The sequence below is a fragment of the Dromiciops gliroides genome, chromosome 1, assembly GCF_019393635.1.
Source record: "Dromiciops gliroides isolate mDroGli1 chromosome 1, mDroGli1.pri, whole genome shotgun sequence".
Classification (NCBI taxonomy): domain Eukaryota; kingdom Metazoa; phylum Chordata; class Mammalia; order Microbiotheria; family Microbiotheriidae; genus Dromiciops; species Dromiciops gliroides.
This window is the reverse complement of record NC_057861.1, coordinates 763,803,283-763,875,371: the sequence shown is the minus strand read 5'-3', so window position 1 is coordinate 763,875,371 and position 72,089 is coordinate 763,803,283. Positions and strand designations below refer to the sequence as shown.

At 42.8% G+C, this 72,089-nt stretch overlaps 2 protein-coding genes, 1 long non-coding RNA gene and 2 pseudogenes across 3 annotated transcripts in view; 2 read left to right on the top strand and 3 right to left on the bottom strand.

Annotated features, from left to right (window-relative positions):
• LOC122737335 overlaps positions 1–309 on the top strand; it is a 9,087-nt gene extending 8,778 nt beyond the window's left edge. Inside the window, exon 3 of the long non-coding RNA XR_006354244.1 lies at positions 201–309. This is a non-coding gene — a long non-coding RNA (uncharacterized LOC122737335). The remainder of the gene's footprint in view (positions 1–200) is intronic.
• Positions 310–356: 47 nt separating this feature from the next.
• Positions 357–2,239, top strand: LOC122754059 (zinc finger protein 658B-like). The gene is made up of 3 exons (XM_044002060.1): positions 357–362; positions 416–1,688; positions 1,977–2,239. The coding sequence occupies exons 1-3, from the start codon at positions 357–359 to the stop codon at positions 2,237–2,239; spliced, it is 1,542 nt and encodes a 513-aa protein (XP_043857995.1).
• Positions 2,240–33,208: 30,969 nt separating this feature from the next.
• LOC122754051 lies at positions 33,209–38,915 on the bottom strand (annotated as a pseudogene).
• Positions 38,916–41,185: 2,270 nt separating this feature from the next.
• LOC122755697 (calcineurin B homologous protein 2-like) lies at positions 41,186–46,024 on the bottom strand. The gene is given in 8 exon segments (XM_044004483.1): positions 41,186–41,611; positions 41,786–41,908; positions 42,272–42,304; positions 42,307–42,338; positions 44,547–44,671; positions 44,936–45,016; positions 45,322–45,394; positions 45,912–46,024. Coding segments are annotated over 8 exon segments (549 nt in total). The 5' UTR covers positions 45,940–46,024; the 3' UTR covers positions 41,186–41,557.
• An 11,158-nt stretch (positions 46,025–57,182) lies between these two features.
• On the bottom strand, positions 57,183–57,391 carry LOC122754047 (annotated as a pseudogene).
• Positions 57,392–72,089: the final 14,698 nt, after the last annotated feature.

Below are 72,089 nucleotides of genomic sequence, written 5' to 3'. Positions count from 1 at the left end.
GGAAATGCTATTAAGTAAATAAAATCATCCTTCAGATGTGAGCTAATAACATTTTCAAATGATTGATTCTGCCCATTGAAGTTTGAAGACTTTTCTCCTTGTCTGGGGAAACAGAATGTCAGTCTTCCAGTGGAGGGAAGGGGACATAATTATGTATGTTTGTATATGTGACTGTTTATGTATGTTTAATGTTTCTTTAGGAAAGATCAGACTTGAAATAAAAGAGACTCCTACAGAGCTAAGCCTTTCTGTGGCAGAAACTCACAAGCAAAGATTCAGGAATAATGGTCACTATGATTTCACCGGGAGAGAAATCTGTGCTGTACCTCAAAGAATCCACAGTGGGGAGAAACCTTATGAATGTAATGAGTGTGGAAAGACTTTCACACAGAAGGGCCATCTTGCTGGACATCAGAGAATCCACACTGGGGAGAAACCTTTTGAATGTAATCAGTGTGGAAAGACTTTCACACAGAAGGGCCATCTTGCTGTACATCAGAGAATCCACACTGGGGAGAAACCTTTTGAATGTAATCAGTGTGGAAAGACTTTCACAAAGAGCTCCAATCTTGCTGAGCATCAAAGAATCCACACTGGAGAGAAACCTTATGAATGTAATCAGTGTGGAAAGACTTTCACATGGAGCTCCAGTCTTGCTGTACATCAGAGAATCCACACTGGGGAAAAACCTTATGAATGTAATCACTGTGGAAAAGCTTTTACAAAGAGTTCCAGTCTCGCTAATCATCAGAGAATACACACTGGAGAGAAACCTTATGAATGTAATCAGTGTGGAAAGACTTTCACACAGAAGGGCAATCTTGCTGGACATCAGAGAATCCACACTGGAGAGAAACCTTATGAATGTAATCAGTGTGGAAAGACTTTTATACAGAAAGCCAGTCTTGCTTTACATGAGAGAATCCACACTGGGGAAAAACCTTATGAATGTAATCGGTGTGGAAAGACTTTCATAAAGAACTCCTATCTTGCTGAACATCAGAGAATCCACACTGGAGAGAAACCTTATGAATGTAATCAGTGTGGAAAGACTTTCACACAGAAGGGCCATCTTGCTGGACATAAGAGAATCCACACTGGGGAGAAACTTTATGAATGTAATCAGTGTGGAAAGACTTTTATACAGAAAGCCAATCTTGCTGAACATCAGAGAATCCATAGTGGGGAGAAACCTTATGAATGTAATCAATGTGGAAAGGCTTTCATTCAGAAAGCCAGCCTTGCTGAACATCAGAGAATCCACACTGGAGAGAAACCTTATGAATGTAATCAGTGTGGAAAGACTTTCACATGGAGCTCAAGCCTTGCTGTACATCAGAGAATCCACACTGGGGAGAAACCTTATATATGTAATCACTGTGGAAAGACTTTCATAAAGAGCTCCAGTCTTACTGAACATCAGAGAATCCACACTGGAGAGAAACCTTATGAATGCAATGAATGTGGAAAGGCTTTTACAAAGAAGAGCATTTTTGCTGTGCATCAGAGAATCCATACTGGAGAGAAACCCTATGAATGTAATCTGTGTGGTAAAGCCTTCATTCAACAGCCATCCCTTATTTACCATCAACAAATTCACACTGGACAGAAAGCTTATGAATATAATCAGTGTGAAAAGACTTCTATACACAAAGCCAGTCTTGCTTTACATGAGAGAATCCACACTGGTGAGAAACCTTATGAATGTAATGAGTGTGGAAAGACTTTCACACAGAAGGGCCACCTTGCTGTACATCAGAGAATCCACACTGGGGAGAAACCTTTTGAATGTAATCAGTGTGGAAAGACTTTCACACAGAAGGGCCATCTTGCTGGACATCAGAGAATCCACACTGGGGAGAAACCGTATGAATGTAATCTCTGTGGAAAGACTTTCACAAAGAAAAGTAGTTTTATTGTGCATCAGAGAATCCATACTGGAGAGAAACCCTATGAATGTAATCAGTGTGATAAAGCCTTCAGTCTAAAGTCATCCCTTATTTACCATCAAAGAATTCACACTGGAAAGAAACATTTTGAATGTAATCAATGTGGAAAGACTTTTACAAAGAGCTCCAATCTTGCTGAACATGAGAGAAACCACACTGGGGAGAAATGTTATGAATGTAATCAGTGTGGAAAGAATTTCACACAGAAGGATCATCTTGCTGGACAACAGAGCATCCACACTGGAGAGAAACCTTATGAATGTAATCAATGTCGAAAGCCTTCAGGCTAAAGTCATCTTTTATTTACCATCAAAGAAATAACATTGGAAAGAAACCTTTTCAATGTAATCAGTGTGGAAACTCTTCCATACAGAAAGCCAGCCTTGTTTTACATGAGAGAATCCACACTGGGGAGAAACCTTAACAATGTTGTCAGTGTGAAAAGGCTTTTACAAACAAGAACTTTTTTACTGTGTATCTGAGAATCCATACTGGAGAGAAACCCTATGAATGTAATCTATGTGGTAAAGCCTTCATTCAATAGCCATCCCTTGTTTGCCATCACCAAATTCACACTGGAGAGATACTTTATGAGTGTAATCAATGTGGAAAGCCTTTTACACAGATTAACAGTCTTGATGTACATCAGAGAATCTACACTGGGGAGAAGCTTTATGAATGTAATCAGTGTGGAAAGACTTTTATACAGAAAGCCAGTCTTACTTTACATGAGAGAATCCACAGTGGGAAGAAACCTTATAAAAGTAATCTCTGTGGAAAGACTTTCGTACCAAAAGCCAGTCTGGCTGAACATCAGAGAATCCACACTGTAGAGAAACCTTCTGAATGTAATCAGTGTAGAAAGACTTTCACACAGAAGGGCCATCTTGCTGGACATCAGTAGTATCACACTGGGGAGAAACTTTATGAATGTAATCAGTACGGAAAGATTTTCACAAAGAGCTCCAGTGTTATTGAATATGAGAGAATACACACTGGGGAGAAATCAGTATGAATGTAATCAATGTGGCAAGCCTTCAGTCTAAAGTCATTCCTTTTACCATCAAAGAATTCATACTGGAAAGAAACCTTTTGAATGTAATCAGTGTGGAAAGCCTTCCATACATAAAGCCAGCCTTGCTTTACATGGGAGAATCCAGACTGGAGAGAAACCCTATGAATGTAATCAATGTGGAAAGCCTTTTACACAGAAAAGCAATATTGCTGTACATCAGAGAATCTACACTGTAGAAAAATCCTATGAATGTAATCACTGTGGCAAAGCCTTGTGTCTAAAGTCAGTCCAGTTTCTCATCAGAGAATTCATTGGAGATAGGAGTCTTATAACTGACATGAATGAGGAAAGGCATTGAAATAGAGTATAGAGCTTTATACACAGTAGAAAATTCACTTTGGGTATAAGCCATCTATGGACTCAATTTGAGAAGGCCTTCAACCAGGGTTCATCTTTCTTTCTTTTTCTTTTTCTTTTTTTTTTTGGAGAGGCATTTGGGGTTAAGTGACTTGCCCAGGGTCACACAGCTAGTAAGTGTCAAGTGTCTGAAGCTGGATTTGAACTCAGGTCCTCCTGAATCCAAGACCTGTGCTTTATCCACTGTGTCAACTAGCTGCCCCGGGGGTTCATCTCTTAAAAAACCTTATGAATATGCTCATTGGGGACATGCTTTTTTCTGGAACATAGAGATTGTTAAAAGGTTAACTTTTTTGGTCTAAGTGCGACAGATTTGTAAAATAATGGAAAATAATGCATGTCAATCCAAGTTGCAAAACAAACAAAAAAGGAAATAAGAGGCTTTTGAATTTCAGGACTGTGTGAAAGAAGATACCTGGATGTTCTCAGAAACAGAATGTCTTCAGAATAAAGAAAAGGACTTGGGTCAATATTATGTCAAATGGGGAAACAATGTTTGGTGAAGGGAAGGCATCAGAGTTATTTGATCAAATATAAAAATTGGGGTAATTTAGGAGAATTTTGTGATCTCACACAGGTGACTTACATATATGGATCATCCTACATTTAGGCTACTGCATGTGACAATCAAGAAACTTCTCATTAACTTGAGCTGTTTTCTGCTCCTGACTTTTGTGATCCAACAATCAGTGATGAGGAAGGGATTCCTCATGATGGACTTGAGGTAAAGAAGAACCATTGGGGAAAAAAAGCAGCCAATACTAGGTAAGTAAGAGGTCTTGCAATTTCTACCTAATGGCCTCCCACGTTTGCTCCTGCTCTGTCATCCTGGAAGGGGAATCTAAAATTAAATTCTTTATAAGCTGCATCTGGGCTGATTGTCACATACAGTCAGCAGATCTGGACAGTCAAAAGGACATTTGGGGAGATAATTTTGTATCTTGAGAAATCCAAACTGAACTTTTCCTTTGGCCTGATCAGTCAAAGGAAAAGAGGGTGTAAAGAGAATGAAAACTTTTGTGTGGAACTTTCAAAGCCTTTAAAAAGATAGTCTTAGGGCAGCTAGGTGGTGCAGTGGATAAAGCACTGGCCCTGGATTCAGGAGGACCTGAGTTCAAATCTGGCCTCAGACACTTGACACATACTAGCTGTGTGACCCTGGGCAAGTCACTTAACCCCAATTGCCTCACCAAAAAAACCCAAAAAACAAAAAGATAGTCTCTCCCTCTGTTTATCTAACTCTGGTCAAGTTGGGTAGGCAGGTAAGATACAAGAGGAAAGTAAAATCTCATTTCCAAGTCTGCCTAAATGTATGGCTTCATAAACTAGAGACTAAATTTATGATTCTAGGAAGGAAGTGCAGCCAAGATGGAAGAGTAAAAGCAGAAACTCGCCTGAACTTTCCCAAATTTCCCTCCAAACAACTTTAAATAACTTTTCAAATCAAATTCTAGAGGGACAGAACTAGTAAATGTTGGGAGGAAAGCATTTTCCAACCCAAGACAACTTAGGAGGCTGGCAGGATAGGTAGAGGTGGTTGGACCTGGAGCCCAGTGTAGGGTAGACCTTTCACCACCAGGGCAACGGCAGCAGCTTAACTCAGCTTAGATAGTAAAGGGGTTGGACAGCTGATCAGAAGGAGGTTACAAGGGACCCTTTGCTGGCACTGGTTGTAGGATCCTCTTGTATTGCATATAAACAGTTTCGCATCACAATTCCAGGCTGAAGGGAAGGGAGGAGTAGAGTTTGTAACTCACTTTTTTCTTTAAAAAGAAATGGTAAAATTGTTTTAAGTGTAATTAGAAAAAAAGAAAATAGTTATAAAGTATAAATTTAAAATACTTATATTAAAATTTTCTCAGAAAAAAGAAGTTCTGCACTCCTAATGCAAGCAGATTTGTTGGAAGAATGGCAAGGAGGCCAGTGTCACTGATCACAGAAAGGACATTAAGGTGAAGACAGAAGAGGAAGAGGGACTTTGGATGCCAGATACAAGATTTTCATAGTTGATGCTGAAGGCCAGAGAACACCTGGAATTGATATTGGGGGAGAGGGGACCCGTGCTTGAGGAAGATCACCTTAGCAGCTGAGAATGGACTGCAGTGGGGAGAGACTTTCCATCAGCTCCACGAACAAGCTGCCTCCACACACTCTCGGTGCCTGGTACATAGTAGGTTCTTAATAAATCTCACTGGGGGCAGCTAGTGGCACAGTGGATAAAGCACCGGCCCTGGATTCAGGAGGACCTGAGTTCAAATCCGACCTCAGACACTTGACACTTACTGGCTGTGTAACCCTGGGCAAGTCACTTAACCACCATTGCCCCGCAAAACAAAACCAAAAAATAAATCTCACTGAATGGAAACCGTGTAGTAGACTATTGCAGTGGTCCAAGCATGAAGTGATGGAATGGTAACAGTGTTAGGGGAAGAAGGCGGTGTATACGGGATGCTACAGAGTTAGAATAAATAGGACGCGGCAACAGAGGGGACCCGGACCAGAACAGCCAACGTGGACGCTTGCTTTTGTATCCTAAGGTAAAGTGGGTCTCCTCCTTTCTGACCCTAACCCTGAGGCCAGATCACTCGTACCCAGGTTCAGCAGAGCTTCCTATTTCTGCAGCAAGTCACATGCACACGAAGTATTTGCCATCCATTATCTCATCTGAAACTCCAAACAAACCCACCATCTAAAAAGGCTCCTTCAGAACCCGTATACAATGGGGTAGGGTTCGCAAGAAAAGTCTTCAGACTGCAAAAAGAAAAATCTCTATCTTAAAATTATTCTTTCAGATATAAAAGAAACCCCATTATTCTTTCCATCGAAATACTCCAGTATTTGATGGGGATTGGTATATTCAAAGAAAAGGATAACAATTAAATGACCTAATTCTATCCTCCTCCCTTTTTATTTTCACTTTTTCCGAGTTCAGTGCCCGGCCGTGGCGGGACCCTGGTCGCTTAAGCGCCGGGAAGACGGTCTGGGGGACCCACCTGAGGGACCTTGCCGTACAGAGAAGCTGCGCCCGAAAGGAGCAGCTGGACCAGAACAAGTTAGGACCGGACTGGATCCCTCGGTGCCGGCCGCCTTCACTCCCCGACTCTGAGTGTGGTCGCGGGAGAAAGTGGCCCGGGCTTTGGGGGGGGCGGGACGGGGCGCTGGGTGCTTCGGGTCGCCCAGTGTCACCCCCGAGCACCCGAGAAGGAGGCGCGGCCAGCCCCGCGAGCACCTGGGCGTGGGGACAGGGCGATCAGAAACCGTAGGGTAGTGCTTTTCTAAGCACGTGGCCGGCGGGGTCCCGTTTCTAGAACTGGACGGGCCTGGAGGCACTGGGGGGGGGGGGGGGGGGGGGAGGGGGGCGGCGGCGCGCAGCTCCCGGAGCCAGCGGCTCCTTTAAAACGAGCTGCCCGGGGGGGGGGGGGGGGGGCACCGCCTCCGCAAGAAGGGGCGTGCCAGGGGGCGGAGCCCGGGGCGTGTCCTTCGGCTGCGCTGCAGATGACGTCACGCCCGCTCAGTTCCCCGAACAGCGGCATGTGTCGCACTCCCGGCTCCACGTCGGGGCCTCCTGCCGGGGCGACAGGGGGAAGAGAAGGCCCCTCCGAGAGCGGTCGGCCATTGACAGCCTCCCTAACCCCCCAGGTCCTGGGTGCTCACTCCGGGAGGGCGGGGCCGGCGGTTCTCGCGCCCCTCCCCCACCTCCGCCCGCTGAACCAGAGAACTTTTCAAATTGGCCGCGGCCCAGAGACCCGGATGTCCCGCCCCTTTCCGCTGCCCCCCGCTCCCCTTCAACCCTGTAGCGTCCTCCTTTCTTCCTGTCACGGTAGTTCTTCCGGGGTCGGGAGGGGGGCGCTGGACCCGGATGCCCGAGGGTAGACGTTCTCGTCCAGCGCAGCTTAGCGAGGTGTCCCCGCCGGGGTCCGAGCGTAGACGCGTGACCTCGGCCCCTTTGGCCCTCGCGAGAACGGAGGGGCGGCAGGCAAAGGTCACTTCACCCTGCTTGCCTCAGTTTCCTCATCTGTCAGATGGGCTGGAGAAGGAAGTGACTGCCGCTCCAGGATCTCTGCCCAGAAAACTCCCAATAGGGGTCAGAGAGTCCTCCACGACTAAACAACAACAGAATTTTCATGTTGGATGTGGAGAGTGGGGTGAAAACCTATGAAAGAAGAGATAAAATATGAAGAAAATGCCTCTGATCTAGCAGACAAGCTTACCAAGCCCTTCCAAAAGCCTTGTGAAGTAGATAAGCAACTTAAGAAAGTCTTCTGATTCCTAAGTTCATCTTTCTTTCCAGTGGCCCTCAATTGATTCACTTAGGAAATGAGGCGTTAGATTTCTGTGATCTACATTCCCTTGCAGCAAGCTTTAGATCTAGTGGACAGATGGCTAGGGCCTACGCTAGTGCTTGGAGGAAAAGGTGGGGGCAGAAATAGCTGGAGATTTCAATGATAGGACTGAGTGTAAAAGTTTTTATCATCTATTTTATCATTAAAAAAACAGTTCTGTATCTGGATATTTGTGATTTTTTAAAAAGTTCCCAATGCAGTGAATCAAGCTTAAGAATTCAAAAGGAAATTAAAGAACAGATTGAAAAAGGCACAAGGGCTGTGTGACTTTGGGCAATCACTTTATCCTCCTGGAGTTCAGTTTTCTTAGCTCTAAAATGAAGAAATTAGATGTGATGACTTCAGGACAGTTTTCCAGTTGTATTCAGTGAGAAGCAGAGAATGAAGGTGCAGCAGAGCAAAGAAGAGAGATGCAAGGTCAGAAAGGAACAATGTGGAAAAGAAAAAATAAGAGCACCTCTGTGCCTGTAGTAAATTAACTATTTAGAAAAAATAGACACTTGGAAACTTAGAGGCTTATTGTTGGCTTGTAATAGTCTAAATGTCTAGGGAATGCTTGTTCAGAACTAGCTAACATGAATCCACAATGACTTCTCCAAAGCCCAATGACGTGTACCTGTCTCAGGTGCTAAACTAAATATCGATTAGTAAGCTCTGTATGATCAGAGGCTCTTCTCTGGGTGTTACCATTTAGTGATCATTATTTCACAGAGGAGGGCTTATTAAAAATAGAGTACTTTCTGGGCATGTAGATAGAGCTGGCAACTTATTCTAGCTGCTTGGATGCTACTATGGAGACCTGTGTTTTAATACCTACCTAGTTCTTTTTATTAACATGTGTTCCAATGACAATTTCCCCCTCCTGCCTTCCCTATTTATGTCTCTGTTACTGTTCTTCCAGGTACCCACACCTGAGCTCAAATATTTAAGCATCTACTCTGTCCACCGTATTTGTTCTAAATGAGCATGACCCTCAGTCCACCAGTGATGGAATAGGACAGCAAGGGTTCTAAATCAGTCTTAAGCAGAAAATCACTCAGCTATGGTGGATAAGGGGAATCATAAGTGAGGAACACCAGAGAAAGAAACAATCCAAGAATGGTCGCCAATTGTCCATAACAGGATAGGGAGGGGAATATATAGAGTTGAGAAAGAAGAAGAGAATGGGACAAATTTTTAACCAGGTAGCCAAGTGAGGGTATAGGAAAAAAACTAGCTTAGGATGGATTTTGTAGATAGGATGTCATTGAAGCAGCCTTCAAGACCCACAGAATACTGTGAGCAGTGGAACTGATGAATTTTCCTCGAGCTTACAAAAGATCTAATTTATCTTGTGCTCACAGTAGATGCTATAAATCTCTGAGACTCATTTCTCTTTTGACCCCATATCCAATCCCTTACAAAGTCCAACCTGGTCTTTGGGATTCACCCTTTTACTTTCACATGTGCAGTTCACAACTTACCTTGTACCTGTTCTGTTTCAGTAGCTTCCAGAGTCATTCTTCCATCTTTCATCTCTTCCCTGCTGTTATCTAGCTGAGACAGATGGGAACAGTTGTCTAGCTTCTCTCCTTGGATAGAGCTTTACAGCTGCCATTAAAAGACTTGATTTTGCATGAGAGTGAAAGGGAGACAACATGAATGGTATTTCAATTTGGGAGACATTTAATTCTTTACTGTGCTTTTGTCATTACATTCTAGGCGCTTTCACTCTGCTGCTAGCATTCAGTTCAATTTATCCCCATCCTCCTGGTTCCTCAATTCCCAGCCTCCAATATTGACTTTCCTGTTCTCTAGCCAGATCAATCCTACAGCCCACAGGTGGGCTAAATTAAATCATTGTGGAAACACTAGAGGGCTTCTGCTCAGTGAAGAGGCATTTAACACCAGGGCTGCAGGTGGCATGAACAAGGAAGGGCCAGACCAAGTGACCCACGATTTCTACCAATGAACCCCATCCAAAATTCTCCCAGATACAACACCAGTGGGATCAGGAAGTAAACGTGAGTGACAGGAGTCCTCGGTTAGCCAGGGAGCTGAGAAAGTGACACTGATTGAAAGCAGTTGGGTCCAGGGGACCCTTCCCAGGAGTTAACAAAGGAAGCAGGTGTCTCCTCCCCATTCAGAGAGTTCTGAACTCTCTGGGCTGCTGGTAGTAGGTACTAGAGGGGGAAGGAAGAAGTCTCAAAACAGGGCAAGGGGAAAAGTTGAATGAACTCAGGCAAAATGAAGCCCCACATGGCTCAGGGCTGTCCCACATAGCCCCAACAAGGTATTGATATGGGGGTCACCCTACACAGGAAAGTCAACAATGGCCAGTCTGGGCCTCCTACCTGAACAGCCAAAGTTGGATGGCCAAGTCACCGCTCCTAAGAAATAGCTTCATGAAAACAAGGAAGGTAGCTTCTGACAGTGAATCATTAGCCTTACCTTGTGGGAAACGACCTCCATCATCTCACTTTCCATCTAAACCAAGCTTCCTGGGTTCATTTGCCAGCACTCTGTTAGGATGGCAGCCTAATGAAGGCAGAGTCCACATTGTTTATTCATTTGAAAATCCCTAGTGCTTAATCCCAGGGCCTGACACAGTGAAAGGAGAAAATGGCTTTGGAATGTCAATGTCAAGTGTTTTGTTCTGCAATGCCTTCCTAATCTTTTATCAGCTACAATTATTTTCATAGGATAAGAAGTAACTATATTGATATAGTCCCAGGTTAAAAAAAAAACAAAAACAAAAAACCTATCACTGAAGCTAAGATGTGGTTTGTAACGATTGGAATGATGCCACCTGCTGGGCAGTTACTGTGGGAAAGCTCTGCCATGAGGAGAAGACGTCTGAGGGCAAGGTCCTTGGCGTCAGGAAGTAATGTTTGCTCGTGGGTACTGTCAATCAAGGCTACCAGCCAATTAGCTTGGAGATGTGTGCGCATGTGGATGGGATGTGGTGAGTTTCACAGGAAGCTTGTGGGATGAAGGAGGTGTGGCTCGCTCTCTTTCATGAAGACTCGTGGAGAGCAGAGCTAAAATGAGTGTTCCCTGAGATAGATAGATGTAGGCATCTAGGACTCTTTGTCTCTTCACCAAATTCTTATTCTCCTTAATAAATGCTTAAAAAGGCTAACTCGTGCGAAAGCTTATAATTTATTTGGTGACCACTCATTAGATATTTTAGACTACTAGAATTTTTAGGCCCCTTGCAGGTTCTAGGTGAACACCTGTTAGTTAACCTTAGAAGTATAACTAAATTATCATAAAGTGTGTATCTTAAGTATGTGACCATAATAATCATACTTATATATTAATCTTTACATAAAAATGATAAAGCAAGTCCTCTAAAGAGCTAATTGAGTCATCATGGAAAGAACAAAGTTAGATGTCATAAAAACTAGGAGATAATAACCTGCAAAAATGGAATCTTGTATGAATCAGCTTCTAGGGGGGGGCTTTTTTTTTTTTTGCTAGGCAATTGGGGTTAAGTGACTTGCCCAGGGTCCACACAGCTAGTAAGTGTTAAGTGTCCTGAGGTCAGATTTGAACTCAGGTCCCTCCTGAATCCAGGCCGTGCTCTATCCACTGTGCCACCTAGCTGCTCCCCTAGGGGGGGAAACTTGTTACACTATATATTAGATCAAGAGACCCATAAGTAATTATGACTTTGGTATCTCAGGGAGTCAGGACCATACTGGACAGAGTTGTAGATCCCAACCTTTGTTTCTCTTTAATAAAGGTGGATTTCTTTGCCCAGAAAGGCTTCCCAGTTTCTTTTTCTTTTTCTTTTCTTTTTTTTTTAAACAATAGCAAGGGCCTAATAAATGTTCTACCTACATTTATGGCTACTCAACCATGCTAAAGCACCAATACTATTCCAATTTAATTGATGCAAGGCTGTGACTTATCAATTAAGAATTAAGTCAGCCAGCATATTATAAAACCCAACAGTAATGAATGATCTGGTCCTGAGCTAGGTGGAACCAAGCCAAGAGCAGAGTGGCCACTTTGGTAATCAACTACAGATCTTTGACTGCTATCGTTAAGGCCTGGAGGAAGGGTAGACTGTAGTCCAGGATAGCCCTGGAATGAAGCCTTTAGCTAGAAGGAATGGAGATTTCCATCACCACAGTGCTGAGGCACAGTGGAGTTTAAAAGGCAATTGAAGTGGGTTGTACTAAGTGGTGCAATGGATACAGCACTGGACCTGAAGTCTGGGGGACCTGAGTTAAAATCTGGCTTCAGACACCAGCTGTGTTACCTTGGACCAGTCATAGCCCTGATTGCTTCCCCCAAAAAAAAACAATTAGGCAACTGAGAGCTTTCAGAGGTGGTCTGAAACAGGGGTTTAGTTAATGGAAACAACAGGAGTCCTACAATAGAGAAACAAAGCTCCACCAATCTTGGTAATTCCTGTTCTTCTAAATAACCTTTGGCAGAAGACTCAAACCCAGACAATTCCCTGAGCAAGGTTATGGTGGCTTTTGAAGAATTCTCAGGCACCTTCCCTGATGTGTGTATATGCTAACACATGCCTACCTAAATTGAAGGGCTGTCTATAGTTGCCCTCCCCTAGGAACCCTATGGTGTAAGTAAACTTGGCACTTTCCCATTGTCTGTGGTCAGTAGAGAGTAGCCATTTGGTACTGAATTACTGAGTCTGTGGCAAGACCTTCCCAAGATAGTGTGGAAATTTATTTTGATTTGGGGACCCTAACCTTTAGGCTGAGATTAGAAGGGCCTTAGACCCTCAGGGTCTCTCCCCCTCCTCCCTCAGCTTCAGCTGAGGAGAAAGAAGCCCCGTGGGTTATACAAGACGCCAGGTCAGTACAGTTGGGGGGGAAAAAAGCCCCTAGCTCCCTTCGACCTGAGCGGAGTTATCTGAAAGATAGCCTGTGCTGAGGTACGTGAAGGGGGAGTGCACACCACACCCCCCAACCAGCTGCAGCTCTGGCTGGCGGATTAGCTTGGTCTGTGGGGGTGAAGGAAGCCCCGAGGTTTGAGTGGAGAGAAGAAAAGGTATATATAGACCTGGGAGTTAGGGGAAATAAAAAAGAAGGAGCGAGGACGGACTAGATAGAGAGACAAGATTAAAGGGGAGACAGACTAGAGGACGGGCTGAGGACGGACTAGATAGACAAGACTCGGGTTTGGACGGACAAGAAGAGGTCAAGAGGCGGCTGAGGAGACGGCAAAGATTGGAGACTAGAGACGGGGCTACGAGGATGCAGGAGAAGACGAGGACTAGGAGCAGGCAAAAGAGAGGCCGAAGGGCAAACTGACAGAGCAGGACGACAGAAGGTTAACAGGCCTTAATACAAACCAGGAGGTCGGAGGCGGCTAAAGCCCTTATTGTATTCAGCAGCAGCAGGTGCGAAAGAGACCACAGGAAAGCAGTCAGGTTGTACACTTTATTTCCCTGTATTCCTAATTTTAAATAGTATCTCATAAATAAACTCTGCTTTGATTATTTGGTTAAGAGGCTTCTTAATCTTTAATCTATCAGTTTGGGAGCAGTGTGGTGGAACTTTATAAATGGCCCACATTAAATTAACCAAGTCAGATAGCCAAATAGTCATAAATCCCCAGATTAGTCATCCATATATCAGTCCCCCCAAATTAGGCTAGTCATCAAAAATATTTCACAATAGTTCATGGATTCATACAATGTGGCACCTGTCTACAATATTGTTCAGTGATTTTTCAGTCATGTCCGACTCTTCATGGCCCCACTGAGGTTTTCTTGGCAAAGATATTGGAGTGGCTTACCATTTTGTTCTCCAGTTAATTTCCAGATGAGGAAACTGAAGCAAACAGTGTTAAGTGGCTTTCTCTGTGTGCTAGGGAATTCCCTATGAATGGAATACCTTTATACAATAAGTATCTGAGTCCAGATTTGAACTCAGGAAGATGCATCTTCCTGACTTTGGGCCCAGCACTCTATGCACTATGGTGCCACCTAGTGGCTCTGTCTAAGATGCTACTGTCCAAATCTTAAGAAAAGCTCTAGACCCAAGAGAGGCTCCCCCATGAGAACAATCATACTTGCCTTTTCAAGCCCAGCAAAGGACCATAGACTTCAAGATACAGGGAGGGAAGACCAGAGTATCCCTGCAGTATAACACTCTCAATTGAGTAAGAAAACTGAGGCACAGAGCAAGAAGTAACTGGCCTAAAGCCATGCAATTATGAAGTAATAGAGTAGGAATTCAGTTCCAAGGGCCTACCCTTACTGTCTAGTGCAGTGGGGGATTTCCTTCTGTGGTCACTGTCCACATAGGCTGCAAATTGAGGTTCATCCAAAAGGCATAGAAGAGGACATGTAGAGGACCTGAAGCTGCCACAACCCATTACTGATAGAGAAGAATAGAGGAAAGGTTACAGAGAAGAGGTGACTATGCCTTAAAGAGGAAATGAGCATATACTCCGATATCTAGAGAGGGCTTATGTGGCCAACCCATGTGTCAAGACAGTGAGTGGAAGGACTTAGCATGGGAAGTGATGGACAAATATCAGGATGGGCAGGCAGAGTAGCATCCCCATTTTTGTGGCAATTCCTCTCCACCAATGAAGTCACAAATCCATTACAATATGAAGCAAACAACACTTCCCATGTATTTGCAAAATAGGAAAAGGATTGGGTAAGGAGTACATACAACATTAGAGATCCCTTTGAGCTTTGAGAAAAACATTCCTGGAAGTCTTCTGCTTAAAACGTCACTCTAGTTCCCTCCCATTCCCCTCTCCTTTTTAGGAGTATGGTAAAGAAAAGTAGACAGCTAACTCAAGGTTGGGAACAAGCAGGATATCCCCTAGCTTTTACATGTCAGCAATAGAAGTGTCAGCCTGTTGTGGTAGGACTTCATGTTCCAAATTTTGAGGTAGTCATGGAGGGGGACAAGAATCTTCATCAGTCACAATTGGATCCTGAAGGCTTCTGATTCAAGCTTCCATAAGGGATCCAAGGAAGTCACCATTCTTCATGGCCTCCACAAGATTCCTTTTACTGGTGCATCATCAATATTGGAACGAGTCAATCCCAGATGAGACCATTATTGCCAACTTGGGGTGTCCATAACTATGTCATGGGAGCAAAGGTAACCTCGGCAAGGGTTCTTCCAACCTTGAATCATACCAGAATTGCATTTCAGAGAAATTTTGGGCATCACTCCCATCTCCTGACAGATTTTTCTCCAGAAATAGAATTCAGTTAGTTCCCAGATACTCCCTAAGACAGATCTCACAGCTGGGGTTCTTCCAAAAGTAGATCGAACTACATTTGCTCTGCAGAAAAGACTTCCTCTTATAAAGACGTCTTAATTCTCTGTGAACTGGAAACCAATCAAATGTGAGAATCAATAATTAAGCATGCTGTTGGTACCAATGACTTTGTGACTAGTCCTTTCCCAGAGAGCAGTCTAATTTTTGGTAATTACTGGTAACACTAATGAAAGTACCATATCAGATACCTTGAATTTGCCTCCGAATTCACCTTTTTGAACTACCCTAAAGGGGAGATGTGTTTCTCTTTCAAGCAAAGACAGAAGATATTCTCACCAAGGTTCTTGTTGACTGGTTGATGTCCTGTGAACTCCTTTTTCCTCCTAAGAAGAATATGAAGCTGCTTCCCAGATTTGACTCCATGCCAGAACAGACCAGTCACAGCTGGCCCAGGGGCTTTCTAAACAAATCTTGGCAACTGAGGGTGGAGAACAGTTCAACTACAGCCTAGGGACAAGGTACAAGTTCTTACAAGTTCCATAGGGCATCCACTTGGTGGCCCTGAAGAAGCATTTCTTGCCTATGGACTTCACAGCTAACCTAGAGAATGACCCTGAGTGTAAGGAGGAGGATCCAAAGTAACTTACTGGAAGTCCGAGTGCTGGTAGGATATGATGCCCCCCAGAGCCAGCCCCTGGAAGCTGTGGTAGAGTGTGATCCCCCATTCTGCTCTCACTTGCCTAATAACCAGACCTCAGAATCATTGCTGCTCCACTGCAGAGACAGACCAGCTGAATTCAGAAGGGAAGGCCCATATTTTTCAATGTTATTCCTTCAGAAAGTTCCCCATCTCTAATTCTGAAGAGACTCAGTATGCCCCACCCCATTTCATCAGCATAGAATAAACGCTTATAATAGAACTAAGTGAAATGTGGAAGACTTTTAGCAAACTCCAAAGTTTACCCACCAATGAAGAAGCTACCTGCCCTTCGACTGTGCCTCTCTCAGTAAAAAACTTGCTTCTCTCCTAAATCTTTTCCTTTGCCACTCCTTTCATCTTCTGACTTTCACTAGGACCTAGTTCTCCCCTGACAAGCCTCCCTGTCCTCCCTTTCTGACACTAACTGCACCTTCACTCACTCAGGCCCCTGAATCAGGAGTGGTCAAGGGAAGGGAGTTGTAATACTCCAAGGTCCCTGTTGACACTTCCAGGCTTTCCATCTACCTCCATCACTCAGTAACCTCTCTTCCCTTGAGGTTCACTGAATCTATCCCACCCAATCAGAATTCATGTGGCTGGGGTCTACCAATCTCTAGGACACTTCCCTTCTTCCTTCAATAAGTCCAGTGCCTGGTGCCCAGTCTTTCCTCCCCACTGCGTGCCCTCATACAGGTGGATCCCAGCATACATATCACAGGTCCTTAACTTGCTCTTTTCCCATGACTTACTCTTCCTGTTCACCTCAGCTACAGGTCAAGTGGCCATGGTCTTGATCTTGCCATCACCCACAAGGGTTCCACATTCATGTTCATGAACTCTGAAATGCCCTTCTCTAGTCCCATTCTGTTGTCATTCTATCTACTATTCTTCTGTCTTGCAACCACAAACTCTATCCTTCTTTGTCACTGTGACCCCCAATCCCTTGACACCTGCCTTGCAGCACTCCTGCCCTGGATATACTCTCCTTGCTTCCCTCTTCTGTCCCCTTAGTTAACCAGTTGGACTCTGCATTGTTCTTTTCTCTTGAAGGCCTTACCCCCTTTAAGCTACTGCAAAACTTGCTGAGTCTCATCCCTGGATTCTCACTACCTGCTATCTTGACTTCTACCCACATATTGCCAAATGAAGTTGGAAAAAATCACAAAACTGTTCTGACTGTATCCACTACGAGTTGATTGCCCAAGCTAGTAGAAATTTTTCTTAGGTCTGGAAATATTTAACAGGTTGAACAGTAATCTGCACAGGTCTTTTCCAAATGTTTAAATCCCAGTCAATACTGTTAACTGTGGAGCTGACAAAGACAAAAGGTGGGAATGGCTCTAAAAAGGCAATATATGGTTACTATTCTCTTTGATTATTAACTGTTGCATGAGTTTGTTAAGTAGATCAGGAACAACCATCACGGGTCAGGATTGTGTTGATGGACATGGTGACAGACCCAGTTCCCAATAGCTCTAGCAAGGTATAGCCCATGCTCCACCTGACTGTGAATGTCAATAATAACATTATTTGCTACCCATTCTTCATGAGAAGAATAAACTAGGGAGGAGAAGGCTAAGGGCAATATTGCTGAAATCACAACTAGGCAATTGGGAGGTTTGATTAGAAGGCAAGGAAATGCAATAACCAAAAGAACTATTAAAGAGAAAGGCAACCAGCTTTTCCATTTTAGCCAGGGGCCTCTGAAAAGAAATGGAGGCTCACAGCCCCAGATTTTGCAGGGAAAGTGGTAGTTGGAGAAATCCTGTGATGCTGGAAGTGTGTAGCTGTTCCATGAAAATATTCCTTCATTAAACTTATTGTTTCTATTCTGTCATCTGACAATTCCCCCACAAACATCAGTAGTTGGTAATGAGTCTGTAACTGTGGTTCTAGAAGATGAGGGGGGAGGTCTAGGTTCAGAGGGTACCCTGGGAGACTTCATAACAACTCAAGGCTCACCCACTCAGTGGGCTGCATCCAAATTGAGGAAGTAACTCAGAAGGATACATGGAAAAGTGGGCCAGGAGTATCAGTGTAAAGAGATGCCAGCCATGCCAGGGGGAGATAGTCAACATATCCACAAGTCCCTTTCTCCAATCTTGATTGCTGTCAGGGTGTTCAGCTGCACCTGGATCTGGCCTTCCCAAGAATGCTGGGACTTATTATCCTACTGAAAGTTCTGTCTCCTGCAGACTGTGGAGTAAAAAGTCCAAAGGTCTATTCTGCACTGATACTTTTGTACCCTGGAGTTGTGGCCATCTTGTCTGTAATCCCTGGATATAGGAAGCAGTAGAAGTATTTCCTCCCAGTAAGGATGTATGTACTGAGGAAAGGGATTTTGTTAGGTTGGAGTGGGGGTGGGGGGTGATCAAAAAGTATTTCAAAAGGAGATAAATGTAATTCCCCTTTGGTCTGTTGCACAGACAGAACAAAGCTAGAGAAAAGACAGGCCATTTCAGGTGGGTTTCAGTACAGATTTAGCCAATGATTATTCTAAGCTCCTTCTTCATAGGCTCAACTTAACCTGAGCTTTGGGAAGTGGTAAGGTGTGTGGATTTAGGGTGTCACTCCTGGATAAGAGTAAATTTGGGAGAGGATAGAATTGGTCCAGTGGGTGCCCTTATCAGATCCAATGAGGGCCAGTGGGATGAAGGAAGGGACAGTCTTCTTCAGGAATATTTTAGCAACCAAGAGTCAGTAAAGGCTCCCACATTCAGTTATGTGACCCCATATAGGGTGATAACCCACAGTTTAGGAAGTTTTGGTCTAGAGAATCTTGTTTATTTCCAGTTTTTCGCCCCTCTTGTCAATTTCTGAGGTGACAAGATCATAGAATTTGAGAATTGGAGGGAACCTGGATGACCATCTATTCCAATCTATAATGAAAGGTTCTTTACCTGGGACCTGTAAACCCTTTCTTTTATGTGTGTGTGTGTGTGGGGGGGGGCAATGAGAGTTAAGTGACTTGCCCAGGGTCACACAGTAAGTAGTAAGCATCAAGTATCTGAAGCTGGATTTGAACTCAGGTCCTCCTGAATCCAGGGTTGGTGCTTTATCCACTGTACCACCTAGCTGCCCCTTGTAAACCCTTTCTTTCTTTTTTTTCCATAAAAGTATTTTATTGTTTTCCAGTTACATGTAGAGATAGTTTTCAACATTTGTTTTTATAAGATTTCTAGTTTCAAATTTTTCTCCCTCCCTCCCCTCCCCCGTCCCCAAGACAGCAAGTAATCTGATATATATGTATATATATATGTGTGTGTGTGTGTGTGTGTGTGTGTGTGTGTGTGTGTGTGTGTGTGTGTATAGTGAGTGACTGAAATTGGCTTCGGATGCCCCAAATGGGCCGGCCCTCCCCCAGCGTGACTAGCTCTCCTGAAACCATCCAGCCTGGAGTCCTCGGGAGCCCAAGTCCTGCTCAGTGGGGATACCCACATCAGCCTCACTTAAACCCCAGTTTCCTCCGCCGAGCCCCAGCTCCAGGTGCGCATAGCAGGAAGGCTTAGTGTCCCTGCCGGCCTTGGACACCTGCCCTGAGATCGGCCAGTGAATTAGCTTGGCTTTTGTGTGGGCATGGCCGGAGAATCTGGTGATAAAGAAGAGTTTATATTCAGGAGCAGAGATAGTGAAGGGGGCTGACAGTGAAAGTGGAGAAGATGTAGTGCAAGGATGCTACAGAGAGTAAAGGGAGAATGCTAGAAGAAGGTCGGTTGGTGAGAGAAGGTCAGGAGAGTTGGAGTGAAGGAGAAAAAGAGTAAAAGCTACAGTAATGGAAGGTAGTGAAGACTCGAGGGGGTCGAGACAGAGAGAGAAGGGTTATATAGCCTGGGAGCAGAGATGCTAAGTGGTCCATTGGGGGTTGTAAGCACAGACAGCAGAGGCACCAAGGTGAGAGGTGGAGTATAGGCAGTTAAAAGAGAAAGAGAAAGTGGAGAGTCTGTTTTGGCCAAAGTTTCAGGTCCTATACTTTACATTTCTTTAGCCTTATCTCTAACATTTATTCTCATAAATAAATATTGTGCTTTAATTGAAGAAAGAGGCTTCCCAATCTTTTTCTTATCAATTTGGGAGAAGCAGTGGGGGATTTTTTAAAGGGCCCATACTAAATTAAAAGCAGTCAGATAGCCAGCTAGAAGTTCATAGATTCAAACCCAGTTAATAAAATAATGCTTTATATATATATATATATGTATGTATGTGTGTGTGTATATATACATATATACACACACACATACATACATATATATATACACAATCACATTAAACATATTTCTACATTAGTCATGCTGTGAAAGAAGAATCAGAGCAAAAAGGAAAAACGTCAAAAAGAAAAACAACAACAATAACAAAATAGAAATAGTATGGTTCAATCTTCATCTAGAGTCCACAGTTCTTTTTTTTTTTTTCTGGATTTGGAGAACACTTTCCATCATGAGTCCTTTGGAACTGTCTTGGACAATTGCATTGCTGAGAAGAGTCAAGTCTATCACAGTTGATCAACACACAATGTTGTTGATACTATGTACAATGTTCTCCTGGTTCTGCTCATCTCACTCAGCATCAGTTCATGTAAGTCCTTCTGGTTTTCTCTGAAATTCGCCTGCACATCGTTTCTTACAGCACAATAGTATTCCATTAGTTGTTTAGACATTCCCCAATTGATGGGCAACCCCTCAATTTCCAATTTTTTGCCACCACAAAAAGAGCAGCTATGAATATTTTTGTACATGTGGGTCCTTTTCCCTTTTTTATGATCTCTTCGGGAAAGAGACCTAATAGCGATATTGCTGGGTCAAAGGGTATGTACAGCTTTATAGCCTTTTGGGCATAGTTCCAAATTGCTCTCCAGAATGGTTGGATCAGTTCACAGCTACACCAACAATTGCATTAGTGTTCCAATTTTTCCACAGCTTCTCCGACATCTATTATTTTCCTTTTTTGTCATGTTAACCAATCTAATAGGTGTGAGGTGGTACCTCAGAGTTGTTTTAATTTGCATCTCTCTAGTCAACAGTGATTTAGATCATTTTTTCATATGGCTGTAAATAGCTTTGTTTTCTTCATCTGAAAACTGCCTATTCATATCCTCTCACCATTTTTCCATTGGGGAATGATTTCTGTAAACCCTTTCTTAAAAATTATTTTGATAACTGTATTTCAATATAATTGGTCTCCCTCTTAATCCTATGCATTGTATTTTATACATTTAAAAATCTAATTCTGAGAAGGTATCTACAAGCTTCAGCACACTTCTGAAGGGGTCCAGGACACACACAAAGGTTAAGCACCTCTGAATCTCTATTATAATGTCCTTGACAAGTGGTAATCTAGCCCCTGCTTGAAGACCCCCAAGGAAGGAACCTATGACCTTCTAAGGCAATCTACTTCACTTTTGGACATCACTAATTGCCAGAACATTTTTCTTGACATCCCATGGGGTCCAGCGTCAAATGATCTTTCAAGTACCACATGCAGAAATTTCTACCCACTTGTGAGATCGAACTAGGTTAGGCCATGACAGTGTAGTACAAAGAATTGCATCTTCCTTTATTAGAGATAACCAGAGAACGACGAGTGTTATTAAGAGACAGATTAATTCTTATTAGAGGTTCTTCCTCTGAAACAATCAGACATATTTATGCAAATGTAATAAAGCAGCAATAGGAAAACAAATTTGAAGACAATGTTGCTTCTCTGCATTGAGCAGGGAAAGTTGATGCTTAGACTAGGGCATAAAAGCACTCAGTAGCTTATCTTCCCAGGCAATTTTCTTGCTTTGATTACATTTACCAAGGAACATTATTTTGGGTTCCTGAAAATCTTTCTACACTGGTCTAGGATGGCCTCATTAGTATAAATTAAACCAGTTTGACTCAGCCTAGCTGACAGATAGGTGCTTTGTCAAGGCTTTGAATTATTATATCTTTTGTTCCTCTTTATACCTGTGTCATTTAAAATTATATGTGGTTGCCTTATTTCTGTCCCAAGTTTAGAGAAAATTAGCTGGGGTTTCTAATGTATTTGTTACTTATAGATTAGAAGCCTTAGGACCAGTTTGGGGCATTAAGCATTTATTAAAGCATATTAAGTATTAGTAAAGATAGAGCACATGGCCCTGAAAGTTAGGAAAGCCTAGCTAGGATAGATGAGGACAGAGAAAAAAAGGTGCCTCCACTTGCAAGTCTCAGGCCAAAAAGAGGATGTCCCTGTGCCTCTGTGAGCAGAAACTTCCTACGGGTCTGGACAAGATGTGGTCCCTACACATCACTCCAAGCTAAGTGGCCAGCATCACCCAAATCCGTTGGTTCACTGGACTTGAGGGCAGTCCATGAGCAGAATGTGCCAAGGTCAGAGCTCAGAGAACACACCTGAGGGCCAGGCCTTCAGGTAGGTGTGGTTCCAATCAAGTTAACTCCAAGTGAGTCAATTAGCAAAGTCAATCCAATCAGTCTTAATATAACCCCCTGGGGGTGCCTCTGGGCATCTCAAAATCCATTATTTTCTCACATATACCTGGTATTGCTTGCATAGCCCAGATGTAAGACCCCAGCTCAACTGGTTAAGCCTTGATATTCACTTATGATGCTATGATCAATTTCTGTTGGGCTATTGTTCAGAGTTGTGATTATCTGACTAGTAATGCTTATTGTATAAAACACATACTCCAGCAATCATTCTCTGTGGTTGACCCTGGGTATTCAGTGGCTTTTAGGCATTTCCTAGTTGGAGAGGAAGCTCCAATGATACCAGTGTCACTACCAGACTTCAAGAGTTCTGGAAACTGAAGAGTAACCATATTGTTAAAAATGATGCATTGTTCATATACATACACACACACACATATATATATATGTATATATATACATATAGTTTTTTTATTTGTACATATATATACACACATATCTCCTTTACCTAGTAAAATAGTTTATTTAATCCAAGAGATATTAATAGAAAAAAAAGAGTCAGGAAAAGCTTCCACCCATTGGGTGAGCTGATCAACGAGAACAAGACAAATCTTATACTGGCCAGCCTTAGGCATACAGAGGAAATCAATCTGCAAATGCTCAAAGGAGGCATAAGCTAGAGGGTGCCCATCATCAACTTGGACACCAAAGATATGTGGGGTTATAAGCCTGGCGAGTAGGACAAGAAGCATGTTCTCAGGTTGCTATGTTTATAACACCTGGGGTAACTGAAGCTCTCCTGATTGAATCCACAAGTCCTTGAGTCCTAAAGTGACTCCCCATATGAACAGACAGACATAGCTCGTGATAGAAACTCTAAGGGAGGAGCAGTTTGCTCTCTCCAATCACCAAAAACATATTTTGCTTTATACCATGGTTTCTACCTTTCCACTTCAAAGTCATCACAGAACAGTGATGTTATTGATTCCAGAAGGACAGAGATTAAAAACATACACATGAAATGAAAACAACTCTGAGGTATCACCTCACATCTATCAGAGTGTCAAATATAATAAAAAGAAAAATGTTGGATGTTGGAGGGGATGTGGGAAAGCTGGGGTGCTAATCCACTGTTGGTGGAGTTGTGAAAAGATCCAACCCTTCTGGAGAGCAGTTTGGAACTGTGCCAAAGGGCTATAGAACTGTGCATACCCCTTGATCCAGCAATACCGCTGCTAGGTTTAGATCCCAAAGACGTTCCCCAAAAAAGAAAAAGACCCATTTGTACAAAAATATTTATAGCAGTTCTTTTTGTTGTGGCTAAGAATTGGAAATCAAAGGAATGCCCACCAATTGGTGAATGGCTAAACAAACTGTGGTATATGATGGTGATGGAATATTATTGTGCTATAAGAAATGATAATCATAATGATGTCAGAAAGGCCTGGAAAGACATGTATGAAATTATGTATAGTGGAGTGAGCAGACCCAAGAGAACATTGTGCATAGAGAAAGCAATATTTTTTTAACTTTTTAATCATAATAGTATTTTTTAATTTTCCAGTTACATGTAAAGATAGTTTTCAACATGTTTCCATAAGATCCTTAGTTCTAAATTTTTCTCCCTCCCTCTCTTCCCTTCCCCCTCCCCAAGAAAGAAAGCAATCTGATATAGGTTATATATCTACAGTCACATTAAACATATTTCTGGGGGGCAGCTAGGTGGTACTGTGGATAGAGCACCGCCCTGGATTCAGGAGGACCTGAGTTCAAATCCAGATTCATACACTTGACACTTAGTAAGTAGCTGTGTGACCCTGGGCAAGTCACTTAACCCCAATTGCCTCACCCCCCCCCCCCAAAAAATATTTCTCCATTAGTCATCTTGTGAAAGAAAAATCAGAACAGAAGAAAAAAGCTTCAAAAAACAAAAACAAAATTAGAAATAGTATGGTTCAATCTAAATCCAGAATCCACAGTTCTTTTTTCTGGATATAGAGAAAATTTTCTATCATGAGTTCTTTGGAATTGTCTTGGATCATTGTTTTGCCAGAAGAGCCTTTTTTATGAACTCATTGGAATACAGAACTAGTAGTGGTATTGCTGGGTCAAAGGGTATCCACAGTCCCATAGCCACTTGGGCACAGTTCCAAATGACAGAAATTTTGTTTGATGATCTGTGAATGACTTGATTTTTCTCAACAATACAATGATACAAGACAATCCGAAAGGACTATTGATGAAACATACTATCCAACTCCAAAGAAAGAATTGATATTGATGGAACAGACTGAAGCATGTTGTTTTTCACTTCCATTTTTTCTTTTAATCAAGTTTTCTTGCACAAAATAACAAATATGGTAATACTTTGCATAATCAAAAAATAAAGAAAAAAATTTAAAAAGCAAATTAAAAAAGTAGAAGAAAATTTGGAAAAGAAATGGGAGTAATGCAAGAGAATTACAAAAAAAGAGTCAATAGCATGGGAAAAGATATACAAAAATTTACCAAGGAAAATAACTCTCAAAAAACCAATCAGCCAAGTGGAAAAGGAAGTCCAAAAGGCCGCTGAAGAATATAATTACTTAAAAATTAGAATAGAACAAATGGAAACTAATGACTTTATGAGATATTAAGATATAATAAAACAAAATTTTAAAAGTAAAGAAATATAGAACAAAATGTGAAATTTCTCATTGGAAAAACAATTGATCTAGAAAATACATCCAGAGGAGATAATACAAGAATTATTGGACTACCTGAAAAAAAATATTGGACTACCTGATAAAAAAATTATTGGATGACCTGATTAAAAAATCCTGTACAGTATCTTTCAAGAAATTATCAAAGAAAACTTCCCTGACATATTAGAACCAGAGGGCAAAATAAAATGAAAAGAATCCACTTATCACTGCCTGAAAGAAATCCCAAAATGAAAACTCCCAAGAACATCATAGCCAAATTTCAGAGCTCACAGATCAAGGAGGAAGCATTGCAAGCATCCCAAAAGAAACAATTCAAGTATCACGGAGCTACAATCAGGATTCCATAGGATCTGGAGAACTTAGAATGTGATATAGTGTCAAGCAAAGGAATTAGATTTACAATGAAGAATCATCTACCAAGCAAAATTGAATATAATATTTCAGTGTGGGGGATGGACTCATAAACAGAGATTAAAATGATTTTTTATTGAATATGATAATTAAAGGACAGGTAAAAGCAGATCAGTTTTATAAAGAAAATATACAATACAACCTAATACAATCACACATAAGGCAAATCTTGAAAATTTTATATATACATATATAAATCAAATAAAACATCACCAAGTCAGGAGAGCACCAACATCTGGATTTCTAGCTGGGGAATCCCAGTTCACAGCTTCCAGAGTCCCGGGGAATGCATCCGCCCCACGGGTGAGATTCCTACTACACTGGGGAAGGGCTGAGCTTAAAAAGTCTGAGAACAAAGAAGGCTTACTGCCAAGGATATTGGAACAATGTGAATCCTTACATAAAGTCCCAGGAGGGGCCAACCCTGCAGGGACCCCAGAAGAATTGATGTTGATTCCTAGGAATCGCTAGGGAACTCAGGGGCAGTTTAATCAAGTGCAGCTTTGAGGGCCTGGCCAGGGTCCATCAAGGTTGTTATCCTTCATGTTTTCAGGCTTCTCTTGACATAAACATATACTTGTGGATAACAGTGGAGTCACACAAAAGATAATTTGGGGGTCATGAAATTCCAGTCACATAAGGGTGAACTGAAGGTCATTTCAACTAGGCCTGTGCCTGGATAATCTTACACTAATTCATATATGAATCTTTCAATGACAAATACAGAAAAGTTTTATATAATTGTACATGTATAACCTACAGCTAATTGTTTACTATCTAAGGGAGAGGGAAGGAGAGGGAGGGAAAGAGAGAAAGAATTTGAAACTCAAAATTTGAAATAAGAATGTTATTAAAAGTCAATAAACATTTAAGAACATGAAAAAAGGAAAAGAATTGCAGGGCTTTTCACAGTCATATAATGCCCCTCTCCCCAATGGTAAATTGGGCAGCTTTGTAGCAAGATTAAGGATTTTACAATGCTTAAGGATGAATTTTCATTGCCCAACAAAGTCATTTTATATTTGGCAAGTCTCTGACTTGAGAAAGACTAAGTCTGGTGATGAAGTAAGAGGGCCTCAAATTCATGGAGACACTGCACTATCAAAGGGACCTCAAAACCAAATCATAAAATGGCAATAGTTGCTACGTCCCAAAGGCTTGGTGGTGTCCCAGTAGCCACAGCATCCAGCTGAAGCCACCCCTCTCTGCTTATGTGCAAAAGAGTGAAAGACATCATAATTTGTGAGTCCCAGTGCAAATGAAGGTAACAGGGCCCCTTGGCGGTCTACCATAGCTGAAAGATGTTGAGCAGCTGGCTGCAAAGGTATCAAAGAAACAAGGGGTTTGGTAATCTCACTGAACAAAAGTATCCACTGTCTGCAGCATCCAGCTGCTCCAAGGATAGCTCTCAGCTGCCACCAAGTGGTGCATGTAGAGAGTTGCTGGAGAGCCTGAATATTTAGAAGAACCATGATAAGTTACATCAAGAAGACTAGGCCTAACTCCTAAGGATTTTTTCATTATTAGGGTAGTTAGAAGGAGTAGACATAGACAGAGGGCACAGTGTGAGTTGAAAATGATGGGAAAGGGGCAGCTAGGTGGTGCAGTGGATAGAGCATCAGCCTTGGAGTCAGGAGAACCTGAGTTCAAATCCAGTCTCAGACACTTAACACTTACTAGCTGTGTGACCCTGGGCAAGTCACTTAACCCCAATTGCCTCACCAAAAAAAAAAAAATGATGGGATGATTATCTAACAAAATAGTGAAAGAGGAATATACTGGGAGAAGGGACAGAAGAAGTAGAATGGGGTAAATTATTTGATATAAAAGAGGTACAGAAGACTTTTCACACTGGAGAGGAAGAAGGAGGAAGATTGAAAAAGTGAGCCTTACTTTCATTAGAACTGACTCGAAAAGAAAATAACATACACACTCAGCTTGGTGTAGGACTCTATCTTACCCTACAGGAAAGTAAGAAGGGAAGGGGATCAAAGGCGGGGGGGGGGGTCTGATAGAAGGGAGGGTGGATTGGAGAAGGTAAAAGTAACAAGCAAAATACATTTGAGGTTGGACAAAGTGAAAGGAGGGTAGAATAAATGGGCGGAATGGGATGAAGGGAAAATACCCAGTAATCATAACTGTGAAAAAATTCATAACAAATTTCTCTGATAAAGATCTCAATTCTCAAATATATAGAGAAATGCGTCAAATTTATAAAAGAGCCATTCCTCAATTGATCAATGGTCAAACGACATGACCAGGCAATTTTCAGGTAAAATAATCAAAGCTATCTAGTCATATAAAAATGTTCTACATCACTATTGATTAGAGAAAAGCACATTAAAACAACCCCGAAGGGGGCAGCTAGGTGACGCAGTGGATAAAGCACTGGCCCTGGATTCAGGAGTATCTGAGTTCAACTATGGCCTCAGACATTTCACACTTACTAGCTGTGTGACCCTGGGCAAGTCACTTAACCTCCATTGCCTCGCAAAAACAAAAACAAACAAAAAAAACAACCCCGAGGTACCACCCCACATGTATCAAATTATTACAGAAAAGGTAAATAAAAATGTTGACAGGGGTGTGGAAAAATTGAGACATTAATTCACTGTTGGTAAAGTCGCATACTGATTCGAGGATTCTGAAGAGCAATTTGGAACTATGCCCAAAGAGCTATAAGATCATGCATACCCTTTGACCCAGCAATACCACTACTAAGTCTGTCCCAAAGAGAGAAAAAAAGAACATATACATACAAAATTATTTCTAGAAGCTCTTTTACTGGTGGCAAAAAAATTGGAAATTGAGTTGATGCCCATAAACTGGGGAATGACTGGAAAAGTTGTGGTATATGATTATCATGGAATGTTATTGTGCTATAAGAAATGATGAAAAGGATAATTTCAGAAAAACCTGGACTTAGATGAACCAATGCAAAGTGAAACAGACAGATCCAGAACATTGTACAGAGTAACAGCAATATTGTACGATGATCTACTGTGAAAGATAGCTATTCTAAGTAATACAGTGATGCAATAGAACCAAAATGACATCACTATATTGGAATCAAGGTACAGTGTGTCAGACTGTGGCTGAACAGACCAACATGAGTTCAAAAGGCTCTGCCACAAATCAGGCACAAATAGTCCATATTAACATATAGAGTGGAGATGTTTTTAAATTTGTGCATCTCACATTTCTTTTGAGCAACTGCAATTCTGCTTTGCTTATAGAGCACAGCACCTTCTTTGATGTAGGTGTGTCATGCTGGGAGGTCCCCTGCCAGTGTCGCCCATGTCATGCAATCAGTTCCAAAGTTCTTCAGAGAAACCTTAGGAGTGTCTTTATATCACTTCTTCTGATCACCATGTTAGTACCCGCCTTGTGTGAGTTCTTCATAAAATAGTCTTTTAGGAAAATTGTACATTTGGCATTCAAACATATCCAAGCTTTTGAACTTGCACTCTCTGCAGTAGAATTTCAATGCTTGGCATTTAAACTTGAGAAAGGACTCCAGTGTCTAGTATTTTATCTTACCAGGTGATCTTCAGAATCTTCCCAAGACCATTCAAATATAAGTGAGTCCGCTTCCTGGCATAGTATTGATAGACTTTCCAGGTTTCACAGGTGTCCAACAATGAAGTCACCTGAACAGCCCTCTAGACCTTGAGTCTGATAGGCAGCTTAATACCTCTTTCCTCCCACACCTTCCATTTGCTATAATTCAGGGCTTTTAAAACTTTTTCCACTTTTTTACCTGAGAAATTTTTACACAACCCTGGACATTTGGTATATAAAATAGATATGCATAACTTTTTTCTGCCAAATTTTTAACAACCTCCACATTCAGTTTTAAGACCCCATGTGGAGTCAGATTTGTTGTAACTAATGGTTCTGTGGAAATTTATTTTGATTTGGGGACCCTACCTTTGGGCTGAGATTAGAAAGCCTTGGGCAGGGGCAGCTAGGTGGCACAGTGGATAAAGCACCGGCCTTGGATTCAGGAGGACCTGAGTTCAAATCTGGCCTCAGACACTTGACATTTACTACCTGTGTGACCCTTGGCAAGTCACTTAACCCTCATTGCCCTGCAAAAAAAAAAAAAAAAAGAAAAAAAAGAAAAGAAAGCAAGCAAGCCTTGGGTCCTTAAGGTTTTTTCTGTGTGGGAGGGACTGGTACCCCTCTACCTCTACTTCAGCAGAGCCAAAAAAAAAAAAGCCCCATGTGTTTTATGGGATGTCAGGTCAGACGGCTGGGGGAAAAGCCCCAGCTCCCTCCGCCCTGGGAGAATCTATCCCAGAGATCCCGGGCTCGTCCAGGTCCGGCTCTGGCATAGCCCAAGCTGAGGTCCCAGGCGGGCAGTGGGGCGCATGGGCCCCTGGGTGTGGTTGAGTCTCCCCAGCCGCAGCCCTAGTGTGGATTAGTTTGGCATGTGCAGGGGCACAGGGAGCCCCGAGGTTTGAGTGGAGAGAAGGAAGATATATATCAGGGAGTTAGACAGTAAGGGGGAAGCGGACAGACTGAGCAGACAGATAGAACAGGAGACGGTACAGGAGGTTGGAGGAAGCAAGGAGGCCAGGGGGACGCTGGAGCATTACGAGGACAGTAGAAGAAGGTCCATTGGTACACAGGAGGAGGCTAAAAAGTTCCGGATGTGGTGGGTGGAAAGAGACACACTGGAAAGCAGTCAGGTTGTACATTTTATTTCCCTGTATTTTTATGTTTAAATTGTATCTCATAAATAAACTCTGCTTTGATTATTTAGTTAAGAGGCTTCTTAATCTTTTGCTTACCAATTTGGGAGCAGTGTGGAGAAATTTTTAAACGGCCCATACTAAGTTAATAGCAGTCATATAGCCAGCCAGTCAAAAGGCCACAGATTAGTTCCCCTAAATTAGGCCCACAATAGGCAAGCTAGCTAAAATATTTTTACATTTGAATGTCGACCACGAAGGGACTTACAGCCCGATTATAATTTTTCTAAAGTTATAATTTTTTCATATACTTATAATTTTTCATATAAGTACAGTTATTATAAATTTTTTCAGATTAGATTAGCTAATAATTATTTTTTTTTACAGTTCTATGTATGGATGGTGTGCTGCTGACTGTTGGAGAACCTCTGTTTTCTTGGTGTTAATTATTAGACCAAAATAAGCAGAAGTAGCAAAGAATTGATCCCTACTCTGCTGCATTTCAGTTTCAAGGGCTATATTGAGTGCACAATCATTCATGAACAAAAAGTCATGCACCCTCATAGAGAGCAAAACAAAATATAAAATAGATAATTTTTTGATTATATAAAATTGAAAAGTTTTTGCAGAAATAAAACTAAATGTAACCAAGATTATAAGGGAAGCAGAAAACTAGGAAAGAATTTTTAAAACAAGTATATCTGATAAAGGTCTCATTACTTAAATTTATAAAGAACTGATTCAAATTTATAAAAATACAAGTCAGGGGCAGCTAGGTGGTGCAGTGGATAAAGCACTGACCCTGGATTCAGGAGGACCTGAGTTCAAGTCCTGCCTCAGACACTTGACACTTACTAGCTGTGTGACCCTGGGTAATTCACTTAATCCTCATTGCCCCCCCCCCCAAAAAATACAAGTCATTCCCCAATTGATAAATGGCCAAAGGATATGAACAGGGAGTTTTCAGACAAAGAAACCAAAGCTATCTATAATCATATGAAAAAATGCTCTTCATCACTGTTGATCAGAGAAATGCAAATTAAAACAACTCTGAGGTATCACCTCACACATATCAGAGTGGCAAATATAACAAAAAAAGGAAACTATTGGATGTTGGTGGAGATATGGGAAAACTGGGATGCTAATCCACTATTGGTGGAGTTGTGAAAAGGTCCAAGCATTCTGGAGAGAAATTTGGAACTATGTGCATATACCCTTTGATTTAGTGATACCACTGCTAAGTTTATATCCCAAAGACATCCTCCAAAAGAGAAAAACACCTATTTGTACAAAAATATTTACAGCAGCTCTTTTTGTAGTGGCTAAGAATTGGAAATCAAAGGAAGACCCATCCACTGGGGAATGGCTAAAAAGCTGTGGTATGTGATGGTGAGGGACTATTCTTGTGCTCTAAGAAATAACCATCAGGATGACTTCAGAAAGGCCTAGAAAGACCTGTATGAACTGATGCAGAGTGAAGTGAGCAGAACCAGGAGAAGGTTGTGCACAGAGACAGCGCTGTTGTTTGATGAAGAACTGGGAATGACTTCACTATTCTCAGCCATACAATGATCCAGGACAATCCCAAAGGACTCATGATGAAGCACACAGTCCACCTCCAGAGAAAGAACTGATATGGATGGAACACAGCATTCTCTTTTCCACTTTCTTTTTTTTCTTTTAATCAAGTTTTCTTGTACAAAATGACAAATCTGGTCATGTTTTACATAATTGCACATATATAACCCATATCTGATTGCTTACTGCCTCAGAAAGAGGGGAGGGGAGGGAGGAAAGGAGGAATAAAATTTGGAAATCAAAACTATAAATAAAAATGTTTAATATTTTTAAATAGTCATGTACCAACTCTTCCTTCATTCTTTGCTCAAAGACTTTTCAAGTTAAATAATTCACTATCAGTGCAGTAGCTGAACCTTGATGTCGTGTTCTGTAAGCCCCCAAGAGGAAGATCTTCAGATACAAAGGAAAGAATACTCAAACCCCAAACAGAAAATCTTATACAAACAAAAATTTAAATTTCTGAAAATTCTTTCTAGTATTATTGCAAAACAGCAAAAATGCTGGCTTATATCTTTTTGAATTCCTAAGATTATTCAAGAAAATTTCCTATTGAAAGGGTGTACACTCAGCTAATCACCTAGACTGCTAAAGAGTGAGTGGATCATTCACAAGGAAAAAAAAATGACCTACTGGAATATCATATGTAATGTCAGGTTTCCAAGCACACCCTCAATGGGAACAGTCAGTACATTTAAGGACTATAAAGAATATCACCACTGCATCAGCATCTCTTTATGGTACACATTTCTTTTATCATTCCAACAGTTGTAAGAAAAATTTCAGAGCTTTCTCTTTTTTTTTTTTGAGCTTTCCTTAAATCTAGAATAGATGAACTTCAAATTAAAATGGAAGGAAAAACTATTAGACAGAGATACCAGTTACTCCTGAGAAAAAGAAAAATTTACCTTCTCTCATAGAATTTTCTTAAGATTATCTTAAATGATTTTAAATAGAATTTACATTTATCCTTCAAAATAGAATGTTAAACACTTAAAAAGGTTAACTGACTAAAGCTAACAGAAGTATCCTTAAGACTTGTTGATAGAATCATTGACAATTCATACAATACTTAGACTCTAGCAGATACAACAAGTCAAATAAGTAAGAATAAACTATAATTACAGAGCCGGTCTTTCCCTTCAGTGAAGCAAAAAGCCACATTTGACCAATTGTTCCCTACATATACACATACTGTGTATTATTAGAAACTTCTTCAGAGACGCAAAACATACTTGCCTACTGACACTGGAGTTCATCATGGTAGTCTAGTAAGTCAGGAAGGCAACTACAAGTGTTTGGGGGCCCAAGATATATTTCAGGGTGATTCATGAAAAACCAGAACTTCTTCTCCAAACTGAATGTAAGTTAATTTATGTAGTGTATTCAGTGTCTTCTTTTTAAATAATCATTACAATCTAGCACAGCTTCCTATTCTTTCTACTGCACCCCAAAGGCTTTCAAAGTTATGGCTACAAATAACAAAGAAAAAATGCATGTCAATTACTGGAAGGCTATTCTGACAGGAGAAACTGGTATCTCTGATTTCAAATTATTCTTTCATGGAGCTGTACAGATAGCATGATACCTGAGCAAATAAATCAACTACCATGATGTGAAGGGCTTGTTAATCCATAGTCTTTGCATGTTGTATGCAAAGTGCGCTACTGCCCCCTGAGCTCCCTGCATTTCACTTTTCTTGAAAAATCAGTGCTTGATCCTTTCCAAAATAACCAAAGAAATGAGGCAGAAAGTATCTCTTCACCGCAGTTCCCATTCAGTCCCGAGACTGATAGAAGAGGATGTAACCAGACTCAGTTATTTGAGATGTTTGATGTCAACCCGTAGAATTCTTCAATAGCTTGTACATCTATTTTCTCTATAATGTCATCATCAAACAATAACCAAAAGTTGTGACTCTTAAGTATTGCAATGTAATGGCCTAGATTAGGACCACTTCCAGAGTGAACCACAACAGCAACAAGGTCGTACATTCTTTCCAGATTGGTGGCATATCCTGAAGTATTAAATAGTCTAAGTTCTAAAGGAAAAAGTACCCGATAAGAAAGTTTTGTGTATCATTGAAGCTGAGCTGTATACTTCAGTCTCTTCAAATTCAGTGCCAAAATCATGGGCAGTTTTTTACTTTCATCCTTTTGTGTGCTTCCTGTTTGCTGCGACAGTCTTTGCAGTAATATTTGTATTCACTGCATAGAGTTTCTGTGTTGCTAAAACCCTTTAAACAGTGAGTAATTGATGTGTTTTGCTTCACATCAACAGAAAGGTCTAAAAAGTCTTCATCTTTGCTACTTATAGTTTCACAAGAGAGACATCTGGTTTCATTAGTTAATGTTCCCTGAAAGATCTCATGAACCAACTGGAGCCAACAAAATTAAAAGACCCTTCCTCCTTGGAAGGAATGCTACAGCAAATCTGGACAGGATACTCGATAGCAGAAATATAATTTTGCTGACAAAAGTCCATATAGACAAAGCTGTGGTTTTCTAGTAGTAATATATGACTGTGAGAATTGAACTGCAAGGAAACTGAGATCTGCAGATTTGACACTTTTGAATTGTGGTACTGGAGAAGACCTTTGAGAGTCCCTTGGACACAAGAAGGTCAAATCAGTCAATACATAAAGAAATTAATTCAGGTTATTCATTGGGAAGACAAATATTAAAGCTGAAAATACTTTGGCTACATAATGAGAAGAAAGAATTTAGGAAAAAATCTTGATGTTGGGAAAGTCTGAAGACCAAAGGAGAAAAGGATGGCAGGAGGATGAAATGGATAGTGTCATGGAGCAATGAATATGAGCTTGGACAAACTGAGAGATAGGGGACGACAGAAGAGCCTCAGAGGGGGCAGCTAGGTGGCGTAGTGGATAGACCACCGGCCCTGGAGTGAGGAGTACCTGAATTCAAATCCAGCCTCAGACACTTAACACTTACTAGCTTTGTGACCCTGGGCAAGTCACTTAAGCCCAATTGCATCACTAAAAAAAAAAAAAAAAGGGCCTCAGGTCCATGGGGTTATTAAGTTTCAACTGAATGACTGAACAACAGCAAGCTCCAACACTCTTCAAAAGGTTATTATGTGACTCAGATGAGATAATATGCATAAAGTGCTTGGCAAATGTTAAAGTACTATGTAAATGCCAGCTATTATTTTAGTGTAGTAGGAGCAGCACTGAACTCAACCTTGGGCTCTGAGTTTTGGTCTTAACTTTGTTGATAAATACTGAATGACCTTAAAAAACAAAAAGATCTCATAAACCCAAGTTGGGTCTGGTATGCTGTTGTTATTTTGACCGTCAATATTGCCATTAGGTAGACAGCCGTGTGCTTTTCCGGTTTTCTCTCTTCTTGTAAATATCAGCAACTGTGTTTTGGTAAGTAATTCAAAAACACATGTGCATGTTGCTGCATGTAGCTGTCAAAAAGGTCATTTTCTTTTCGTAACCTTGTTATGAACTTCTTAGGAGGTGATTGCTCCAGCCTTTTTCTTCTGAAGGGCTATACTGTGAAGAGAGCTGCGAAGGACCTAAGAAAGATTCTCTTTCTGCCTAGGCTGACTCTCGTAAGCTAGAACTTTCCCGAAATGGACGGCAAAAATCAAGTGCTTGAAGGCTGAATTGGCAGTGACGGGTATTTCCAGAACTGACTAACCAAAATAGTGTTCATTGACTGGGAACTGTTCTGGACATTAGCGCCCATAGGACAGATGAAAGCAAATTTGGAAACTTGCCATTAGGCTTTCCATCCGCCCAGCGCATCTTCCACTCAATGACAGCGGCGCAGCGGTAGCGCCAGGTTCCGAGCACCGGGAGAGGGGGTGGAGGAGAGGGGCAGCAGGGTTGCCACCCTCACTGCCAGCTGCCCAGCAGCCCCTGCCTGGCTGGCTGGCTGAAGGACTGGCGGAGCGACCCACAGACCGAGCCCACCAACCACCTGACCACGCGCTCTGGCACCTGGCCAAGCAATATGTGTATTTTTACAAAAGAAAAATTTGAAACATTTTAGGAAATAAAACCAGAGGGGCAGCTAGGTGGTGCAGTGGATAGAGTACCGACCCTGGAGTGAGGGAGGACCTGAGTTCAAATCCGGCCTAGATATTTAACACTTACTAACTGTGTGACCTTCTGGGGAAGTCACTTAACCCCAATTGCCTCACCAAAAGAAAAAGAGAGAGAGAGAGAGAGAGAGAGAGAGAGAGAGAGGAGAGAGGAGAGAGAGAGAGAGAGAGAAAGAGAAAGAAAAAAGAAAGAAAAAACCAGAAATGCAGAGATTATTTGCTTCTCAAACACCGCAGAGAAGTGGCAGGAATGGGTGAGTAAATGCAGACATCAACAGAGTGACTACAGAAAGACCAGTAAGAGCCTGGAAAAGTGGAAATCTGGGAGAGGCATCAATGAAGAGGTGGACCAGGGACATCATGGACAAACCTGGAAGCACCCTCATTAGACACAAATGCTTCTCTTTGGGAACTACAATATGGAGAGGGCATGATTGGCCACACCTGAATGCCAATCCAATTTTCTAAGGATCTCCAATTGTAAAGTTCCTAGATCCCCTTTTTTCCTGTGCATCAATAAGAGGGTCTTCCCTTCTCATTGGCATTCCTGACGTTACTGAGGTAGGCAGTTTGACCTGCTTTGGGTTTTTTTTGTTTGTTTGTTTTTGTTTTGTTTGTTTTTTTGCAGGCAATGGGGGCTAAGTGACTTGCCCAGGGTCACACAGCTAGTAAGTGTCAAGTGTCTGAGGCCGGATTTAAACTCAGGTACTCCTGAATCCAGGGCCGGTGCTTTGGTCGGTGCTTTAACCACTGCGCCATCTAGCTGCCCCTGACCTGCTTTGTTAATGGTTTAGATGCATCGCTGTTAACAAACTGATTTTGTTTAGCATATGTACATCAGTTTACCTTTATTGGCATTTATTTGGGGACAGGACCCAAGTTCTAGTCTTTTGTCTCTCATCTTCCATAATCTTACAGCTGATTTAGTGCAAAATATAACTTTAGTTTTCCTGTTAATAAAAAAAAAAGCATAGACTGGAACCCTGATTGATTAAGGAGTTTGAAAGATCCTATGAAGTGAATGCCTTCCACATAGAGAAGTCCTAGTCCTAGGATAAGAATTAGGGTTAGGGACTGACCTGTGATTATGAATCTATAAGCAGCTCCCAGATGATGTAATCCCTGCCAATGCAGGCCAGCACCCTCTCTGCATGGAGCACCTCAGTATTACCCAGTCAGTAGGGTGGTCAGAGGTGGACTCTGGTCTTCCTGTGCCAGCTCCCATCCACTGTCCCCTCTTAGCTATTAAGGGATAACAGATTTAAAATGGAATCACGTTCTCTTGTTTCTAACTCCAATATGTTATGCACTATACAACCCAATCTGGCTAACTGGGGAGAGGTGCAGACAAGCCAAAGCTAAGCTTTATTGGGAGGTTTTCAGGAATAACTCCAAGTAGGGAGTAAAAATACAAAATAGGATCCTTTCCTTGTAGATCCTGGGGCCGTGGGGGATCCTTCACTGCACAAATGCCCTGTACATGATGGAAGCTGAAATTCTGCTTTCTAGTGGAGTTTTCAAATGGGAATAACTTGTCAAGGGGTAAGGTTTAAAGATGGGAATGAGTGAAGGGTGGGTTGGTGTGAAAATCTGGATTAGATTCACCAGGGGAGGTGAGGTTGGAGTAGCTGTCAAACTGAGGAGAGAACAGGAGAAGAGGGTAGAAGAGAAGGAAAGACTGAGCCTGAGCTCCTTTGAGCCCCTCTCCTGCCCCTTAGCCTCTGTGTGCCTCAGTTTCCTCAACTATAAAAAAGGAGGTAATAACATCTATCTCATGGGGCTTTGTTGTGAGGATCAAATACTAATAATAGCTACAGTCATTTTGTGCTTATATAGCATGGCACTGTGCTAAGGCATTTGGTCCTAGGAGGTAGTGCTATTATGATCCCATATTACAGATGGAGGGAAACTGAGGAGCAACAAAAGAATTGTCCAGGGTCATTCAGCTAGTAAGTGTCCTGAATCTGGATTTGAACTCATCTTTGTGATTCCAGGCTCTGTACTCTATACACTTCTCCACCTAGCTTCCTGATGGAGATAGTGTGTGTAAAGATGCTCAGCACACAGTGCTATATAAATGCGTTATAAAGGAAAAGGAAACAAAGTGTCTCTGTCTTAGTCATTGCTGGCAAGATTCTTGTCAGAGTCCTCCTTAATAGGCTGATCCTTCACCGGAAAGATGGTAGTTTGCCCAACAGCCGTGTGGCTTCTGAAAGGGCTGAGGAATGGGTTGATAAGGTGTTTGCTGCACAACAACTCCGGATGAAATGTCAGGAGGCAGAGCACAGGTCTGTAGACATTTGGTCTGGACCAAGGCCTTCGATACTGTCAGTTGTGAGGGCTTGTGAAAGAACATGGCCAAATATTGGGTTGCCTGGAGAAGGTCATTAGTATTGTACACCAGTTTCACGATGGCATACTTGCCCTTGTTCAGGATAATGGATGACGCTCTTGCACCAGTCACAAATGGAGTGAAGCAAAGCTTTTTACAGAGAATGGGGAGAAACTACTTGGTTGTTTCCCTAAGAGAACTGGATTGGTACTCTATCCCCTGGACCCTTATAATAGCCTCCTAAGAAGCATCATTTGCTTCAAGTCTTTCTCCATCCAACCCTGCTTCTGATCTTCATCGTCCCACTCAGCTGAGTGTTTTTGCAGAAAACATATGTATGACTGGGTCATCCTCTGCTCAAATAAATTCTAATGGCTCCTTATTACCTGCAAAATGGTAATCCCCCTTTGTTTGGGCATGTAAAGACTCTTCCCTACTTTTCCCATATTCTGCATTCTCCTTCCTCCTGGGGACTGGCATCAGTTCTACTGGCTCACTGCTGCTCCTACCACACCCTCCATCCCCCCATGTCTGTGCATTTCAATGACAGCTTCACATTCTGGTCATTTCTCCCAAATTCTGCCTTACAGAATCCCAGGCTTTCTTCAAGTCTCAGCTTGTGTTCCCTCCTCCAGGGATCCCTTTCCAGGTCTCTACCTGAAATCCTCCAAGTAGGTGAAAAAGCAGTGCCGAGGGTGGCCAAACTGCCCAGAAGTGCCTGGCTCAGCACTTTAGCCAGGGATGTAAACAGGCATCTTTGGTCTGTTATTGGTAGGGGCCCAACATCTACTGCTTGTGGCTACCAAGCAGGGGTCAAGGCTGGGGATCATTTTTTGTTGACTTGCCTACGTGGTCTGAAAATCCCAAACTCTTCCCCACAGCAGGAAAGCGCTCTCGGATTTTCTGCCCCATCCCTTCCGTTTTTAAGCATTATCTCCTATTAGTCACAGCCATGTTGTTTAAGGTCTCGCCAAAGTAGTCTACTTTCTGAACGTCCTCATGATGTCCTTTGCCTCTGCTGGGACGTACCTTCTGCCGGGAATTCTCTTCCTGTTTTTCCCTGATGAATTCCCATCCACCCTTTAAAGACAAATGTCTCTCTTACTCTACCAGTGAGAATTTCTCTGCAGCTCTACCCTTGTGGAGTTTTGTATCTTTCAGTTATTTTTCTTTATATTTTATCCCATTAGACAAGGAACTCCTTGAAGGCATGAACTGGACAAATCTTGGCTTCCTACTTTATTGGGCCAAGATGCTGCCTCCCCTCCTCATATTGGGTGGCTGTTCTCTACTAGGTCTTCAATTTTGCTTTAGCCTAGACCTCTGGTATGGAAACTCCCTCTACAAACAAATGTGGACCACCAGCTTCCCTTATAGCAGCAGTTTTCAAACTTTCTGGTCTCAGGATCCTTTTACTCGCCTAAAAATTGAAGGACTATCTCCCCAGAGTATTTGTTTCTCTGGGGCATATCTATCAATATTTGCTGCATTCAGAGTTAAAACATTTATTCTCTCTCAGTATTACTATTGTATGATTATTATGGAAATAGTTTTGACCTCACATCCCCGCTGTGAAAGGTGTCCCTAAAATCCACCCAGCAAACCATCCCCTTCCAATTTCCTGGCTCAATTGAGGATTTGGGTTAGAGCTGGAGATTAGGGGTAGGATTCAGTGCCTTTTCCAAGACAAAATGTGTCAATAGCAAAACTTGAACCCAGGCCTTCCTAACTCCAAAGCCCCCCACACTTCCACCATCACATTGCCTTTCCTACTGGTATACAAGTTCCAGGAAGACTTTTACCCTTCACAGAATGACTTCCCATGTCTTCATAGGGAATAGAAAGCCTTTTCAATTCTGAGAAGTTACCGTATTGACCCAAGGGAGCTGAAGAAAAAGAGGAAAGAGGCTGTCTAACCCAGGCAATAGAAATCTGACTGTGGGTTCGGAAAGTCCTGCTTTTGACACATTTTCACTGTGTGACTCCATGCCCCCAGAAGCCTCTGATTAGACCTCGACTTACAGAACAACATGAGTTGTTCATGGAAGGTGCTTCCTTATGGGGCATTTCCCACACCCATTAAATCACAGGTGTGGATGACGAAAGAGAGGGGTGAGCAGAGAGGCAAAGCACTCTGAGGCCAGACCCAAGGTGATGCACAAGGCTGACAATTCTTTCGTTCTTTCATTAAGTCTATGGAGGGACAGTGGCAGAGGGTTTGGCCCAGGCTGCCTCTGGCCTAAGTAGACAAGGGTGGCCCAGATATGGATTGACAGAGGCAGAGGGACTTCAGGCAGCTAGGTAATGCCACAGTGGATAGAGTGCTGGGCCTGCAATCAGGAAGAGGTTAAGTTCAAATCCAGCCTTAGACCCTTACTAGTTCTTTAACACTAGGCAAGTCACTTAACCTTCATTTGCCTCAATTTGGTCCTTACAACAACTAGGTGCTGTTATCGTCCCGACTTTACAGTTGAGCAAACTGAGGCAGTCAGAAGTTATATGACTTGCCCAGGGTCACACAGCTAGTAAGTATCTGAGGCTAGAATTGAACTCAGTCCTTCCTTACTCCAGGCTTGGTGCCCTTTGCACTCTGGCACCACTTGCCTGTTTGGCCAACACATCCAACTTGCCCCACCCCCCCCGCCACACCCATACCGTCCCCCCTCCCCCTCCCCCCACATGATTGTATTTTTTCCATATGAATTCCTCTCTTGTCATTTGTTTCCCCCATCCCCACTCAGTGACAGCTCTCCCTCTCCAACTCTCCCTGGATCCCCTTACCTTTTCTAGCCCCACCCCAACTTGTGACATGGAGGTCTCCCCTGGGGCTTTTCCCATATCCTTGCTCAGGAAGACCCTAGCCCTGGGAAAGGATGCCTTCTCAAAGTCCCCTCCAGTCTTGGAATGAGGGGTTTCGCATAGATGAGTCTGCCTCCTCTGTGCTCTCCTAACATTTGTCCTCTCTTAAGGCATGGAAGTATGTGTCTATCTGCCCTCCCCTACCTACCAAGTGATGGGACCTGAGGACCATCTGCTAGGTCTCTCTCTCCCTGAGCTGGGCAAGAAGGACTTTGGGGAAGATAACAAAGGACAGAGCCCTCACCCAGATCGCTTTGCATCTTGCTCTTGATTCCACTCCAGGGGAATATTTAGGGTTTATTAAGTCCATGCCCACAGACTGAACAGGACTTTTTCTACCTTGATGATTAAATTACCTAGCAGGTGGGCAAGACAGAGAGATGGGGAGGGGGCTTGCAAGCAACTCTATGTGATGGAGAGTGGGGGGTTTCCTTCCAGGCTCTGCAGGACACCCATCCGAGTGAGGTGCTGAACATCCCTAGAGCTCTTTAGGAACGTGGGGTGAGGGAGCCCCTCTGGAAATGAAGACTCTTGTAGGTGGATCCTTTCAGGAATGAGGAGTATATTCCTCCCATGGTGCAGCATGGATTCTCTAGATTGGGCTAAATTAATTCAGGTGAAGGGGTGATTTTCTCCAGGAACAATGGAATCCCACAAGCTTTTCAGGGTCCCTCTCAAAGGAGAGAGGCATAGCCTTTGGAGATGGGTTCTTTGAGGTCTGGTGGCAGATTCTTCCAGGGTCAGAAAGTAGATTCCACCAGGAATAGAGAAAGCTACATCCCAGGAATGGAAGGGAAGACCTCTGGGGGCGCAAATGACTTTGGCAAGGGTAGAGGAGGGACCTCCTGGAGAAGAAGGTCACTTCAGGATCCGGATGCTCATGATCTGTTCGATGTTCATCTTCTCTAAGGACTGATGGAGACAAGAAGAGAGGACCCTCAGCCTCTAGGCTGCTATATTCCCAGATCTCATCCCCCTTCCTGCTCCCAACCCTATCACTATCCCAGTGTCCTATCTTTGCCCCATGCTACTGATACTTTTGCAGATCCAAGACTTTGGTCTCCCATGACGCTGGTCACCACTAACCTTGGCAAAATCTGAAAAGGACACAGATCCATCCCCATCCTGATCAGCTTCTTGCACTGTCCGTTCTGCAATAGCTTCCAACTGCTCCTTTGTCACCTCAACCCCAACCAACAACCTCAAGACCTGGCAGTACAGGGAGGAAAGTGTGGGAATAAATCAGGCCAAGCTATTTCCTGATTTTCCCAAAAAAACCCACATGCACATCCATGCAGCCCAAATTATTCACCCCAGTGATCCATTGCCATTATCATCTACCCCCACCACAGACTCTGCAGCCCACCCATCCCTGCCCACCCCATCCCCTACCAATGGTTCCACTGGAAGTCACAGGACCAGGGAAGAACATGGGGGGTAAGGGAGGAAGCATCCATTTGCACCTCTGGGTCTACATCAGATGTGCAGATACCACACACAAAGACAGCAAACATATAAACACACACACACACACACACACACACACACCACCCTCATAATCCCTTCTCCAACCTCCAACATCTCTTTCTTTGAAGATCTTTCCATCACGGTCCCTGGTCATAAAGCTGAAAAAGAGCAACTGGTGGAAAAAAAGAAGGGGGGTTGAGGACAGAGACAGGGCTTGCTGACCCTGTTTCCCAAGGTCCAAGCCAGCTACAGACACACAGGGGATGGAACTGAAGATGCTGGTAAAGAGATTGGGGAATCTGGCTTTTACTCCAGATTCTGACATCCCAGGGTGAGGCTCCCCCACTCCTTTGGGAGTGTGGTTCCCTCTTTGCCATTCCTATGCTTGCCAACTCCCTCATGCTCAGCTTGCCACCCACCAGGGTCCCAAGGCAGCCACCCATTTCCCTAGGGCCTGCCTTCCTACACAGTTAAGTTAGACAAGCTTGGGAACATGAAGGATCATTGGGACTCAGCAGGGAAGATCAGAGATTATTCACTCATTCAATAAGCATATGCCAGGTGCAGTGACTTGAAGACCAAAATTAATGTATCCCAGGAGGCTTAGTCCCCTCCCACTCCAGTCATTTGCCTCCTCTGTCCTTTCTCACAGGAATGCCCAAGAATCTTCTCTATCCCTGTTCAGGACGCCACCCTGATTCCTCACTCCCCCTCTTCCCAAATGTCCAACCAGTTACCAGCTGTGGTGGATTCCACCTCCCTAGCACCCCTTCCATCCATGCCCTTCCTCCAAGCACTCCTGGGCACGACCTCCTCAGGCACTCCCACGTTTCCTCTCCCTTAGATGCCTGTATTCCCCTCCTCATTGATCTGCCAGTCCCCATCTTTTCTCTCTCCAATTCAGTCTTCTCACAGCTTTCAATCGTGGGTTTGAGCATGCCATTGGCCTGTTCAGGGAGCACCCTTCCTGTTGAGCTTGTAGATTGCTTCAGAATCTGGCTACAGTCAGCCTTTCCAGGCACACTAGTCCTATGCATTGCTCTCCTCCATACACTTTGTGGTCCAATCAAACTGGCTCTGACAGTGCCTGTGTCTCCCCTAGGAGCCTCTGCTTGTAATGCTTCCCCTGCTTGCCTCTGCCTCCTTCAAAGTTTGACACAAGAGCTGTGTTGAGGTCTGGAAGAACCTCCCCACCCCCACATTACCTGCTCGATCTTATGTCAACTTTTCTGGGCACACAAAGTTTCCCCCAAGAGAATATCAGCTCCTGGAGGGAAAGGATACATTCATTTTCGTCTTGATGTCCCAGCACCTGACATATGCTTCTTGAATGAGTGGATGAGTGAGTGAATGCCATGCAAAGATTGTTGGCTTAAGTCAGAACATCTGAGTTTCCTTTTTTTCTCTCTTTTTTTTTTTTTTTTGGCGGGAGGCAATTGGGGTTAAGTGACTTGCCTAGGGTCACACAGCTAGTAAGTATTAAGTGTCTGAGGCCAGATTTGAACTCAGGTCCTCCTGCTTCCAGGGCCAGTGCTCTATCCACTGTGCCACCTAGCTGCCCCAGAACATCTGAGTTTTCTGACAGAATCTCTGTGATCTTGGGAAGGCAGTCAATCTCTGCCCATTTATAAGGCACCTACTGTGTGCCAGATGCAGTGGTAATACCTGTAGCCCTGGAGATAGCTACCAAACCCTGTCCTTGGCCTCAAGGAGAAGATGAGGGCACTGGATTGTCTGATTTGGGAGGTCCTTGCCAGCTCTGGCTCTAGGGTTAGGCAGATGTGTCCCTCTCAGGTGCTTTTCCTCTTCTGGTCCCCCATGAAACCCAAAGTTCTGCTGAGGAGCGAGGCCCACATCTCAGTTCCCTCTCACCAGTTGAGACAGAGAAGGCAAGGGGATCAGTCACTCCCCCTTCTCTTTCTTTAAAAAATTCCCTCCAGCCTGCCTAGGTCCTTGTGGCTGACACCTGTGCACACCTCCCCCCCCCCCAATCACTTTCCTCCTCCCAGAATGTTCAAGAACTGGTCCAGTCTTCCTCAGTTCACAGACCCTGTCCCTATCCTAATACCATGGACACCCGCCTCCACCGCTCCCAAGACCTTGGTCTCTAGTTGGCTTCAGATTTGCATAAGAATAATGATGCGAACTCACAGCCTCTCCTCATCCTTGCTCAATTGCAATTGCCCCCTGTTCAAAATTTCCTAGTTAAGGCATGGGTAGAAACAACCTTAGAGTCCAAGATGACTAAATCGAGGCTAAGAAAGGAGATTTTATGCTAGTACATAAAATGAATCAGAGTCACAGAGAAGTGAGGGAACAAGGGTGGTTAAAGGTCATAATGATTATCAGTGATTCCCCACACCACCCCAATTATACTCACAATACAGTTTGTTGTTCCGACTGTTTAAAGGTTCAGACTTCTGGGAGCCCTTGACATCTGCTTCTTCCAGTGGTCGAAAATGGGCCAGGACCCAGACAAATCCTCGGAAATCCAGGCACTGACCCCTGAAAATAAGAAAGCATCGCTATCCTTCCCAAGTCTCTACCCTCAGAGGAGACGGAGGCTCCAAGTCCTGGCACCCAGATCTTACATCTGAGCAAACAAGTGAATTGGAATGTCAGCCTTCATCTGAGCCCTACAGGCTCTGATCCTTCACTGGGTTCTTGTAGCCTCAGTCAGGTCTGGTTCTCCTGGGGCTTCCGCCCTCTTCCCCAAGACTGCATCCACTCTCACTCTCACCCAAAGCTCTGTCCTTCCTCGGTACTCACCCTTTCCGGAAAAAGCTGTTGATGATCAGATCCCTCAGTGGGTTCATTTCAAGTTCTTTTATATTGTGGAGATCCGTCCGACTGTTAGGGAAGGGGTAAAAAGTTTCAAGGTCAAAGGTATAGCACCTGACTGGAGTGGTAGGGGAGGGGCAGAATAAAAAGGAAAGAACCTTTTCATATGAGAGAGAAACCCTGCATCAGGCTTTCACATTAGGCTGAGGGGGCACAGAGTACAACAGGTGATCGGCCAGGGAACGCTGGTCAGAAGTCCGGGGCTGTGCATTGGGGGGGGGGGGGGGGCAGTGGCCAAGGCAACAGTCAGTCAATGAGAGGCTGGGGAAGAGGCTTGAAGGTTGGGAGTCCCTGTCGGGGCGGACTCTGCTCACCTCAGGTAGCCCTTATTATTCCTGTCCAGGTCCCGGAAACGGTGATGGAGACGATTGAGGTTGGCCCGAGAGACTGAAGAAGGGGGACAGAATCAAAGTTGGGGGCGGAAGAACTCAGGCTCGGAACTCCAGAACCTCAGTGATCAGAGGGTTCAAGCTCAAAGTGTGGGACTGAGGACTCAAGAACTGAGCGTCCCGGGGTCAGTGTCTGAGGGGCCCCACTACCCAAGGCTCAAGAGCTCAGGGTTTGAGACCAGCAATGACTCGGGATTCAGGAGCAGAAAACCAGAAACAGAGAAACTGGGACGGGGACTGCTGAGGGTGGGGAAGAGCAAAGATAAGACGCTCCCCCAAGGCCCTTGGGGAAGGTGACTAGGAGAGCCCCCACCCCTAACCCCAGTCCCGCGCCAGTCCCCTTCAACCGTTGGGGGCTCTGGCCTCAGGGAGCTTGGAAGCCTGGGTTCGGGGCTCAGTCCTGCCTTCCACTAGGGGAATCGGCGGAGCTGTCCCAGCCCCTCCACCCCAGCCGCCTCCCCGAAGCCCGTCCTTCTGGGTGCCTCCCACACTGGGGCCGCAGAAATCCCACTTACAGCCCGTCTCCTCTAGGATCAGGTCCATTCGGCTCTTGTTCGAGGTGGGAGTAATGAGATCCCATGGCTGTGACGGCCCTAGGCTAGGGCGGGTCTGAGTCCAGGGTCCGGGGCCCTGGGGCCCCCGCCCAGATAGGCTAAAGGCGGAGTCCCGCCCGGAAGCTCTGCCTCCTATAGTCGGCCTGGGGACCCAGGTGTCCTTTCAACCCTGCCCTTCGGCAGTGTCACCTCCCTTCCGATTGGAGTCTGGAGAACGAGCCCTCCCTCGTTGGGTTCGGAGGGTCCGAGGTGTCATCCAACGGCGCCAGGCTATCCTGAAGTTCTGGCGTCCGGCCTCTCACCTCACTCTAAATCCTTCCAGGGCTACGGAGACAGAGTGTTTCGCCTCAGTTCAAGCCCCGGGGAAGAGAAAGTGAGGCCGCAGCGAGGGAACAAGAGAATACTCAGGACTGATCTTCAGAAAGCGCCCAGCGCCTTTGGGAAAGAAAGACGCTTTAGAGAGAGGGGGAGGGGAACCCCAGTACTTTACAGGGTTTGGGCGGGAGAAAAGGCGCTCCCTGTCCCAAAGGCCAGGCTCAAGCCAACTCCCCACCCCCGCCCTGCCCCCCCCCCCCCCATAAGGTCCCAATACTCCCTCTCTGGGCTGCTCTGGGCATGCTTGTCTTCAGGCACTGGGACATCCAGGAGAAGTGCCCATCTTCAAGCACCTCCGTCATGGAGGAAGGGAAAGAAAAGGAGTAGGCATGGCTGAGGGTAGCCTCCTTCACAGGCAAGAATTGAAAGAGCCAGGTTTTGCTTACCCCTTGTGGGGTCACGGATAGACACTTTGCAAAACAGCTCACAGACACTAACCACCTGCTGTTGTCACACACCCCACCTTTTGCTCAGAGGAGAACATGGGCCTAGAGGGGTTAAGTGACTTGCCTTCATTCACACAGCAGGTAAGACTCAGGTGAGATTTGGGTTGAAGCCTTCCTTTCTCCTAATCTACTGCTCTCCCAGAACCATGATTGGTTATAGTAACAAGGGAGGATGCTGGCCACTGATTTGTGCAGACTTTATGTCTGAGAGATGAGCAGAATCCAACATTATGGGCTGCTTGGAATTTGTATAAAAATTGCCCAGTTAGTGCTTGCTAGTATCAGGTTTGGTCAGTTTAAAAGTCTCTAATTTGCAGATAATTTTGATGAATAGATCAAATAAACCTTTTTAAGGGAAACTACTCATGTAGTCAGGACCAACTGCCTTTCTTTAAAAAAAATAATAAACATTTTTATTTAAAGTTTGAGTTCTAAATTTTATCTTTTCTTCCTTCCTCCCCTGCCCCCTCCCTGAGCCAGTAAGCAATCAGATATAGGTTATAGATGTGCAATTATGTAAAACTTTTCTATATTTGTCATTTTGTATAAGAAAACTTGAATAAAAGAAAAATGAAAGAAAGTGAAAAATAAAATGCTTCAGTCTGTGTTCATTCAGTATTTGTTCTTTCTCTGGAGGTGGATAGTCTGCTTCATCATTAGTCCTTTGGGATTGTCTTGAATCATTTTATTGTTGAGAGTAGTTAAGTCATTCACAGTTCTTCATCAAACAATATGGCTGTCTCTGTACACAATGTTCTCTTGGTTCTGCTCACTTCACTATACATCAGTTCATACAAGTCTTTCCAGGCTTTTCTGAAATCATCTTGCTTGTCCTTTCTTTCTTTCTTTCTTTCTTTCTTTCTTTCTTTCTTTCTTTCTTTCTTTCTTTCTTTCTTTCTTTCTTTCTTTCTTTCTTTCGTGAGGCAATTGGGGTTGTGACTTGCCTAAGGTTACACAGCTAGTAAGTGTCAAGTGTCTGAGACCGGATTTAAACTCAGGTCCTCCTGACTCAAGGGCAGTGCTCTATCTACTGCGACACCTAGCTGCCCCTTGTCATTTCTTATAGCACAAAAATAGTCCATCACCATCATATACCATAGCTTGGTTTAGCTACTCCTCAATTGATGGGCATTCCTTTGGTTTCCAATTCTTAGCCACCATAAAAGAGGTGCTATAAATATTTTTGGGTGGGGCAATGAAGGGTTAAGTAACTTGTCTAGGGTCACACAGTAAGAGTCAAGTGCCTGAGCTGAATTTGAACTCAGGTCCTCCTTGAATCCAGTGCCAGTGCTTATTCTACTACACCATCTACCTTCCCCTTCTATAAATATTTTTGTGCAAATAGGTCTTTTTCTCTTTGGGGGGATGTCTTTGGGATATAAACCTAGCAGTGGTATTGTTGGTCAAAGGTGATGCACAGTTCTATACCCTTTGGGCATAGTTCCAAATTGCTTTCTAGAATGGTTGGATCTTTTCACAACTTCACCAACAGTGAATTAGCATCCCAGCTTTCTCACATCCCTTTCAACATCCAATATTTTCCATTTTTGTTATATTTGCCACTCTGATAGGTATGACTTGATGCCTCAGAACCAACTAGCTTATCTTTATCTGACTATCTGTGGTCTCACCATCTTTGGGCTTGAATACTGAATGGACAAGTCGGGGTAAAACAGACACACATCTGACCATGGGACAGTGTACCTTGGAAGTAGGACCCCACTGTAAGAGGGAGTTAAAATTCAAGTAAAAGACAGCAAGATGAGCAAGCAAAGAAAGTTGAGAACAATAGAAAGTTTCATTAGTGACAAGATCGAGGTGCACCCTCAGAAGATAATAACAACCTCAGGGCCCCTACATCCTAAGCTTCCAAGAAAAATATAATTTGGTCTCAGGCCATGGAAGCTCTCAAAAGGGACTTTGAAAATAAAGTAGGAGAGATAGAAGGAAAATTTAGAGAGGTGGAGGAAAGAATGGAAAGAGAAATGAAAGCAATGCAGGGGAGTCATGAGAAAAAAGTCAACAGCTTGAAAAGCCAAATGGAAAAGGAGATGTGAAAGCACTCTGAAGAAAATAATTGCCTAAGAATTAGGATTGAACAAATGGAAGCTAGTGACTTTATGAGACACCAAGACACAGAAATACAAATGAATTTTTAAAAAATAGAGTGCAATAAGAAATACCTCCTTGCAAAAACAGCTGATCTGGAAAATAGATCCAGGAGAGACAATTTGAGAATCATCGGACTACCTGAAAACCATTACCAAAATAAGGGTTAGGTGGCATCTTATAAGAATTTGTAAGGGAAAAGTGCCCTGATATTCTAGAAGCAGAAGGTAAAAAAGAAATTGGAAGAATCCACTGATCACCTCCCGAAAGAGATCCATCCCAAAAGGAAGTCCTCCAGGAATATTATAGCCAAATTCCAGAGCTCCCAGATCAAGGAGAAAATATTGCAAGCAGATAGAAAAAAGGAATTCAAATACTGTGGAGTTACAATAAGGATAACACAAGATCTAGCAGCATCTATAGTAAAGGACCAGAGGGCATGGAATATGATATTCCAGAGGGCAAAGGAACTGGGACTGCAACCAAAAAATCACCTACCCAGCAAAAGTGAGTATAATCTTTCAGAGGAAAAAATGGGACTTCAATGAAAAAGAAAACTTTCAGACATTTGTGATGAAAAGACCTGAACTGAATAGAAAATTTGACTTTCAAATACAAGACCCTAGAGAAGCATAAAAAGGTAAACAGGAAAAAGAAATCATGAGGGACATTAAAAGATTAAACTGTTTACATTCCTACATGGGAAGATAGTATTTCTAACTCATAAGAACTTTATCAGTATTGGGTAGCTAAAAGGAATACACTTAAACAGAGGACACTGGTCTCAACTGAATATGAAGGGATGATATTTGTAAAGCATTTATTTTTTGTTTATCCTTGTTTTTTGTGGGGCAGTCAGAGTGGGGTGGCTTATGTCTGGGGCTGGATTTGGGCTCAGGGCCTCCTGGGTCCAGGGCTGGTGTTTTGTCCACTGTGCCACCTAGCTCACCCATGATGCGTCTTTAAAATAGGGTTGAGGGGTAAGAGGAATGCACTGGGGGAGGGGGAAGGGGAGAGGTGGACTGGGGAGAGGTAGCTCACATGAAGGAAACAAGAAAAAGCTTATGGAGGGGAAAGGAGTGGGGGAGCGAGTGAACCTTATTATCATCAGAATTGGCTCAAAGAGGAAATAACATACATACTCAAGTGGATATAGTAATATATTTTGCCCTGAGGGAAAGTGGAAGGGGAAGGAGATAGGGTGCAGGAGAAGAGTGGAAGGAAGGAAGGAAGGGCAGATTGGGGGAGGGAGCAGTAAAAAGCAAAACACGTTCAAGGAAGTTGAAGATGTTCTGCATAACTGCACATGTATGACATATTGAATTACTTGATTTCATAGGGAGCATTGAGGAGGGAGGGAGGAAGAAAAATTTAGAACACAGGATTAGCTCAAAGATCTTAATATCATCAGAGTGGGCTCAAGGAGGGAATAATTTACACAACCAATTGGGAGGAGTAATCTATTTAACCCTATGGGAAAGTAGGAAGGGAAGAGGATAAGGAGGGGAGGTGAAAAAGGGAGGGTAGAGCGAGGGAGGGGGCAGTCAGAAGCAAAACACTTTTGAGGAGGAATAGGGTAAAAGAAGATAGAAAATATCATGTAAATATAGGGTAAAATAGAGTAAATATCAAGGGAAAGGGAATGGGATGGAGGGAAATAGTTATGATGATTGACTATAATAGCAAAATGTATGGCACCTACTTTGCTGGGCTATTGTGAAGAAAATTCTTTGCCAAGTTTAAGGTACTATATACAGGTTATGATGAACAGGATACTATCAGAAAAACCTGGAAAGACCTACATGAACTGAAGCACAGTGAAATGTACTGTATACAAAATAGCAGCAATAGTATAAATGATCTTCTGGAAAGTAATGGTTATTTCAGCAATGTAATGATCCAATATAACTCTTAGGGACTTATGAAATTTGCAATCCATCTACAGAGAAAGAACTGATTGTATCTGAAAACAGATTGAAGCATATTTTTTTGACAGTGCCTTAATCTGAAGTTTTGTTTTTAGCTGTTTTATCTCACAACCTAGGAGATGTTTTCCATGATTACTCATGTATAACATATTGAATTGCTTGAGTTCTTTAGGGTGGAGGATGGGAAGGGAAGGAGGAAGAGAAGTTGGAACACAACGTTTTAAAAAATTGATGAAAAAATTTGTTTTTACATGTAATTTGGAAAATAAAATTCTAAACAGAAAAAAAATTAAACATCTTACCAGCAAACACCTAGAAAAAGCCTTCACCGAATAGGGTTATCCAATACCAGAGGGACATGATAGACTTTGCTGCCTCTGGTGACCTGTCACCAAACTCTCCCAGTATCTTTAGGCTTAGTTTGTTGTCTCAAAATGTGGGTTTAATCTACACTGTTATAGTCACTGTGTCTATTGTGGGGGTAAGGTCCCACAACAGTTCATGCCAGTTTTTCCTGGCTTCTTTCATTTCTTCCTGTTCATCATTATATATAGCACACCAAAGTTTATTTATATTCCTATGCCCCAATTTCTGGGCAATGTATATCTTTGCTTTGTTAAACCCTGATACTATGAATATTTTTGTACATTTGAGTCTTTTTTTTCTTGCATTCAGTCAATCAATTGATCAACAAGCATTAATTAAGCACCTACTGTGGGCAAGGAACTATACTAGGCACTGGAGACAAAAAACCACAAAGAATAAAAGAATCTCTACTCATAGGGAGCTTCCATTTTCATGGTGAGAGAATAAGGATATATATAGGTAGAAACAAAATAAATATCCAGAGAATAATGACAGATAAATACAAAATATTTAAATATAAAATCATTTGTGTTGGCACAAGCCATTGTGGGACTCAGGAAGACTTTGTGGAAGAGGTGGTGCTGAATTGTGTCTTGAGGCATAGGTGAAAATACCAGCCCTAGAATCTAGGCATTGTGGAATGCTAACACAAAAGATGTGAGATGGGGCATCCTCTATAAGATCAGAAAAATGTGGGTAAGTGTAAAAAAGAAACTGGAAAGCCTCTTGGCAAAGAAATGAACGTTTTAGTAAGAGAAACAAAGGTGGGGTCTACCAGTTCTCCAATACAGTCTGAGACTCCAAGATGCAGAATTCAGTTATTTATAGGTCTCTTCATTCATGATGAATACAAGACTGCATTTTACATATCACTATGTCTTAACTTTGTGATGTCCTAACTTTGTACTTTGTACTTTCCATGATGTACTCAATTATCCTTTTGATGTCTCAATCAGCTCTTTACAGACTGTTCTACTTTATCATTTTAATATAAAGATTAAATTAATATTAAATATAAAGATATAATATAAAGATATGATTATTATGGTCACATACTTGAAATATAGATTTTATAATGACCGAGTTACCACTTGTAAGGTTATCAAACAGGAATTTCCCTGGGATTCCATCATAGTTTGGTTACACACAGGTTTTTTAAACCTGGGACTATATTTTTTTTACTACAAATCATACAGTTATTTCTTATCCTAATGATTATAGCTAAGAAAGGATTAGTAAAGCAATACAGAACAAAGTACTCAAAGCATTGGTTATTGATCTTTTTTTTTTCCACAGGGAAATAAAAGACAATCGTGCTGGAAAGCTAGATTGGGGTAAGCTTGTGAGTGGCTTTAAAATCTAGACACAAGAGTTTATATTTAGGTCTGGTACTGATTGGAAGACACTGGAGTTCACTGAGTAGGGGAGTGACATGGTCAGATCTGAGTTTGGTAGGATATATTGAGGGTGCGGTTAGGGTTAGGGAGGAGCTATTGTGGTAATAAATGTGATAATGGATGAGGGCCTGAACTAAGGCTGTGGCTATGAGCAGAGAGGAAGGATTAATGGTGAGATGTGTTGTGTAAATAGAAGACTTTGGGGCATTATGTCTTTGCAATATGAACCCATAATTACATTGGTTAGATAAAATGATATGGAGAGTTGATTAATTTTCCTTGCAGGATTCCTAACTGTTTTTCCCAAATGGTTAGCTCAATTCACAACTCCAACGACAATGAATTAAGTGTGCCTAATTAGCATGTCCTTCCAACAAACTTTCAGTGTTGATTTCCCATCTCTTCCTCCTTTGCTAATTTGATGGAGTAACAGTGTACCTCATAGGAACTTAAGTATTCTCTTCATTGTCAATCAATGGACTTGAATGTTACTGGCCATTACCCTTTAGAACAATGTGCAGTGATTCACCTCTACCTGAGAGAGCATAAAAATCCTGGGGAGAGGTGGGTTCAAAATTTATATTTTTCCTCCAATATCAATCCTCTTCTCACTTTCTCTATGAATTAAATGGATAAAATGCATTCTTAAGGCACCGTGCAAGTTCTAAGACTATAAATACAAGATAGTAATTAGTTCCTGGCCTCCAGAAGTCTACATTCCTTACAGATATCATCCCTTCATATTCAATTCATACCTGTACCTTCTTTTTAAGTATATTCCTTTCAGCTGTCCTAATACTTAGAAAGTTCTTATGATTTAGAAGTATTATCTTCCCATGTAGGAATGTAAACAGTTTAACATTTTAATATCCCTCACGATTTCTTTCTCCTGTTTACCTTTATATTCTTCTCTAGGGTCTTGTATTTGAAAGTAAAATTTTATATTCAGTTCAGGTCTTTTCATCACAAATACATGAAAGTCCTCTTTTTCATTGAAGTCCCATTTCCCCCCTGAAATACTATACTCAGTTTTTCTGGGTAAGTGATTTTTGGCTGTGGTGCCAGTTCCTTTGCCCTCTGGAATTTCATATTCCATGCCTTCTGGTCCTTTAATGTAGAAGCTACTAGATCTTGTGTTATCTTGACTGTAGCTCCACATTATTTGAATACCTTTATCTAGCTGCTTGTAATATTTTCTCCTTGACCTGGAAATTCTGGAATTTGGCTTTAATATTCCTGGAAGTTTTCCTTTTGGGGTCTCTTTCTGGAGGTGATCAGTGGATTCTTCTAATTTCTATTTTATCTTCTGCTTCTAGAATATCAGGGCGATCTTTCCTGACAATTTCTTGGAAGATGATGTCTAAGCTCTTATTTTGGTAATGGTTTTCAGGTAGTCCAGTGATTTTCAAATTATCTCTCCTGGATCTATTTTCTAGATCAGCTGTTTTTGCAAGGAGATATTTTATAGTGCCCTCTATTTTTTATTAATTTGGATTTGCTTTATTGTGTCTTGATTTCTCATAAAGTCATTAGCTTCTATTTGCTCTATCCTAATTATTAAGTAATGATTTTCTTCTGAGAGTTTATTTACCTCCTTTTCCATTTGGCCAATTTGACTTTTCAAGCTGTTAACTTTTTTCAGGACCCTCCTGCATCACTCTCATTTCTCTTTCCATTTTTCCTCTACTTCTCTTACTTTCCCCTCTATCTCTCTTATTTATCTTCAAAGTCATTTTTGAGTACTTCCATGGCTTGAGACTAATTTATATTTGTTTTGGAAGCTTTGGATGTAGGAGCTCTGACTTTGTTATCTTCTTCTGAGGATATATTTTGATCTACCTTGCCACTAAAGAAACTTTTGATGGTCTGATGCTTTTTCTGCCTGCTTATCTTACCTACCTATTTATTGGCTTTTAACTCCTTCTTAACATGTAGTGCTGCTTCCAGGATGCACTGTCCCAAGCTTCAGGAGGTCCCAGGTGGTACACTTTAGGCTCATTCTCAGCCCTCCTGGCCTGTAAGTATCTATGGGTCTGCTTTCTCTTTAACCTAGAAGCAGAAATTTGATTGAAATCTAATTCTCTATGATTGAAAGCTTGGTGTGCTTGTGTCCCTCCCCCTTGAGTGGCTGCTGCCACTCAAGTTTGCTTCCTGAGTAACACCACAGCACTCCCGCCTCTGTTCCAGCAGAAACCCTCTACTATTTCTCCCCAGCCAACCACTGGACCCCCTCACCAGTCCATGAGCTGAAGATTACAAGGCTCTGGAGGTGCAGACTGGCTGGGGCTGGGTCTTTGTCATGCTTTGTGCTCCTCTTTTACCCTGTGCAGCAGATGATCCCTGCCACCTATTTAAGCTGCCTACAACTGGAAAAATAGCTCACTCTGTTCTTTTGTTGGTTTTGCTGGCTCCAGGAGTTATGGCATTTTTTTTTGGAGGGTATATGGACCGATTTGTCATCAACTCAGAGAGTTATAGTCTTTCCTCTGCCATCTTGCTCCACCCCCCATTTCCCCCCAGAAGTCTATATTCTAAAGTGGGAAACAATATACAAGTGGAAGTCAAGGGGGAACAGAGAGGTAGTAGCCAAACCTGGCACCCTTATAATTAGCACAAATAATCTGTGAGCTAATACTTAGAAAGGAGTGAAACACAGAGATACAGGAAGCACTGCAACCAGGTAGAAGGCCATTGATATCATCTAGTTGTATTGAAAAGAAGAGTTTTGAGAAAATGTTGATAAGGAAAAGGACTGAGAAAAAGACCCCTGGATGCAGCTATTAGCAGGTCCATGGTGACCTTCTGGAGAGCAGCATCATTAGAACTGGTTCCTATTATCCTTCCAGTTCTTTGACTATGAAAAGAAGACATGGAGACAATGGAAAGAGCAGAACAACTCTCCAACCTCATGCATTAAAGATGAAAGATGGACAATCTGCTGGAGCACAATGCCCACAGGACCATATCTTATATCCCAATATGCTCCATGGCCCTGTCAAAGAAGCAGACAGGTAAGGAAGCCTGTCTGATTGTCTGGCCATGAGACGATTGTAGAAATATTTTAACTGACTAGGACTAAGTTGGGGGGCTAAAGCTGATTGGGGTACTAATTCTGGGACTGTTGACTGTTTGGCTATCTGACTGCTATTAATTTAATGTGGGCCATTTATAAAGTTCCACCACACTGCTCCACTCCCAAATTGATAAGCAAAAGATTAAGAGGCCTCTTAGCTAAATAATCAAGGCAGAGTTTATTTATGAGATACTATTTAAAATTAAGAATAACGGGAAATAAAATGTACAACCTGACTGCTTTCCTGTGGTCTCTTTCCACCTGCTGTGCTTCGAACTTTTTTTAATACAATAAGGGCCTTAGCCACCTCTCGCCTCAGGGTAATTTTCACTTGCTCAGTTACTTTCACTAACTCCGCCTATATCCTTTCACTTTGTAAATCCCCTGCTTCTAACTTTCCTCTCCCTTACTGCCACTGCTGAACCCCTGTGTTTCTCTCTCACCGACCTTCTGTCTTGTCCACTCCGTCAGTCTGTCCTCTGCAGCCTTTGCAGCCCCTCTATCTTGTCACCTCTCTTATCTTGTCCTCTGGCCTTTCCTCCTTGCTTCTAGTTCAGTCCTACATTACTGTTCTTCTTGTCCCCCCTTTGCCTTCTTGTCAGCCGTCTTTTAACCTCTTCTCCAACTCCTAGTCTCTCTATCTAGTCTGTCTGAACCCCTCTAATCTCATCAACCGCCACTTGATCTTTCCTCCGCCTCCTCTTGTCCATCGGAACCCTTGCTGTCTAACTCTCAGGTCTATATATACCTTTTTTTCTCTCCACTCAAATCTCGGGGCTTCCTGCGCCCCCACAGACCAAGCTAATCCTCCAGCCAGGGGCTGTGGCTGGTGGAGGGGGTGGTTCGCTCCAGCCTCACGGGCCTCAGCACAGGCTATCTGGGATCTTTCGGATAGCTCTACTCAGGTTGGAGGGAGCTGGGGGCTTTTTCCCCCCAGCTGGTCTGACCTGGTGTCTTGTACAGCCACCCGGCTTTGGGCTCAGCTGAAGCAGAGGGGGAGAGGAAGAGACCCTGAGGGCCTAAGGCTTTCTAATCTCAGCCTAAAGGTAGGGTCCCAAATCAAAATAAATTTCCACACAATCAGGTACCATTAAGAAGACAGTGAAGAGGTCTCAGTGCCACAAACTCTCCTGGAACAACAAAAAAGTGCAGGTTGGTGGAGAGAAGTCAGAAAGTTGCATTGGCTCTCCTCAGTTTCCTTCAGAAACAACATTAAATCGAGGCTCTAAACATATTCTGGAGCTACAGAATTTAGAGGGAAAAAAGAGGGAATAAAACAATTTTCCAGCTTAAGATAATTTAAAAGGATTTCAGGGAAAGTCTGTCTCACTTGGCTGAAAAATTATAAATATTGGTGAAGATGTGAGGACATTGGAACTTTTTTTTAATTAGTAAGTTATTTTTTTTTAAGTTTATTACAATTTACAATAGACTCATTAAGATAACACAATCTTGACGGCAGGTGGCAACAGATGTTGAAGTAGGAAATTCAGATGTCACAAAGCAAAAAAAGAAAGCAACAGGAATCACCATCTTATCTACACAGGATTGTCTACTTTTTTGCCAGATTTCTTAATTCCACCACTGACAAGTGGTCTCTTCCCAGAAGCTTTTGCTTTTAACTCTTCTACTTTTTTCTGTTCTCCTTTTTGCTTTGTTTGAAAGCTATATCTTCCTCATCCATTTCTTTAGTTTGCTTCTTGGGCTGTTTCAGAGGCTTTTTCTTACCACCCTTGTGACCCGACATAATGCCAGCTGCTCAGCTTCCCCAAGCTCTAATCAATAAGTTTTGGGTTTTGTTTTATGGTGAAGCAATTGGGGTTTAAGTGACTTGCCTAGGGTCACACAGCTAGTAAGTGTTAAGTGTCTGAGGCCAGATGTGGACTAAGGTCCTCCTGACTCCAGGGCCAGTGCTCTATCCACTATACCACCTGGACTGCCCCAATCAAAAGTTCTATATTTTTTCCTCCCTCCCTCCTTTCCCTCCCTCCTCCCCAAGACAGCAAGCAATCTGATATAGGCTATATATGTACGATTGTACATATATACATTAAATATATTTATGCATTAGTCATGTTGTGAAAGAAGAATCAGAACAAAAGGGAAAAACCTCAAAAAAAGAAAAACAAAAAACAACAAAAAAGTAGAAACAGTATGGTTTAATCTGAATCTTAGATTCACAGTTCTTTTTTCTGGATCTGGAGAGCGGTTTTCCATCATGAGTCCTTTGGAATTATCTTGGATCATTGTATTGCTGAGAAGAGTTAATCATCACAATTGATCATCCCACAATGTTATTGATACTGTGTACAATGTTCTCCTGGTTCTGCTCATCTCACTCAGCATGATTCCCTGTAAGTCCTTCCAGTTTTCTCTGGAAATCGTTCCTGCTCATCATTTCTTACAGCACAATGAGTATTCCATTACATTCATATGCCACAACTTGTTTAGCCATTCCCTAATTGATGGGCATCCCCTCAATTTCCAATTATTTGCCACCAAAAAAGAGTAGCTATAAAAGTTTTGTACATGTGGGTCTTTTCCCTTTTTTATCTCTATGGGATAAAGACATAATAGTGGTCTCTCTTCTGGGTCAAAGAGTATGCCACAGCTTTATTGTCTTTGGGCATTGTTCCAAATTGCTCTCCAGAATGGTTGGATCAGTTCACAACTTTACCAACAATGCATTAGTGTTCCAAATTTTCCACAGCTTCTCCAACATTTATTATTTTCCTTTTTTGTCATATTAGCCAATCTGATCTGTGTAAGGTGGTACATTAGAGTTGTTTTTATTTGTGTTTCTCTAATCAATAGTAATTTAGAGCATTTTTTCATATGATAATAGCTTTGATTTCTTCATCAGAAAACTGCCTGTTCATATCCTTTCACCATTTCTCATTTGGGGAATGACTTGCATTCTTATAAATTTGATTTAGGTCCCTATATATTTTAGAAATGAGGCCTTTAAAAGAAATAGTGGCTGTAAAAAATGTTTCCCAGTTTTATGCTTCCCTTCTAATTTTGGCTGTACTGCTTCCATTTGTACAAAACCTTTTAAATTTAATATAATAAAAATCATCCATTTTCTATTTCATAATATTCTCTATCTCTTGTTTGGTCATAAATTGCTCTCCTCTCCATTGATCTGAGAGATAAATTATTTCTTCTTCTCCTAATTACCTATGGTATCACCCTTTATTTTTAAAATCATGTACCCATTTTGACCTTATTTAGTATAATGTGTAAGATGTTGGTTTATACTTAGTTTCTGCATACTATCTTCCAGTTTTCCCAGCAGTTTTTGTCAAATACTGAGTTCCTATCCCAGAAGCTGGAGTCTTTGGGTAGATCACACAGCATAATACTATGGTCATTTACTACTGTGAGACATTGGAACATTAATGTTGTGTCATTTGAAATGTTGGGGGAAAAGCCTGTCCCTGTTCTAGGGTATTGGGGAATTTAGCTGGGGTTTCTTAATATATTGCTACTTATAAACTAGAGGCTATCACACCCGTTTTTGGCAGCAAGCATTTATTATTAATTTGAGCTTGTGTAAACCCAGCATTAGAATCTCAGGAAGGTGGGGGGTGGGGCTGGGCAGAACCAGCCCTGGGGTAAGGTAAGTGAGTATTCAGGAGAGATGTGGCATAGAGGAAGAGAGCAACCCACCTCTCCCCAAGGATTTTTATGCTCTCTCAGAGAGGTGGGTCACTGCACATTGTTCTAAAGCTAATTGGCCAGTAACATTCAAGTCCATTGATTGACATGACTTGGGGGTCACAAGGTGAGTTAACTTCCTTTAGGTAACCAGTAATCGGCATTTCTTTGGCATTTCTACTGACTCTGGGCTGGTTCTGAGAAAGCAATCAGAGTCTTGAGTGGGGTTAGGGCCACTGGGTCTCCCCCAAAACCCATTATTAATAATTATTTTTCTCACAGTGCTTTGTAGTGGTGTTGTTGAACTGACCAACCATTCTGGAGAACAATTTGGAACTATACCCAAAGGACTACCCTTTGACACAGCAATACTATTACTAGGTCTATATCCCAAAGAAAGCATTTAAAAATGAGAAAAGGACCTACGTATACAAAAATATTTATACCAGTCTTTTTGTGGTGGCAAAGAATTGGAAATTGAGGGGATGCCTATCAATTGAGGAATAGCTGAATAAGTTTTGTTATATGAATGTACTGGGATACTATTATTCTATGAGAAATGATGAGCAAAACAGATTCAGAAAAACCTGGAGAGACTTATATGAACTGATGCTGAGCGGAAATGAGCAGAACCAGGAAAACATTGTACACTGTAACAGCAACATTGTGCCATGATCAACTATGATAGACTTAGCTTTTCTCAGCAATACAGTGATCCAAGACAATTCCAAAAGACTGCATGATGGAACATGGCTATCCACATCTGACTCTAAGTCCCTTTTTAAAGTCAGGAAAGGTCAATGGCTATGAAATATTAACTGCATTACAAATGTTGATTCTTCTTTCACAATAATGACTAATGTGGACATTTGTTTAACCTGATTGTACATGTAAACTATATCCTTTTGCTGCTGTCTTAGAGAGGGAAGATGTGAGGAAGGGAGAAAATTTGGAACTCAAAAATCCTATAAAAATGAATGCTGAAAACTATTTGACATGTAATTTGGGGGAAATACTATCATACAAAAAAGTGCAGGGTTTCCTAATGAGGCTCCTAATTCCCTTGCATTTATTGGGATCTCCTTTTTCTACTTGGAGATTTGCTGGTTTGTGCCTTCTAAATCCCTCTTTCTTTTAACTTTTAATGGTTTGTCAATTTTAGCATTCTAAAAAGTAAAAGAAACTCCTGGAAGAATGGAATACACACAAATTAGGATCCCATAAAAATGAATGAGAATGAAGACGGAGAATTCTAATGGGGAGTCAGAGGAAAAGTTTACAGAGGAGCTGGGATACTTTAGGTGCTGAAATGGATTCATTTGAATGTAAATAGTTACTAAGAGGCTTGGGTTATTTGGACTGATATTCAAAGATACATTTCTAATGAAGCACTAAAAAAAAAAATAGAGTTTAATTACATAGAACGTGGATTAAACATCCGGAAATCCTAAATGAAACCCTACAGGGATAAAACATCTCAGAGGAGCCAAGGACCTCATAGGCAGAATTCCTCCCCAACACTCCTGACAAGTGTCGCCCAGTCTTCTCTTGGACCTCTGAGACGTCTAGGACCCGCTGCCTCGTCAGGCAACCCACTCCACTTTGGAAAAACTCCAATTATTGGGATTGTTTTCAAGCTCCAAGCTCCTTCTCTGCCATTTCCACCCCAAAGTTCTCTGTGTCCAAAAAGAGCAAGCTTGATTAACCCCCTTATTTCCTGGGGCAGCTCTTTAAATCCCTGCAAATAGCTAGCATGTCTCCACACAGTCTTCTCTTCTTATGACTAAGCTTTCCTGTTTCTTTCATGCATCCTTATATTGCTTGGACTTGAGGACAGTCACATGCTGGTTCCTTTATTCTAGGCACCCTCCAGATTCTCACAATCTTTCCTAATGACACAGGGCCATTTTATTCCCCCAGCCCCCATTAATGTCACTACCAAGATGATTCATATCCCATCACCTTTATCAGTTAAGACTGTATCTTTGATTCACTTACACAACCAGTCACTTAATCAAATATATAGATTGCAATTCCTGGATATCCAGATTCCCAGACATCTCTATTGAACCAATCAATCAAAAATATAAAAAGAGGTTTGAGGAGCAAAGTATGAAGTATTAGGCACAAAGTATTAGGCACAGTATGAAGTCAGTGAGGGGACACTCCAATGCACAGAGCTCTGAGCTTGGAGTTAGAGAGACCTGACCTTAGGTCAAACTCAATGTCTGACACTATCTATATGGTCCTGGACAAGTCATTTAACCTCTCTATGCCTCAGTTTCCTCCTCTGTCAAATGGGAATAATAGCAGCACCTACCTCCTAGGGTTGTTGTGAGGATCCAATGAGATGATTTTAAAAAAATAATCAACATTTTTATTTAAAGTTTTAAGTCTCAAATTCTATTCCTCCCTCCTTTCCCTTCCCCCTCCCTGAGGCAGCAAGCAATCAGCTAGGTTATACATGTGCAATTATGTAACACATTTCCATATTAGTCATTTTGTATAAGAAGACTTGAATAAAAGAAAAAATGAAAGTGGAAAATAGTAGGCTCCAGTCTGTGTTCAATCAATATCAATATCAATCAATATCAGTTCTTTCTCTAAAGGTAGATAGTCTGCTTCATGAGATGATTTTTTAAAGAGCTTAACCTAGTGCCTGGCACATAGTAGGCACTTTATAAATGCTTCTCCTCCCCCCCATCAGAAGACAAAATATAATGGGATTGGTTGAAAGAATCAGAAACACCTCAGGTCCTAGGTATATTCAAGTTGGGATTTTGGCAGAAAAGCAGTTGAGCTTTGGAAGCACTTTGGGGAGCCAGATCTTCATTCCTGTAACCAGAGGATGGCATGTTGAGAGGGAGGAGAATACCTCTCTCCATCCCCACCACCCATCTCAATCTAAATGGCCCTGTCAATGCAGAATTTGGTCCAGCTGGGAGCTGAGAGAGGACAAACAAGGCATGATGAGGAAAGCAACCTTCATGTCTCTAAAAGAACCACAACCATCAGGGCCCAGCAAAGAATCAGATATAAGAATTCAGGAAGCGAGACCCTAGGCTTTAGCTCACTTTCCCCTGGTCTCTGTATGCATTGGTAGGAATGTGTGTCTGGCGGACTTACTCTCCAGTAGGTATTTGAATATTCCAGGGGCACCAGAGTAGGCCTCTTGCTCTCCATTTGTTATCTTTGGTCTGGCTGCATAACTGCCTTGTACCTTCTTTTCTGAATATACATCTCTCTGTCATGGTGTGTATAACACTCCTTGAATTCAAGTTATCCGTGGTAATTTACTAACACCTACTTAGGTCTTCCACACTGTTGAATCTCTACCATATACTTTTTGAGTCACCCATAATTTGGATTCTTCAAATATTATGCCATTTCAGGATGCATAGAGTTCATCAATTCTTAGTTGGAAGGGATTATAAAGAGATTATCTAGTCTGAATCACCAGAAAAGAAAACTAAGGTTTCAGAGAAAGGAAGTAACTTGGCTAAAATTATATAGTTACTATGTGACAAAACTAGAATTAAAATTAAGATCTCACAGTTCCTAGTCCAGGACTCTTTCCATTACAAAATCCTGACTTTTGACCTGCTCCCTCTCCTTTCCCCTAAAGCATGAGTAGAGGCAAAAAAACCACAGGAGGGTATTACCCACACACTTTCCCTTCATCATCCAGGAAAAGATTGTGCCACAATGGGTTGGTAAGAATTGAAGTCTGGCATAGTGTGATTGTGTCAACTCATACATGGGCCACTCTCAGCAATGATACATCACATATCAACAAAGCTGTCTATACTTTCTGAAGAAAATAAATGAACCCCAAAGTTTTTTGCAAACATGAAGGTGCTGGGAGGGGAACCAAACAATATAAAGAAAGATTTATTGCTTGTTCTGATAAAATGACAGTAAATAAAAAACAATTATTTCATTAAAAAAGGGAAATGTGTGTCTGTCCAAGACTTCTGAGGGGATATTTTGTATATATTATCCCTACTCTACCATCCTAGTAAACACTCATTTCTGAGTTAATTGCTATGCAGACATTTATTGGTATTGCAGAGGATATTGGATAGGGGCTTGTGGAGAGCAGTACCATACTACCCTTTAAACTCTCAGGGATGCCCTTGGAATGCTAGAGAGAGTGGCTGCCAGCCTCTAGAGTTCCCTCTGGGAGCCATGTGCACCAGTACTAGTGGGAGTTCTAGAGTGAGTCCAGAAGGGCAACTATACTACAGTATGGTGCTCCAAATAGAACAAGATACCTCAGATGTTGTCAGATCATGGCAGTGCTCAGACAGAACATGACCTCCCATAGACTGGGACCTCGGCCTCTCAGGGCAAACAAAGATCTCTTTAGCTTTTCCATTTATGATTTCACATTGTGGACTCTTTTTTTTTTTTTTTTTGGCGAGGCAATTGGGGTTAAGTGACTTGCCCAGGGTCACACAGCTAGTAAGTGTCAAGTGTCTGAGGCAAGATTTGAACTTCGGTCCTCCTGAATCCAGGGCCTGTGCTTTATCCACTATACCACCTAGCTGCCCCAACATTGTGCACTCTTACTAAGCTTGCCTCCCATTACATACCCAGTACATTCTTCCCACCAGTTGTTTCCTAATTATGCCTTCCTCTCCAAATCTTTTATATGTGAGGTTTATTTTTTAACACAAGCATAAACCTCTAGACAAAACTAGGTTCTCTTTGATAAAGTAGTTAACCATCACACTGCTGATCTGTGTGTTTGTGTGTATGTGTGTCCTTGTAAAAATGGTGGCAGAAGGAGAGAAAGAAGTAGTTACCTACATAAGGAGAGACACAGAGGGAAAGACAGGGAGATTTCTATAATTTCTAGTACTTTCATCAGTGTGGAGGCTCAGAACTAAACACAAGAAAGAATTATTGCTTCATATGTTTATAATATCTCAGAGTAGAGAGAAAGAAACATGAGTCTAGACTAATTCTTAGGCCAGCAAAGTGAGAACTGTTAGTGAGTAGAAGGCTGTGATTGAGGTGGGAGCCTCCAAAGCCACTTTTCCCATTGCTTTCCCAAACTGAGTTTGAAAGAAAGACCCTTGGGGGATTTGACTAGAAAAAAAGTCACTTTGAAGGGAGGAGCTGGGAAAGAGTGGTACCACTAAGGGGTGTTGGCCAGAAAGAGGGAGAAACTAAGCCCCTCTTAAACAGCCCAAGGCCACCTGCCCTGGTCCAATTGCTAACTATCTCCAAATAGCTGTAAGATTTTAACATGACACAAAAAATGGACTTGCACTTTGTAGCTCTAAGAGGAAGAACTGGGTCAAGGACTGGAAGATACAGGAAGGCACATTTCAGCTCAATTTGAAAACAGACTTCCTAATAATTAGATCAGTGCAGAGACAGGAAGACCTACCTTGTGAAACAGTGAGGTCACCTTCACTCAACTATTGAAGAAGCTAAGAGTTTCTACATCAGGAATGCTGTAAAGCAGATTACTGATTCAGGTGGGAGGCCAGTTCTTTTATTTCATGCAGTGGTATTATATGCCATGGAGTTAAAGAGAGAACCACGAATCACAATTATAAGTTACCAGGTAATTCAATTTAATTGAAGAAACCTTTTTAAAGCTCCTACTGTGGTCAAGGCATGGAGAATCCAAAGTTGGAAACATTGCCCTCAGGAAACTGGCATTCCACTGAGGGAATATATAACATATGTGCAGAACCAATAAGAGGTGATTAAGGCGGGGGTGAGAGCTTGGTGAGGACCCGGAATGGATTCCTGGAGGAGGCAGTACCTGAGTTCTGTGAAAGTTCTGAGAGGAGAAGTGGAATATGTGGGTCAGGAGCCAGCTAACAGGCTACTTTGTCTGGAATGTGTGTGAAGAGGAGCAGTTAGTGAAATTTCTACAAGGGAAGGGCAGAGTCAAGAGGGAACCACTGGGGAGTGGTATGGTCGGACTTGGGCTTGGAGAAGATTATTGGGCAGCCATGAAGGGTTTGGCTCTTCACAGTCACATCTGGTTGGGTCTCAGAGAGTCACAGGAAGCACTCTTTCTCTTTCCCAGAACTTCTGAGGTGCCAATCTAGCTGCATCCTTGGCATTTCCATGAAATCACAAATCTTCTTCCTTCATTATGGGGACAATCACCTGCTCATTATGTCCCCATCCCCTGTCCCTCTCTTCCTTTACAGCATACTCCATCCCTCCAAACTAGAGTTCTCCAATATCACCTACTGATGGGTCACCTTTTTCCTGAAATGCTTTTCTGAAGAGTGAACCTGATTGTGGGGAGAAGGAGACACAAGCAGGGGCATCCTGCAAAATCGTCCCAGAGTAGCGAGGGAGTCTACTTGGGTGATGAATGAATGAATTTAGGGTGAATGGAAAGCATGCTGTGCTGGGGTGGAAACAATGAGGACAGATTACTGGCAGTCAGAGTACCTTCTACAAAAGTGACCAGCCTGGCTTCAATTCTTTCTCTTTCTCTAAAACCCTTACATTAAGGAGAGAACATTTGGTGCTCGGTATGATGCATGCAGACAAATTAACAGGAGGACATTAAAGAACAAAGAGTTTGAGAGAAATTGAATTTGGGAAATAAAACTCACTTCCTAATGGGGGTTAGAACATATGCATGGAAAAGGAGATAGAGGACATTTTGAGGAGCAATCACACCAGCACCGACCAGCAGAGGGACCAGGAAAACTAGGGTCAGTGCCTCAGCTGAGCTTTCACATTCTAACTAGGGGAGGAGTGGGGGGGAGCAATGGAGGCATAGGAAGTGGGTGTGCAAAAGTTGTGGGGCAGCAGGTATGATGTACAACAAGGTAGGAAAGGTTGGCTTGTCCTAGATGAGGAAGGGCTGGATGCAGCCCACACCACAAATTGGTATGAAAAGAACAAGAGAAGCAGGGGAGCTTGGGGAGATCTTGGATCTGGCTAGCAAGCAGAGATGCTATGTACTCAGAAGCCTCCAGAGAGGAAGGAAGACAACCAAGTGCTCTGATTTAAATGACACCTACCTGACAGGAGACAAATTACATGACCAATATGCACCAATGCATCCTGACTCAGGGACATCCTGTCCTGACTATAATCCCACTTATCTCAAGGGAACCCAGGAACAAACAGCCAGTCCATGAACATGGTGGGGGCGGGGGGTGGAGGGGGTGGGGGTGGTGCTGAGCTATTTCCACAGGATTACAATTCAAGCAAAAGAAGCCTTCCTTTCAGAGTCAGGCATTTCATCTGCCAAATATGGTGACTGTCAGCAGCCTAATGTTCACCCAAGTCTCATAAATTTATGGAGAAGGAATTTGGACAGCCAGTTTCATCTCAGTTCTGCATCCCTGCCCTCTGCAGAAAGCAGCCCTTTGGCCTATGTCCAGGCAGCACATCAAGGAGTGACACTGTTGGTCAGTCTAAGATCAGGGCACCTTTCATCTGAAGGCTCCTGGGTTTTGAAAGAAATGACCCAGTTGTATTGCATTCTGCAGAACACAGGAAGCCATGACCCATTTACCCTGCTCCAAAGAGGTGCACAAACCTGGATTCTTGAGAGGGAACTCAGAAGGTGTATCTGGAGATGGGGTTGGATGCTCTGTTGGCCTGGAAAGCCCTGTATGAGTGACAGATGAGTCAGATTTGAGGACTAGTTTTACTATGCAGGGAAAGTACAGCTTTTCATTGATTTTCAGAATACTGACCCTCTTCTTCCATGAATGGATGGATGGATGGATGGATGGATGGATGGATGGATGGATGAATACCTATTAGGTGCTCACTATCTTCTAGGCCCTATGCCAAATGATGCCAAAATTCCTATTTCCAGACACCTTCTCTCCAAACCACCCCACACACACACACACACCAGCTGACAAATTGATCTTCCTAGAACACAGGTCTTACTAGGTCACTGCCCTGCTCAAGAAGCCTCATCTGCTCTCCATGGCCTCTAAGATAAACTAAGTGTATCTGTCTGGCTTTTTCAGCAGTTCAATCTCTGACCCCCACCTGTCTTTCCAGGATCCCCCCCATGTACCTGAAAGTGTCATGGACACTTTCCCCTGCCATCTCCTTTCCTTGAAATCCTTGGCTTCCTTCAAGGCTCAGGTTGGCATTTGCTTCTTCCCTGAAGTTTCATCTTCTCCTCTTGACCGTGTTCTTTCCGTCCTCAAGTGATTTTTCCTTAGCTGTCCTGGCTCTGTCCTGCTTTCTCCCAGAAGACTGTAAACTCCTTGGGGGCAAATTCATGTTTTACTCCTCTCTCTCTTTTTCTTTTTTAATCCCAGTTCCTGGCAGAACACCTGCATCCAAGAAATGCTTGATTGAGGCAGGTCAGATAAATGAAAGCTGACTTTTACAAGAGTAGTCTCAGAACCATGGAGAGCTCTATGGCTTTGCAAAAGGTGTGGACCCTTCATCATGCCTTCTGCTTTCCCACACATAATCCCCTCTCTCCACATAATCATATTGGTAACTAATAACACTGATCATCAACAGCAGCCATTTTTAAAGGCTTCAAGGTCTGCAAGAGGCTCATGAAGCGCTGGAAGACAGAGCAGTGATGGAGGAAAATGAGACTGTTTTAAGTATTGCTGAAAGGAACAGTGGGACACAGTGCAGAGAGTATAAGGGAAAGAGGATTAAGGTTTTTCTTGGACATTAAGGCCCAGAGTCAGCCCCCCCGCAGCCCTCCCCCCTTTCAGGGAAACAGCCCATGCCCTGGGGGAAGGGGATCCTTCTTAGTGGCCCAAGCATGGGGATGATGCCCAGACCCAGTAGATATTGCAGCGTCATTGATTTTTTTGGTCTCCCATCCTGCAGAAGCTTATTCTTGACAGGTGGCATGGCTTTGTTCTCTCTTCAGGCTGATGACAAGATGTTCAAGAGCCAATTACTTTCTCAGAGCAAGCAACCCTCTGCTAGTGCAGATTGCAGCCCATTATCCTTGTGCCTTTATCTGAGACAACTAAGCTGTTCCCTCTGAAAAGAAGGTCCACACAGGCAATGCCCCAGAAGCCAGCCTGCATTACCTTGGACATGTGGCGGGGTAGGGGTAGGGGGGAGGTAGAGACTGGAGAGAATTAGTGAACTTTCAAAGCAGATACCTTCAAAAAGCATTGTCTTCAGAGAAGTCATTCCTATCAGGAGCAATAGCTTCCCAACCCCTATACAGTCATGTTCCTACTGTGGTCTTATCTAATCTGTCTCATAGTCCTTCCAAGCCAGTTTTTAGAAAAGGCAGGAAGCTGCCCCCTGAATTGTTGGTGTGGCTGTTCTCATCAAGACCAGATCAAAACCATAGCACAAACATAGCCCCCTGCTTCTGGATCCCCAGGCCCTCCTCCCCTGCCTCCTGATTCTGCAATTAGGACAGCATGGAGAGACCATTCCCTAGTCTCTGCAGGAGCATCAGGCAGCCAGGAGAGGGAGCCGCAAGTACACTGCTGAGCAGCAAGGTTTCAGCCAGTCCAGCCCTGCTTAAGTACCTGCTGCTTTCATCCTGGGAAAGGAAAAAGGAAGAAGCAAACACATTGTGTGAGATGCCAGTCCCATTTGTCTTCAGTACATGGTCCTTCATGTTCATCCTGGGATGCCCAGGAGTGACTTCGTTTCCCACATTTTCTTTTATCTGGTTGGTCCCTGCCCCAAATTCCTTCTCTTTCCTACAGGAGGTTTCACTGTTCAAAATCCTAATTCTGTCAACCTTCTGTGTAAGATGTGACAAACTCTAAACCAGCACTGTCTTTGACAGCTTTCCCTGCCAGACTGCAGGAGATGAAATCAATTGGGAGGCTATTCTAATATTCCAGGTGGCTGGATATGATAGTATATAAAAGGCTGGGGAGGTAGCAAAAGGAGGCTGGATATGATAGATGCTATGGAGGTGAGAACATATAAGATGAAAACTGAATAACTGTGGGCAGAAGAGGTAAGAAGGGAAGCAGAGAAGAATCAAGAAAGACCCCAAGATGGAAAACACATATGACTGGGGAAATGGTGATGCCCTCAATGAAAATGGGCAAGATTGGAGAGGGGATTGGAGGAGAGAGAGAAGGAGTTCTGATCAAACATGTTGAGTTTGAGAATTCTAAGGGATGGTGCATTTGGGCATCTACAGCCAGAAATCAGGCACAGGAGTGGGGGTTAGCAGAGGGATTTGAGAGTCATGGAGGCGCAATGTTACAGAAGACACTGAAGCCAATCCCCCCTCCATTTTACAGATGAGGAAGCTGATATGTTAAAGCCATGACATCCACAGTTACACAAGTAGCAAATGGAAGAGGCAAGACTCAGTCTGAGTCCTTGGACTCCAAAATAGCTTTCTTCCTACTGGACCAATTTGCATCATCTGGGCAAAAATGATCATTGAACCCACAGGAAATGATGAAGCAACCAGAAGGGACAGAGGAGAGGAGAAGGCTGTGAAGGGGAGGAAGGGGGAGGAGGAGAAGGAGGAGGAGGAGGAGGAGGAGGAGGAGGAGGACAATGGCGATGATTATAATGATGACAATGATGGAACAAAGGAGACTGAGAAGTGATCAAATAGGTAGGAAAAGAACCCAGAGAGAAAACAATGGCATAGAATTAGTGGTAATAACAAATCCTTATTTAAGCACATTAAGGTTGGCAGTTTACATATAGATTATCTCATACTATTATTACCCCTATTTTACAGATGAGAAAGTGATTGCTAACAGTCTTGGGGATTACCAGTATCACATGGCTAATATGTACCAGAAGACAAGGCAGAATTCAAACTCGGGCCCGTGTCATCCAGCTGCTTCTCAAGGAAAATCAGGGTCGAGGAGATGGAATTGGCAAACAGTGTCATTTTTGGTTGTATCCTGCTTCACATTAAGTTCATAATAACTTTTTTGTTAAAATAAAAAGATAGATAAATAAAAACTAGATAAATGAATGAATGAATGAGCACATATGAATTCGTAGGAATTGAATTATAGAATTCATCTGGAATTGCACATTTAGCCACCAGGTGGCACTATTGGCTACTAATATGATACTGTTCAACAGGCCAGTGATGACTTACAGGAATGTGATACAACCCACTATCTACCAGCCCCACCTTCCCGGCTCCCACTACCAGAGATGAGGCTGGTTCCTATACCCTAGCCAGTTGCTCGGTTCTATTTCCTATGGAGATAAGGAAGGGGGGAGAGGTTCTTGTGGACAGCCCACAGGCTTCAGGATCCTCACTGTTAATTATGTCAAATGTCTCCATCTATCACCAATGCCTATAACTATCTCTCCCATATCAATGTTACTAATGACTAACACTCCACTATCAAATTAACCTGTTAACATTCATTGGATTTTACAACATCTCACAAGAACAGAAATACACAAACATTTCCCAAGGATACATCTTCTCTTGATCACCTTAGTCCCTGGGAAGGGTGGGTTCAATATTGAAGTGGTCAGTACAGAGGTTTCACCCCCACTGAATTCACATCCAAATGCAGCATAGCTAGGAGACAGATATCTCCCTTCCCTCCCTTGCTGTAGGACATAGCATCTCAGCTACAGGGCCTCTAGACTTCCAGGCTGGATCAAGTAGGTCCCTCCTCAGGACTGTAATAGGCCCACACTCAGCTCAAATTTGATCGCCCCAGCAGCCTCTGTTCTTGACCCCCATCACTGGACTTCTGCTTGACCAGCCATTCGAAGTCTCCCAAAGCCCTTCACCAAAGGAAAGGAGACAGAAGCAGGAGGGGACCCCACTCCAGACACAGGTATGCCCAGAAGGTTGTACAACCAGGGGGTGACAGGTGGTGGGAGAGGAGAGGGTCCCACCTACTCTGTCCCTCCAGGGGTCAGAGCACCATCCTTATACTTCAAGGCCAACATGAAGGAAAGTTGAGCTTCCCCACTTGGACCTTTATGTGCTCTTCTGAGTCTGGCTCAGGCGTATGCCAGAAGACCCCATCCTACTGCAAAGCAAGTAAACAGACAATAGTCAGAGCATCCCTCCTGTGCAGGCTCTGAGGTGGAACCTGCCCCCCCATCATACACTCCCAGAAGCAGGTCCCCCAAACCACAATGTTAGTGCCTCCTCCCAGGACTGGGACCTCCTTAGCTAGCCCCCTCGTGACCACCCATACTGGTCTTGCTGGAAGGAAAGCCACCTTCTTCCTTGATGCCATGATGCTCTCGGAAGTGGATTGTCTTTCTTTGCTCTTGGAAGAGTCTGGGCAAACTGGACCTCCAATGACTTCTTGAGCTCTTATCCTTCATGTGGTCTGGGAATTGACACGTCCCTCCTGTGTCCTTTGGGTAAGGACTGATTCAAATACCATCTAAATGAATGAAGTTCTACCTGAACCTGACCATGGGTGTCGAAATGTGGAGCCATGGACAGCAGTCTCCTGAGAGAAAAAAGAGAGGATATTTCACTAGATCCATCAGGAAGAGATGGGCTAGGGGAAGGAATAATTCTGCATCCACATTAAATCTCCATTTCTCCACATGAGAAAAAGCTGCCTTCCTCACTGGATGTGGTCACTCCAGCAGTTCCTTACGAGGTACACTGAACTCTGCCCTAAGGACTGGTCCTCAGATTTCAGCATGTGGGTACAAGAAGAGGCCTTAGACTGGCCATCCATCCTTTTGAGGGGTGGCAGGCACTAGGACAAGCTCATCGAGGTGACTCGGAAAGAAGGAATCCCATTGTTCTGGTTCACATGAAAGTCATCAAGGGTGAGTTACACAATTCAGGAACTGTGACCACTCTCCACTCTCTCTGGAGTCAGACAAGCTGATAGGTGAGGAGTTGG

Excerpts from the sequence above, each read along its gene's own strand:
- LOC122754059 (XM_044002060.1), top strand. Across the intron at positions 1,689-1,976 it reads ACATGAGAGAATCCACACTG|CCTTCAGTCTAAAGTCATCC; the intron begins GTGAGAAACCTT and ends AGTGTGATAAAG.